The sequence below is a fragment of the Heteronotia binoei genome, chromosome 15 (assembly GCF_032191835.1).
Source record: "Heteronotia binoei isolate CCM8104 ecotype False Entrance Well chromosome 15, APGP_CSIRO_Hbin_v1, whole genome shotgun sequence".
NCBI classification, from domain to species: domain Eukaryota; kingdom Metazoa; phylum Chordata; class Lepidosauria; order Squamata; family Gekkonidae; genus Heteronotia; species Heteronotia binoei.
The window spans coordinates 31890886-31962974 of NC_083237.1; the positions used below are offsets into that span (position 1 = coordinate 31890886).

At 48.4% G+C, this 72089-nt stretch overlaps 1 pseudogene; it reads left to right on the forward strand.

Annotated features, from left to right (window-relative positions):
* Positions 1-24426: 24426 nt before the first annotated feature.
* LOC132583356 (serine protease 27-like) lies at positions 24427-52811 on the forward strand (annotated as a pseudogene).
* The last annotated feature ends 19278 nt before the right edge of the window (positions 52812-72089 follow it).

Consider the following 72089-nt stretch of genomic DNA (forward strand, 5'->3'; position numbering starts at 1 on the left):
AAGTCAAATTTAGCAAAGAAACCTGCCCACCGGATTTGTTTTGCAGTCATTTTGCGGCGCCCGGTGAGGGCTTCAAGGTTTTTATGATCGGTCCAGATTTCAAAGGGCACTCTCGCTCCTTCGAGCCAGGAGCGCCAAGTTTTCAGGGCAAACATGACTGCAAACGCCTCCTTGTCCCAGACTGACCAATTTCTTTGTTCGTTGGAAAATTTCCTTGAGATATAGGCACATGGACGGAGCACCCCATTTTCCCCCCTCTGCATTAGTATGGCTCCCACTGCGGCGTCGGAGGCGTCGCATTGGACCACGAAGGGTTTCCGCTCGTCAGGATGAGCCAACACGGGTTCGGAGGTGAAGAGGCGTTTTAGTTCATTGAAAGCTTTTTGGCATTCAGGCGTCCACGTTAGGCGTGCGCCCGGTTTTTTCGCCTCTTCACCCTTCCCTTTGGTTTTGAGAAGTTCTGTGAGGGGGAGCATGACGGTGGCAAACCCCTTAATGAAATCGCGGTAAAAGTTAGCGAACCCGATAAAACTTTGTAACTGCTTGCGGGTTCGAGGGGGCTCCCAGTCTAGTACCGCTTGGACCTTTGCGGGGTCCATGGCCAATCCCTCCCCCGACACCCGGAAATCCAAATAGTCCAATTCGGTCTTGTGGAACTCGCATTTTGACAATTTAGCGTACAGTTTGTGTTTGCAAAGGGTGCGTAACACTTTTCGGACCAGGGGCACATGAGACTTTAGATCTTGCGAATAGATAATGATGTCATCAAGGTACACCACCACCCCCTTGAACAGGAATTCCCGTAGCACTTCATTGATAAAGTTCATGAAAACACCAGGGGCTCCCTGCAGTCCGAAGGGCATGACTAGGTACTCAAATTGTCCCAGGGGGGTGTTGAATGCCGTCTTCCACTCATCCCCCTCTTTGATGCGGACGCGGAAGTACGCGTCTCGGAGATCAAGCTTAGTAAATACTTTGCCCTTTGCTACAGTGTTCAACAAATCCTTTATCAACGGGATCGGGTAGGCGTTGGACATGGAAATCCCGTTTATAGCACGAAAATCTGTGCAAAGCCTAAGAGACCCGTCCTTCTTCTTTCGGAAGAGAACGGGGGCGGCATGGGGGGCAGTGGCCGGCCGTATGAAGCCGCGCTTAAGGTTCTTGTCCAAAAACTTTCGGAGTTCAGCTTTCTCCGCCCAACCCATGGAGTACAGTTTCGCCTTGGGAAGCTGTTGCCCTGGGATCAGCTCGATGGCACAGTCCGTAGGGCGGTGGGGCGGTAGCTCGTCCGCTTCCTTCTCGCTAAACGCTAATCTTAGGTCTTGGTATTCCTTGGGGATCGAGGCGACTTCCTCGAGAGTGAGGCAAGCCCGCATGTTTTGGGGAGGAGCGTGCGGCCCCCATTCGGGGCGCCAGTGGTGATGCTCACACCTCCAATCCGGGAACCGGACGATCTGTTCCTCCCACCTTATGTCTGGTTGGTGGCGGGCGAGCCAAGACGAGCCCATCACCACGTCAAAAGAGCAAGAGGGGGCAATTACAAAAGTTTCAATCCCCCAATGCTCCTCGGTTCCCACCGGGACTGCCTGAGTCTCTAACGCACATGGTTCCCCTCTCATGGGCCCCCCGTCCATCTGCTGGAACTGCATCGGCTGTGGTAGGGGGGAAGTGGCTAATCCCAACGCCTCAACTAGGCGGGGGGTGATCAGTTCCCTGTTACACCCGGAGTCGATCAGCGCTCGGGCGTGCATGAATCTCTTTAGGTTAGGGTTGAGGAGGGTAACGGCCATAAAAAGTAAACCCCCTGTTGCTCTCACCGTGAGGAGTGCCGGCTGTTGCTGGACCTGCTTTGCGGCACCCATTAAAGCAGGTCGCTGTCGTTTCCCGCCGACTCGGTGTCGTCCGATTCTTCGGTCGATTCTTCCACGGTAGCCAATTCGGTGGTAAAATCCTCGTCAGTCGCCAGGGAAGTGGCGACAGAGCCCCGGCTGGGCTCCTTCGAGCGGCCGCTCTTTTTCTTCTTCGGCCCCGGGGTAGTTGTCTTCGCCGTGGGTGGGGCGGCACCCACTTTCACTGGGCAGTTGGCAGCGAGATGATTTGGGTCTCCGCATTTGAAGCACTTGCGAGCAGGAGACGGGGTGGAGGTCGCTGGTGTCTTCCTCCCTTCGGATTTAGTCGGTGTGAGTTTCGCCGCCTTCTTTGCCAGCTGCTGCCGTCGCATCCCCACATGTTGGAGGTTGGTCTCCACCTCTCCGGCCAGCTGGATCCATCCGACCAACGTGTCGGGTCTCCCCTGACTGTAACAGCGATCGAGGATTGTCGGGTTCAGACCATTGATGAACGCGGTATATTTCATGACCTCGTTCCATCCCCTTGCCGCCGCGCAGTACCCCAGGAACTCGGTGGCATACTCGCGGGTGGAGCGGTTGCCTTGCTCTATGCACTGAAGGGCGGCGACAGCCTTCTCCTCCCGTAGGGGATCGCCATACTGGCGGAGCATCGCGTGCAGGAACCCCGCCACCGTAGCTAGTTCGGGTTTTCTTCCCATAAAAAGCCCGACGTACCACTTGCGGGCCGTGCCTCTCAGTCGGGACGCGATGTGGTACACTCGGCTGGCTTCGGTCGGGTAATCCGCACCCCAGTGGGTGAAGAACGTGTCGCACTGAATGGTGAAGTACTCCACGTCCTCCGGATTCCCATCGAAAGTAATCTTCAATTCTCTTCCTCGACCCTCGGCCCCACCCGGGGCTCGCGGCGGCCCCGGCGGCGGCGCGGGGCCCGGTAGAGCCGGCAGGATCGGGGCGGGTGGCGCCGGGGCCCCTGGAGCGGGCAGGGCCGGCAGCGCCGGGGCAGCCGGGGCCAGCGGGGCTGGTGGTGCCGGAGCAGGTGGAGCCGGCGGCGCCGGGGCGGCCGGAGCTTGCGGCGCTGGGGCGGCCGGAGCTGGTGGGGCCGGGGCGGCCGGAGCTTGCGGCGCTGGGGCCGGCGGAGCCGGCGGGGCTACGGGCGGTTGCCCCAGCGGTAGCCCTCCTATCGGGACTCCCAGGACCGCAGCTTGCAAGGTGCGGAGCTGGTCGTAGATCGCGCCCAGGTTCTGCTGCAACTCCTCGGCCATCGTCACGCGGGATCGATGCACGTCGTCGTGTATCTCCCGGACCCAGTCGAATAAGTCGTTGCGAAGGGTCCGGATCTGGTCGTCTCCCCCTCGGGGCGCCGGACCCTCCTCTTGGTCGCCGTCGCCGTCTCCGGCTCCCCCTTCGCCCAGCATGCTTCGGTACCGCTGCTCCGCGGCGTCGATTGCTGCCGTGGACTTCCGCGGGCTCCAGGTTCGCGGGGCTGGGAACGCGGCGTCGACCGAGAAAGGCGCTGGGACCTTAATCTTGCGCCGGACTCCCGTCACATTAGGGTCGAGCAGCGGGTCCTCTGTTGGGGTGGTGGGCTCTCCGTCGTCTGGCACTTTTGCCGCCATCGGGCCAAGCCTCCAGTACAGATAAGCCACTAACAATGGGATCACTGTTATAATGTCAGAACTTAAGAACTTCAAACGGATCCCATACTTGGTTACAAAGCTAGGATTTTATTGAAGAGAACTAAGCACTGGAAGAGGCAAGATAACAGTGATGGCGAGAGCCAGCACCAGCACAATTTTATACACGTAAAACAAACATCTCACAAAGCCACAATTCACCCCGTTACAGGCACATCTGTCTTCTCACCATCACTATCAGTAGAGAGGATGCCTCCCTACTTCGAAGGCCATGCTGTTTGGCTTCAAAGGGTCCCAGTGTGAGAATGTACAGAGACACAACATAACTCATTCTACAACCCCAAATATTTTGGATACCAGTGGGGCAAGGTTAATTACTACTCAAGCCTTTTGGGTCAAGCAAGGGTTACAACATGGAGTCAGTTTGGTTCAGTAACAAAGCAGTTCTAAGTCATAGTAAAAATACATTGCAGCCTTGGTCACATTATAGGGAACCAGCAGTAAAGATACAAGTTCTGACAGTACGCCACCGAATTCATGACTCACTGCTCCCGGGTGCAAGGGTGGAGCGAGCTGATGAAGTACTCCGCATTCAAGAATGGGCTGAACGCTAATATTCTGGACCGATGCTACCACCAAGGGAGGCCTGATACGCTAGTGGGCTGGATCCAGTTGGCAGGTGAAGTGGAGACGAACCTACAACACGTAGGCCTCCGTCGCCAGCAACAGCAGGTGAAGAAGGGGACGAAGCCAAGCCAATCCCCCACCAGGGTCGAAGGGAAGAAAGCCCCGATGCCCTCCAAGCAGCCAGGCCTGGTGGGGACCAGGAGATGCTTCAGATGCAGAGACTCGGGGCACCTAGCAGCAAACTGTCCGGAGAAATCCCGGATCGCCACCCCGCCGCCCAAGCCCATGGCTACGGCCCCAAAGAAAGCCGGAGGAAGAGCCAAAGAGCCCAGTCGGGGCGCCGTCACCACATCCATGGCGATTGATGAGGATATTATAACTATCGCGGAATCAAGTGAAGAATCCTGGGATCCCGAGCTGGCGGGAAACGACAGCGACCTGCTCTGATGGGTGCCGCGAGGCAGGTCAAAGAAGCGACGGCACCAATGACGGTGAGAGTAACCAGGGAACTTTTGTTTATGGCCGTGACTTTACTAAACCCCAAATTAAAACGATTCATGCACGTCCGAGCCCTAATTGACTCGGGCTGCACCAGAGACATCATCACCCCCCGCCTAGTAGAGGCGCTAGGGTTAACCAAGTCCCCGCTACCCCACCCAATACAGTTTGAGCAAATGGACGGGTCGGTAATGAAGGGGGAGCCATGCACGGAAGAGACGCAAGCCGTGCCGGTGGGGACGAAGGAACACTGGGGGATAGAAATATTCGTAGTGGCCCCCTCCTCCTCCTTCGACGTGGTGGTGGGAGCGGGGTGGCTGGCGCGGCACCAACCAGATATACAATGGGAAGCGCAAGTTGTGAACTTCCCGGACTGGAGGTGTGAGCACCATCACTGGAGGGGGGAATGGGGCCCCAACCCCCCACCCCAGAACGAAAGACTGTGTTTAACGATAGAAGAGGTCAAATTAATCCCCAAGGAGTACCGGGACTTGAGGCGGGCGTTTAGCAAGGAGGAGGCGAATGAACTGCCGCCCCACCGCCCCACTGACTGTGCGATTGAGCTCATCCCCGGGCAGGAGCTACCGAAGGCCAAACTGTACTCCATGGAGTGGGCCAAAAAGGAGGAGTTGAGGAAATTCATAGACAAAAACTTAAAACGGGGTTTCATCCGCCCCGCGACTGCACCCCATGCGGCCCCGGTCCTCTTCCGAAAGAAGGACGGAAGTCTGAGACTTTGCACAGATTTTCGCAGGATAAACGGGATTTCCATGTCCAACGCCTACCTGATCCCACTCATAAAAGATTTACTAAGCACGGTGGCGGAGGGCAAAGTATTCACGAAACTAGACCTCCGGGACGCATACTTTCGGGTGCGAATTAAAGAGGGGGATGAGTGGAAAATGGCGTTCAACACCCCGATGGGGCAGTTCGAGTATCTGGTGATGTCGTTCGGGCTGCAGGGGGCACCGGGGGTGTTTATGAACTTTATAAATGAAGTACTAAGAGAGTACCTGTATAAGGGGGTGGTGGTGTACCTGGATGACATCATTATTTACTCAAAAGACTTAGAATCACATGTGCCAGTGGTCCGGAAGGTTCTGACCACCCTATACCAGAACAAACTGTATGCGAAATTGACCAAGTGCAAGTTCCACCAGACGGAACTAGATTACTTGGGGTTTCGGGTGTCCGGGGAAGGGCTGGCGATGGACCCCGCCAAAATCCAGGCCGTACTAGATTGGGAAGCACCTCGAACCCGACGGCAGCTACAATCTTTCTTGGGGTTCGCAAATTTCTATAGGGGGTTCATAAAGGGGTTCGCCAGGGTGATGCTGCCACTCACCGAACTGCTCAAAACCAAGGGGAAGGGGGGAAAAGTGAAAAAACCCGGAGCGCGCTTGGACTGGTCACCTAAATGCCAAGAGGCATTTGACAAGTTAAAAAGACTGTTTACTAGCGAACCAGTGCTAGCCCACCCCAATGAACTTAAGCCGTTCGTGGTGCAATGCGACGCCTCCGACGTCGCCGTGGGGGCAATATTAATGCAAAAAGATGACGAGGGGGGATTGAGGCCCTGCGCGTATATCTCCCGCAAATTCTCGAACGAGCAGAGAAATTAGTCAGTGTGGGACAAGGAAGCGTTCGCCGTAACGTACGCCCTCAAAGCATGGCGATCGTGGCTGGAGGGAGCGCGGGTCCCGTTCGAGATCTGGACAGACCACAAAAACCTAGAGGCGCTGACAGGGCGGTGCAAACTAACAGCCAAGCAAATCCGGTGGGCAGCGTTCTTCTCCAAATTCGATTTCGTGCTGAAGCACATCCCCGGAACTAAGAACTTTTTAGCAGACGCCCTCTCCCACATGCCCCAGTAGTAGACTCGCTCATTCCCCCCTCTCAAGTCGCCGGGGGGGGTCACCACCCGGTCAGGGAAGAAAACTGGCCCCCCTGAGACAAAGGAAAAGCAGCGACTAGAGGCTGAATCAGAGAAGGAAGGGGAGGAGAGGCCGGAAGGCGTGGAAAAGGGGGAGGGAGGACTGTGGTACTACAATGGAAAAATCTATGTGCCAAAATGCCTAAGGGGGGAGATTTTGACGCGGTGCCACTCCAGCCGATTGGTGGGGCACTTCGGGTATGTGAAAACCGTGCACTTAGTGGCACGTTAATTTTGGTGGCCGCAAATGAAGAAAGACATTTCAGAATTTGTATGCTCCTGCCCCACTTGTATCATGGCAAAGCGACGGGGGGGAAGCCACCCGGATTATTGCAGCCGCTACCCACCGCCGCAAGGCCATGGGCCGTGGTCTCAATGGACTTTATAGTGGAGCTGCCACCCTCGCAAGGGAAAACTGTGATCCTGGTAGTGGTGGACACTTTTTTGAAACAAGCCCACTTCATCCCATGCAAAAAATTGCCCACGGCCAGGAAGCTGGCCCATTTGTTCTTCCACCACGTGGTCTGCCTCCACTCGTTCCCCGATAAAGTAATTAGTGACCGCGGGCCACAGTTCGTTGCCAATTTCTGGCGGGAGTTTTGTAAAATCACAGGCATGGAGCAGGGACTCAGCTCCGCCTACCACCCCCAGACCGACGGACAGACAGAGAGGGTGAACGGGCTGCTAGAGCAGTACCTCAGGTGCTATGTCAACTACCAACAGACCAACTGGGTGGAGCTGCTGCCCTTTGCGGAATATGGATACAACAACAGCCTACACAGCTCCACCAAAGCACCCCCTTTCCAAATCGTTAACGGTTACGAAGGGAAACCCTTTCCCCTGCTACCAGCACCTGCGGGAGCACCAGGGCCAACCTCGTGCCAGCAATGGTGGGAGGGGATCAGAGAGGGATGGAAGGTCATACAGGAAAACTTGGAGAGTGCGAAAGATGAATATAAGAAACACTTTGATCGAAAACACTCTCCCCAATGGACTTTTAAGGAAGGGGAGAGGGTATTCCTATCAACTAAGAACCTTCCCATCTCCCAGACCTGTCGGAAACTGGCTTACAAGTACTTGGGTCTTTTCAGGATAAAAAGGGTGATCAACGAAGTCACCGTGGAATTAGAACTGCCTAAAATGCTTAGTAAGATCCACCCTGTTTTTCATTGCAGCCTTCTTCACAAGGATCCTGGAGCTACATCCTGGCACCCTTGCCCTCCAGAGCCACCACTTATTCGAGTGAGGGGCCAGAGCCACCATGAGGTGCAGGAAATCCTGGACTCCAGGATCCAGCGGGGAGTACTGCACTACCTCATCAGGTGGAAGTACTTTCCCCCTAGCTGCGATGAGTGGGTTAAAGCCAGTGACGTGTCCGCTCCGCAACTGCTTAAGAAATTCCACCTACTGTACCCAAACAAGCCCAGAGCGAAAGCTTAGGGGGGGCAGTATGTCAGAACTTGTAACTTTCCTATATGCTGGGCTTAATGATATTAGCCTAACTGACTCCATATTGCAAATGTCTTCTAATCCCGTGTATTTACTGGAATGCCTACTAACCAAATGCTTTGCATTTCAAACAAACTGTGACCACTGAAGGACGACTGATAGTCTCTGGGAAGCCTCTGCAGGTGTCCTTTGAAGCTAGCCTGCAAGAGCGAAACAGCAGGGTTCCTTCCTCCCCTCTGGGAGATAAGGCGACCTGGGAACAGACAACTGTCTCCCTAAGTGTGAGAAATGGTTTTATTGTTTCTGTTACAAACTGCATAAGTCAGAGCCAATAGCTGTACCGGTTATCAGAGTCAACCTGCCTCTTTCCTGAACACTGTTCTCAAATAAACGTTCTACCTTTTGAAACAAAGTAATGCGTTTCTTTTGAAGTTCTCCAGTTCTGACACCATGTAGGGTCCCCATGTAGTCCACCTTCAACTCCAGCATAGCAGGCAAAAAAATTATTAATACAGAGAAGGCAAAGAGACATCCAATGCAAGGAATTAATCAGGCAAAGAGAAATGAGTACTTTTGGAGATCTGCAAGTGGCAAGAAAAACAAAATCAAACAAATCCAAACTTCAAAGGTTAGGAGGGTTTCCTGCTGGAAAAGACACACACAAACAAACAAACAAACCACCTTTCTCTCCTGCTTGGCTTTATCAGAGAGAGAATCAGCCTTGACTCACTGCCCCCCTCCCTTTATCCAGTTCAGCTGTTAATTAAAATAACTCAGCCGCTCTGTTCCTGCAGACTTGAAAATCAGTGCTCTCTTTTTAATCAGTGTTGCTATTTTGGGTCTGAGCTGATTTCTTCTTGACTGATTTAGCATAATACTTCCTGTTGCTCTATGCTCCTGCTAGCTGTTACACACTTCTCCACCATGCTGTTTCCTCTTTCAGAAAATTTCTGCTTTTCAAATTTTATTTTATACCAGGGAGATCTGTCACCTGATTGGTCTTATTCTATTGCCATTGGAGGTAATAGTGTCAGTTTTTTTTAAAAAAGCAACATCTATTGCTGCTAGAATTAATTTTACTGGGAATCTTTTCACCTTCTGTGCGATTTACCACTTACACTGTCTCTTTAAGTGCAGTTTTAACCTTACAGAAGCCCACACATGAACTGATGAGGTGGAGAATATGAACGCCCATGCCATGCAATGAAGCATACAGTCACTTAACTGAAATACTTAAACACTTCTTGTTCCTCAGCTCCTGCCTAGCAAGGTTCCAAGATGACTACCAATACATTAAAAAGTTTCTGTGAAAACACAGCTAGATTGCCCAATGGAACTTCCTGCAACAGAGTATGTGCACCTTGGAATACCATTTGCTGAAGTCAAGTACCTTCACTTGTAGGTCTTTTCAGGCATCTGGTTGACTTTTGTGGGAAACAGAATGCTGGACACAAAAAACCATGAGTCCCGTAGAATAATATAACAGCCATAAAAGAGATTGCTACTACAGGAAACAGCTTCAAGATAGTTTAAGAAACCTGAAGGGTAATGTAAACAAGAACTCTCCTAGATTTCAACAAACAATGCAAAACTGAACTATTCCCTTCAGAGGTAATAGGGTTGCACTGTGCAAAATGCTTGGATTAATCCAGACTTCTAAGATCCTATTGCATTGGTTATTGAGTGTTTCGTTTTGTTGAGTGTTCTGACTCACTATGTGTCATCTGCCTGGAGTCCATGTGAGAAAGGTGGACTCTAAATATTGTAAGTAAATAAATAGATAAATAATAAAAGTAACAATGTATTAGCCTCATTTTCTAGCCAGCAGCTAGATGGAGCCTCAGAAAAATGGCCTCCTAGCCTTGCTGAAGTCACATTTTAAAACCAATTCACTGATCCATCTGCTGATGTTTCATCAACAGGGAGGTGGGTAGAAAAATGTATGCCACTCTGAGCTCTGTGGAAGAAGGGTGGGATAAAAATGTCTCTCTCTCGGCTTGACTTCGCGAACGAAGATTTATGAAAGGTGCAGTAGTCCACGTCTGCTGCAGGCTCGCTGGTGGCTGACAAGACCAATGCGGGACAGGCAGGTCCAGTCACAGTGGCTGCAGGGAAAAGTCTGATTTGGGGTTGGTGCTGTAGCAGTACGATTCTTCCTCAATCTCCTATTGTCCTCAAGACCAGCTAAGCGTGCATTCTCAAAGGAAGAGACAGCCTGGGGGATGGTGTGCCTCCATGCTTTGCGATCTGAGGCTAGGTCAGACCACTGGTGATGGTTAATGCGACAGGTACCAAGGGATTTCTTCAAGGAGTCCTTGTATCTCTTCTTTGGTGCCTCTCTGTTTCGATGGCTGGTGGAAAGTTCGCCATAAAGGGCAATCTTGGGAAGGCGGTGGTTTTCCATCCTGGAGATATGTCCTGCCCAGCGCAGCTGTGTCTTCAACAACAATGCCTCGATGCTTGTAACCTCCGCCCACTTGAGGACTTCAGTGTTGGTCACAAAGTCACTCCAGTGGATGTTGAGGATGGTGCGAAGGCAGCGCTGATGAAAGCGCTCAAGGAGTCGCAGGTGATGACGGTATAATACCCACGATTCGGAGCCGTAGATGAGGGTTGTCATCACAACCGCTTTGTAAACATTGATCTGTCAAGTCGGCAGATTCAATAACGAGTCTTTGTTGATAACAAAGTAGCTAGTTTATTGATATCATGGTTCTCGACTACAGGGAGATTGAAAGACTAAAGATCATACAGTAGAATGCAATCATATAACGTACACTTCAAAGGGATTCTTGAGGGAGGGGTACTATGCAGGGCACATTCACACATTGATGTTACAATTTCGTTATCAGGCCTGCTTTGGCCTTGAGCGTCTCTTTGGCTCCAACCTCCCTCGATGCCCAGCCTGAGAAGGCCCGATAATCTCTTTCACATATTTCCATTTCAAAGCACAACTACATAACAAAGGAAAGGAGGGGGTGAGGAGAGTTCCTGCTAGCAGCATTGGCATACAGTATGGCTTTACCCAGGATGCTTCTCTCCTGAACCAAAGATTGAGTGCAGGCCTGACCAGAGTTAAAGCAGACTTGACATACTGCCCCCCCTAAGCCCCCTCCACAGCCCGAGACAGTGGGAGAGGCTGGCTGGTCTTAGAGTCCCGGACTTCGTGGATTGAAAGGCTCTGTTTCTTCCTCGGAGTTGGGAGGGATCCTGGTGGTTGAGGATGCCAAATCGAAGAGTTGGGGTCTCGACGGAGCAGGCTGCAATGAAATACAGGGTGTATTTTACCAAGGGCAGGTGGCAGGTCCAACTCTACAGTCACTGGATTAATAACCCTTTTGGTCCTGAAGGGCCCCAGGAATTTATAAGCCAGCTTCCTGGAGGGCTGGGAGAGAGGTAGGTTCTTGGTTGACAGAAACACAGAATCCCCGACTTTGAAATCCCAAGCGGGGACCTGGGATTTATCATAGTATTTTTTGTAAGTCTCTTTAGTAGCCTCTAGGTTTTCTTGGATGGTTGGCCAGCTTCGACTCGGTCCCTGCCACCATTGTTCAAATGCCAAGGGAGTTCCCTGACTCTCCCCTTCTGGCAGTAAGGGGATGGGCTTCCCCTCGTACCCAAATACGGTAGAGAAGGGGGAGAAGGTGGCAACGAACTGCGGCTTGTGGTTGCTAATGACCTTGTCAGGGAACGAGTGTAGTTTTACCTCGTGATCAAAGAATAGGGCCGCTAGTTTCTTAGCCGTGGGTAGCTGTGCACACGGGATGAAGTGGGCTTGCTTTGAGAACGTGTCGACCACCACTAGTATTACTGTTTTCCCTCGCGCGGGGGGTAGTTCCACTATAAAGTCCATGGACACTACCGACCATGGCCGTTTGGCCGTTTCTAGCAGTTGCAGGAGCCCTGGCGGCTTCCCCCCCCCCTCCACTTGGCCATGATGCACACAGGGCAGCTAGCCACGTACTCACACACGTCCTTCTTGAAGGACGGCCACCAAAACTGCCAGTTGACTAGGTACAGGGTTTTTACGTAGTGCCCAGCTAGTTTGGAAGAGTGGCAGAGCTGCAGGATCTCCCTCCTTAGTTCCTTGGGGATGTACAGCTTTTCCCCTTTGTACCAGAGTCCATCTTTCCCTTTCAGCACTCCCTCTGGCCGGTCCCCTCCTTCCCTCTCTGTTTCCACGGCAATTCTCTCGCGGCTAATCCCTTCCAGCTCCCGCCTCTTCTGTGATCGGGTGGTGACCATGGCCGCCACTTGGGAGGATGGAATTAAAGAGTCCACCACCTCTTCCCTCTGGCTCTCGTGTTGCGGGAGCTGGAAGAGCGCATCGGCCAGAAAATTCCTGGTTCCTGGGATGTGCCTCAAGCTGAAATCGAATTTAGAAAAGAAGCCCGCCCACCTAATTTGTTTTTCACTCAACTTTCTTTTTCCCGTCAGGGCCTCGAGGTTTTTGTGGTCCGTCCAAATTTCGAACGGCACCTTAGCTCCCTCGAGCCAAGACCTCCAAGTTTTCAGGGCAAACATGACCGCAAAGGCTTCTTTATCCCACAATGACCAGTTTCTTTGTCCCCCCGAGAATTTCCGGGAGATGTAGGCACAGGGTCGCAATTTCCCCTCCCCGTCTTTCTGCATGAGAATGGCTCCTACGGCCACATCGGAGGCGTCGCATTGCACCACAAAGGCCCGCTGCTCATCGGGGTGGCTTAAGACCGGTTCGCTAATGAACAAGCGCTTTGGGTGGTCAAATGCCTCTTGACACTTTGGGGTCCAGTATAGCCTGGCGCCCGGCCACTTGGCTTCCGGCCCTTTCCCCTTGGTCTTAAGGAGCTCGGTCAGGGGCAGGGTGATCTGGGCGAACCCTTTAATGAATGCCCTGTAGAAATTTGCCAATCCAAGGAAGGATTGGAGCTGTCTACGTGTCCTCGGGGGGGTCCACTCTAACACTGCCTGTACTTTGGCTGGGTCCATTGCCAACCCCTGCCCCGATACCCGGAATCCCAGATAGTCTAACTCAGTTCGGTGAAATTCGCATTTAGACAGTTTGGCATACAGTTGGTGTTCCAGCAGGGTGCTGAGCACCTCTCTCACCAACTTGACATGTGATTGCTCGTCCTGGGAATAATTAATGATGTCATCCAGGTACACCACCACCCCCTTGTACAAGAATTTTCTAAGCACATCATTTATAAAGTTCATGAACACTCCCGGAGCCCCTTGCAACCCCAAAGGCATGACCAAATATTCAAACTGTCCCATAGGGGTGTTGAAAGCCGTTTTCCACTCATCCCCCTCTTTGATGCACACTTGGAAGTACGCGTCTCTCAAGTCCAGCTTAGTGAAAATCCCCCCCCCCCCCGAAACCGTGTTCAGCAGGTCCCGGATGAGGGGGATGGGGTAGGCATTAGACATGGAGATCGCGTTTATCCCACGAAAATCCATGCATAGTCTCAGTGAGCCGTCCTTCTTTTGGAAAAGTACTGGGGCGGCGTGGGGGGCCGTCGCCGGTCTAATGAACCCCCGCTCCAGATTTTGGTCTAAGAACTTGTGCAGCTCTTTTTTCTCTGCCCACCCCATCTGGTATAGTTTAACCTTTGGCAAGTTCTCTCCCGGGATCAGTTCTATGGCGCAGTCTGTGCTCCGATGGGGGGGGGGTAGTTGGTTGGCCTCATGCTTACTAAACACCTCCATCAGGTTGCGGTAGATGCTCGGGACGGGGTGCGCCTCCTCCACCGATACGCAAGCCCTCTCTTTGGCCATGGGCGCGCGTGGCCCCCACGCCGGGTCCCATAGGTGGCCTTTGCACAGGGGGTCTAAGAACCGGATGGTTTGGGCCCTCCATCGGATGCTGGGCTCGTGTTTTTCCAACCAGCCCACACCCAGTATTACAGGGTAGGAGCACGAGGGGGCAATGACAAAGATCTCTTGGTCCCAATGTTCCTCGATCCCCAAGGGGCAGGGCTGAGTTGCTAAAGTGCACGGTTCCCCACACATCACGGACCCGTCCATCTGCTCAAACAGCATCGGGTGCAGTAGCTGTGAGCTCTCGAGCCCCAACGCCTCCACTATCTTGGGGGAAATTAGTTCTCAGTTGCACCCCGAGTCCGCAAGGGCCCGGATTTGCAGGAACCTTTTCAGCTTGAGGTTCAGCAATTTCACCATAACAAAATATAAACGTCCCGTTACTCTCACCATCAGTGGTGCCTCTTCCCGCTCGACCTGCTGGTTGGCACCGTTCAGAGCAGGCTGGTCTCGTCTCCCACCGGCTCGTCTGCCCAGGCAAGGTCGGCTAGTTCCGCTGACAGCAACACCTCCTCGTCCAGCAGCTCCTCGGTCACCACCGCGCTGCTCTTCGCCACAACCTTAGGGCGGCCGGTCATCTTCTTGGGTCCCGGGGTGCCGGGTTTGGGGGCCGCCTGGGGGGCTCGGGCGATCAGGGGTTGGGGGCTGTTGGAGGCGAGGTGGCCCGTGTCTCCGCACCAGAAACACCTGCGGGGCCCCACTGTCACCCCCACAGCTGGCCTCTTGGACTTCCGGCTTTCGGCTTTCCCCGGGGTGGCTTTTGGCTGGCTTTTGCTTGACTGGTGTTGGCGCTGCATTGCCACCCTCTTCAGGTTGGTCTCTACCTCCCCCGCCAGCTGGATCCAATCCACCAGGGTGTCCGGGCGGGCTTGGGTGAGCGCTCGGTCCAGGATGCTGGCGTTGAGCCCCCGGGTGAAGTGCTCAATCTTCATCAACTCGCTCCAGCCCCGGACCTTGGCCTCATTCGCCCTGAACTCGGCTGCGTACTCGCGGATGGATTGGGCCGCCTATTTTATGTCATGGAGAGCCGCCAGCGCGTGGGTCTCCTGAAGGGGGTCTTTGTACTGGGTCAGCAGGGCCTGCAGGAAAGTGTGCACATAGTCCAGATCGGGGCTCATCGCCTCGCACAGGCTCACATACCATCTCTTGGCCGCCCCCCTTAGCTTCGACCCCAGGTAGTCCACTCTGCTGAACTTGTCAGGGAAGGAGTTCCCCCAGTAATACATGTAGCTGTTTGCTTGGATGGCGAAGTAGTTCAGCTCCTCGGGGTCCCCGTCGAAGGTGGCATCCAGCTCTCGCCCTCTTCCTCCGTCGTGCGGGGCCGGGGGAATCGTAGGAGCCGCGCCTCTTGCGGGGGCTGCCACCTGCACCGGTTGGCTCGGGCGGCCTCGGGTTGTTGGTTGGACCGGTGGTGGTCTCCAGGACCCAGTCACCCCCAGCGCTCTCCCCAGTTGGGCCGTTAGGGTCTGCATCTCATCCTTCAGGCCTCGCATCGCTCCGTCGACCTCACGGCGCACCATCAAACAAAACATTTGGTAGTCCTCATTGTGCATGTCTTTCGGCCTCAGTTCCCCTCCGCCACCTTCCATGCACTCAGCACCCTCGCTCTCGTCCTCTGGTACTTGGACAACGATGATGCTGTCCACTTCCGCCAGCTCGATGGTGCCCGGGTCGGTGGCCTCTGGCTCGACCATTTGGACCCTCCATGTGTGGCAGGTCATGATGGCCTCTCGGCGGATTGGTGCCTCGTCCATGGTAGTGGTTGAGGTCCGCAGTTGATACTGCCGGGGCGTAATCACCAACTGGAACTGGGGAGGGGACGCCGCGGTTCTCCTGGAGTCAAGGATGTGCCACGACGTCTCGGTCTCCCCGTCTTCATTGGGAAACTCTCCGTTGTCCGGAATCTTTTCGGCCATCAGGATTTAAAGTTGCTGGAAAGGTTGAGCTTCGAAGGGGAGTCTTTCAAAATGTCAAGTCAGCAGATTCAATAACGAGTCTTTGTTGATAACAAAGTAGCTAGTTTATTGATATCATGGTTGTCGACTACAGGGAGATTGAAAGACTAAAGATCATACAGTAGAATGCAATTATATACGGTACACTTCAAAGGGATTCTTGAGGGAAGGGTACTATGCAGGGCACATTCACACATTGATGTTACAATTTCATTATCAGGCCTGCTTTGGCCTTGAGAGTCTCTTTGGCTCCAACCTTCCCTAATGCCCAGCCTGAGAAGGCCCGATAATCTCTTTCACATATTCCCATTTCAAAGCACAACTACATAACAAAGGAAAGGAGGGGGGTGAGGAGAGTTCCAGCTAGCAGCACTGGCATACAGTATGGCTTTACCCAGGATGCTTCTCTCCTGAACCAAAGATTGCGTGCAGGCCTGACCAGAGTTAAAGCAGACTTGACATGATCTTTGTGCCTTTTTTCAGATGCTTGTTGCTCCACACTCTTTTATGCAGTCGGCCAAATGCACAGTTTGCCTTTGCCAGTCTATTGTCAATCTCCTTGTCGATCTTAGCGTCTGAGGAGATGATGCACCCCAGGTAGCTGAACTGCTGGACTGTCTTCAAAACTGATTCACCCACAGTGATGCAAGGAGGGTGATAATCTTCCTGGGGTGCAGGCTGGTGGAGAACTTCTGTCTTCTTCAGACTAACTTCTAGGCCGAATAGCTTGGCAGCCTCTGCAAAGCAGGACGTCATATGCTGCAGAGCTGATACCGAGTGGGAGACAAGTGCAGCATCATCAGCAAACAGTAGCTCTCGGATAAGTTTTTCCATTGTCTTGGAGTGGGCCTTTAGTCGCCTCAGGTTGAACTTGCTGCCATCGGTGCAATAGCGGATGTAGACACCATCGTCATCATCTAAATCTACTGCGGCTCTTTGAAGCATCATGTACTAAATTTGTACATGTACAATTTGTACTAAACAAATAAAGCAAATCTTTCCTCCCTCAGCATTTTGGGTAGATGTGATCTTTCCAGTTAATGATGAAGGCAGAGAGATGGTCTGAGTGTGTGAGGCAGGAGTTAGCTATTTGGAAGAAACCGAGGCTGGTCACTGTGGTGTTCTACCATATTCTGGAGCATTTTACACAGGAATGTCACAAAATGGACATTTCATGGCTGCTGGTCACATTTTTCATGATTCATACTCAAGTACTACCTACATATATATATGCACACAGAGGATCTATGGACTCTAGCTCGTGAAGGTATATGCCTCAATCAGTTTAAGGTGTCTCAGGACCTCTTGTTTTTGTTTGCAACACAGAGCCAAACAAGATGTGATCTTTCTTTAGAGCCCAGCAGAAGCTGTGGGTAATATCATTTGGCTCAGACCTGTGGTGTGTTCAAATTTGAATTGGTCTCCCACAGATTTTTAAAATGACATTCCCCACAGCTGCTGTGCAGCTTCAGGGAAAGTGAATCAGGTCCAAGGAACTCAGACTTGACTCTTTCAAAAGTGCCATTTTAAAAGGGAGAAAAACTGTCAAATTTGTTAAAAATTAATATCTTTGCCTAGGAAGCTACGAGGAAAACAAAATTAATCTTATTTGAAAAAGCTTGTTTCAAGCTATTGGACTGGGTGTTGAATTTTAATTGGAAAACTTTTTTTTTTTTAGTTTATAATGTTTATTATATCCTTCAATTCATGCAAACAGAACATTAATGCCAGGAACATAAAAACGAAAAAAGAGAAAAAGAAAGAAAAAGAAAAAAAAACCGCATCCAAATACAACGATTTCAAACCACACATAGGATTAACATCATCCTAAAACAACATTCACGCTTCCCGATTAGGATGGTACTGTGGTATTAAAATCCCAGATCTAAACTTAATATCTTTCTTTTCTTTCTAATAAGAAATCACCACTAATATTGATAATACTGAAAATATTAGAAAATTATAATGATAATAGAGTTATCCTTTTAACTTTAATTTTTTTCTAACCATAAATATACTTTTTCCCATCTTTTTATTGCGTCCTCCTTCAAATTACCTTTTATCAAATTAGCTAGTATGTCCGTTTCGGCCAGCTGCAGAATTTTTTGAATTATTTCTTCCCTCTTTGGAAGCGTTTTGGATTTTCAGTTTTGGGCAAATAAAATTCTGGCCGCGGTTATAATGTACACTGTGATAAATTCGTCCTCGCGGGGAACCATCTCTCTGACTAACGATAATAACATAAATTCCGGTTTGAAAGGGAAGTTAACCTTAAGTATATCTACCAGTATCTTATGGATACCCTTCCAATATCTTTTGGACACATTACAAGTCCACCATAAGTGGTAATAAGTTCCTACCCTTACTTCGCATTTCCAACAGTTGGGTGGGATAACGTGGTTGATTTTATTTAATAACACCGGTGTAATGTGCCATCTATAAAAGAGCTTGAAAAAATTTTCCCGGAAATTGACAGGCTTTATGATTTTATAATTATTTCTCCATAACATCTCCCATTGTTCCAAAGTTATGTTAAACTTTAAGTTCTTTGACCATTTTAGCATCGCATTTTTGACCGTTTCGTCCTCAAGTTTTATTTGTAATAAATAATTATAAACCTTCTTAATCAATTTTCCGGTTTTCGCTGTTATTATCATATCAAAATCGAAATTTATCTTAGTAAACCCAACAGTTTTATCGTTATTATATTTTGCCAGAATTTGTGTCATTACCCACCAATCAAAGGTGATCCCTCTTACTTCTAGATCCTCCTTCTTCCTGATTTTATTATTCTCATCTAGTAAGTCTGAATATTTTATTGTCCTTCCAGGAGACCACAGTTGCGGTCGGATTGATGCCTCCATTGGAGATAACCACCTGGGCGTTTTATCGTATATTTTCCTTTTTATTTTTGTCCAGGTTTGCAGTAAAGATTTACGTATTAAATGGTTTTTGAAGTAGTTTTGAGGTTTCTGGATGTACCACATATTTGCATGCCAGCCGGCTTGTAAATCAGCACCTTCTATTGTTAATACACGGGTATCTTCCAGAGTTACCCAATCTTTCAGCCATAAAGTTGAGCAGGCAGTATGGTAAATCTCATAATCAGGTAGACCAAGGCCTCCATTCTCTTTTTTGTCTGTTAAAATTTTCCAACCAACTCTGGGTTTCTTTCCCTGCCAAACAAAATTTTTAGACAACTGATTTAGTTTCATAAGGAAAGAGTCCTTTACTGCAAAATTTGCCATTTGAAACAGAAATAGGACTTTGGGAAGAATGTTCATTTTAAGTAATGACACTCTTCCCATAAATGAAAGTCTCAAATTGGCCCATTTTTTAAATAATCAATTTCCTTTAATAAAGGGACATGATTATCTTCGTAGCTATACAGACTACACTTATCAGAGACCACTAAACCTAAGTATCTTATTTTTTTATCCCTTTTGAATCCTGATATTCTTTCAAGATCCGCAATTGCCTGTGCCGACATATTTGTAGTTAACAGTTTTGACTTATTTATATTTATCTTCAAGGCAGCAACTTTCCCATATTCTTCAAGATGGTTTAAAACCACCTCTATTGACTCCAGAGGATTTTGAAGAACTAGAACCATATTGTCTGCGTAGGCTAATATTTTATAATTTTCACCTTTGACTTTTAGACCCTCAACTCTGTTATCAGACCTGATTATTTCGGTTAGTAGTTCCAAAGAAAAAATAAACAATAGGGGGGATAGAGGACAACCTTGCCTTGTACCCTTGGTGAGGTGGATTTCCTCTGTCAAATCTCCATTGATAATTATCTTAGCGTATTGTTTATCATAAATTGCTCATATGTTGTTTACAAATTTATCCCCAAAGTTTGTCTTTTCTGAAAGTTCCAACATAAAATTCCAATCTAAATTATCAAACGCTTTTTCCGCATCAAGAAATAAAAGTGCTAATTGTTTGTCTCTATTAAACTCAAAATATTCCAAAAAGTTAAATAACATCCTAGTATTTGTTCGCATATATCTTCTTGGTAAAAACCCAGTTTGATCAGGATGAATAACATCCCTCAAAACCAATTTGAGTCTATTTGCCAAGATCGTCGTGAATATTTTGTAGTCTATATTTAACAGGGATATAGGGCAGTAATTCCCTATATTATCAGTATCCTTACCGGATTTTGGGATAAGAACCACATTACTGTGCCGCCATGACTCTGGAATTTTAGCCAAACACCAGACCTCCTCTAGTAAATATTTAAATGGGTCTAATAAATTCTCTTTAAAAGTTATATAGTATTCCGGAGGAATACCATCAGGTCCAACTGCCTTATTACTTTTAATTTTATTCCATGCTTCTACAATTTCAACCATCGTTATTGAACCGGTTAATATTTCTCTCTGTTCATTTGTTAGTTTTGTCCGCACCCTATTCAAGAGATATTCTTCTTGTTCAGCCTTAGGTCTTTCCTCTTTTTTATATAAATTCTTGTAAAACTCTTGCACTATTACTTTCATGTCCTCCAGAGCTGAGGTATTCTGCCCATTTTTATCCTTTAAGGTTTTAATCATTTTCTTCTCTCTGTCTTTCCTTACTTTGTATGCAAGCCACTTACCGGGTTTGTTTGCATTCTCAAAAAAGTATGCTTTAGAGTAAGCTATCTTTCTCTCCACCTGATCTAAAAAGATTAAATGAACTTTATGTTGAAGATTCCTGATCTCAGACCTAAGCTCCTTTAATGTGGGGTTTATTTTTAACAGCGTTTCTTTAGTTTTAATTAAATCTGTCCATTTCAACAAATTACTACTGTCTTCACACCACTTTTTTGCACTGTAGCTAATAACCAGCCCCCTAAAAAAGCTTTACTGGTTTCCCAGATGGTTGAGTAAGATACATCCTTCTGTGTGTTTATCAGAAAAAAAGACTTCATTTCTTCCTCTATATACCGGATAAATTTCTTGTCCCTCATCAAACTTAAATTCATTCTCCATCCCGATTTCCTTTTAGGAGTACTTAATGATAACATAATAGGTGAGTGGTCAGCAATTGTAGAGGGGAGAATTTCCGCTTCTTGTACCACTTTCATTAAACCTAATGATATCCAGATCGAATCGATCCTAGACCAGGAAGCATGTCTGTTTGAAAAATATGTATAATCTCTTCTTTTAGGGTTAAGAGTACGCCAAACATCCACTAGGGCAAGTTCATCCACTAATCTCAAAAAAGTTTCAGGAAGAATATTACTACTGGAAAACTTTTTAACGTTTGGTGACTTTTTGTATGTCAGAAGGGAGAGTAACCCGTGCAAGGGCTCACTCATTTGACAAGATGCAATCCCAATTTGACTCTCTGGAAGTGAAAATGTTAAAAGCCATGAACAAAATACAAATGGCAATGAAAAAAGAATTTTAAAAGGAAGTTGGAGATCTTAGAAAAGATATTCAGGGTTTTAAAGATATTGAGGTTAAAAATAGAGTTAAAGAGGTAGAAGGAAAAGTGGACGCACATGCCTCTATCTTGTTAAAACTTCAAGAGAAGGTTACAATACATGATTGCAAGTTGATGGAAACACAAGTTCGTCTGAGAGGAATACCTGAAAAGGAGGAGGCAGATTTAATGGGATATATGGTGAACATTATCACTGAATATTTAGAGGAAGACCCTGACAAATTTAGGAGTATGCTGGATGGTGCCTATAGAGTCAACTCAGCATATGCAAGGGATAAAGACCTGCCAAGAGACATTGTTATAAGACTAAGATCAAAAGATTTGGCAGGAAAAATTTTGAGCAAAGGTTTCCAAAGAACTTGGACCATAGAAGGGAGTAAAATTAAAATAATGAAAGAGTTACCAAGACAAGTGATCAATGACAGGAAGAAATATAAGAAGTTAACTGACCAGCTGCGTGCAGAGGGCACAAGATATAGATGGATAATACCTGAAGGTCTTGGATTTGAACAACACGAAAAAAGGATCACAATAAGGAGCGAACAAGAGATGCATAGCTTTTTTGAAGAGAACAAAGAATCAACATCATAATGGAGTACAAACTACTATCTTGGAATATAAACGGACTAAATTCACCACAGAAAAGAAGAACAACATTTCATTGGATTAAAAAACAAAAATGCAACATAATTTGTTTACAGGAAGTTCATATACAACACAAAGACAGTAAATTTTTGTGGAATAGAAATTTGGGGCTGGAATTTTTTTCATTAGCAGAACAAAAGAAAAGAGGGGTAGTCTTTTATATCAAAGAACAACTTGAGCCCAAACTAATATTTAAAGATAAAGAAGGAAGATATATTGCAGTAGAAATGACAATTGAGGCAAAAAAAAAAGTTATTATTAGGGTTATATGCGCCCAATGGACCGAAAGATAAATTTTTTAAAGACATTAATCTGCAATTGGATGAAAAGACATATGATCAGATATTGATGATGGGTGATTTTAATGGGACAACACAAAATAATATTGACAGATCAAGCCAAAAGAAGAATGACAAAGAAGGAAAATTACCAAATTCTTTCTTTGAGTTGATCAAACAAGAAAATTTGGAAGATATCTGGAGAAAATTTAACCCTGAAGTAAGAGACTATACCTTCTTCTCAGCGAGACATAACTCTTTTTCTAGAATAGACATCTTATGGGGTTCCAAGAGTTTGGGCCTCATAACAAAAAAAATTGAGATTCTACCAAAGGTTTGGGCGGACCATAATCCAATATGTTGGTCTACAAAATTACAAAGGAAAACAAGAAGATGGAGAATTAATGAGGACATGCTACAAGATAAAGACATTGTGACATTTTTAGAAAAGGAGACTACAGCTTTTTTCCAAATAAATGAAACTGATGATATGGAATTTCAAACAGTATGGGACACTTACAAAGCAGTAATGAGAGGACTATTAATCACACTGAACAATAAAGATAAGAGAGCCAAAGAAGAAAGGCTGTTAGCATTACAAAATGAAATAAATAAAAAAGAAAGGGATTTGAAAAAAAGGCCAGGAAAAAAGAAATTAATAAAAGAAATTACGATATTACAATCCCAAGTTAAACATTTGCTGAACAAAGAATTGGAATGGAATTTAAAAAGTCTGAAACAGAAATCGTTTGAAAGTGCGAATAAACCTGGAAAATATTTGTCCTGGCAATTGAAGAAAATAAAACCATTAATAAAATTATGGTAAATGGAAATGCAATAGTTGATCAGGAAGGAATCAAAAGAGAATGTTTTAAATATTATGCAAATTTATTTAAAGGTGTGAACATTAGGAAAGAAAAAATGGAAGAGTATCTACGGAATATCCAAGTGGCACCTTTGACTGAGTATATGAAAAAGATTTTAAATGACCCAATAGAGAAAATCGAAATAGAAGCAGCAGTAAAAGCAATGAAAGAAGGTAAAGCCCCTGGGCTAGATGGATTTACATCTAAATTTTACAAAACTCTTAAGGATGAGATAACATCCAAACTGATGAAATTGTTAAATACGATAAGAGAAGAAGGGAAAATTCCGAATACTTGGAGGGAAGCTGTAATTTCTTTGATTCCTAAAGAAGACAAAGATACCACAAATGTAAAGAATTACAGACCAATTTCATTGTTGAATAATGACTATAAGATTTATACAAGATCAGAGAGGACACTCAAATTCAAGGCACTAGAATAAATAACATAGAATTAAAGACGTTGGCGTTTGCGGATGATTTGGTATTTATTTTGGGACAACCTATGTCTTCGATAGTCTCCTTGAAGCAAAGATTAAGAGAATTTGGGGAAGTATCCGGATTTAAATTGAACGTTTCCAAGACTAAAATCTTAGTGAAGAACATGGAGAAAGATCGAATTGACTTATTAGAGCAACTTTCAGGATTTAAACATGAAAGAAAGATAAAGTATTTGGGAATTCATTTTACAAATGATTTAAAGACTTTATATAGGGACAACTATGAAAAAATCCTGAGAGAAATACGCAATGATTTAACTAACTGGAAGGACCTTCAAATTTCGCTATTAGGCAGAATTGCTACAATTAAAATGAATATTCTTCCGAGAGTCTTGTTTTTGTTTCAAACAATCCCAATTATTTTACCCAAAATATTTTTTCAACAACTCAATGCCATGACTAAGATGTTTATTTGGCAGGGCAAGAGGGCCAGAATAAAACTGAAAGTTTTACAAGATAGTAAATCAAGAGGCGGTTTAGCCCTCCCAGATTGGAACCTGTATTATAAAGCATGTGGTATTGCATGGTTGAGAGCCTGGTGTAAGCTGGACAATAAGAGACTATTGACCATTGAAGGTGCAGGCCTGGGAGAAGGCTGGCATAGTTACATGTGGTACCATGTCCCTATAAAAACTGGACGTTTCTTCAGACATGAAATAAGAAGATCTCTGTATAAGATTTGGAGCGAAATTAAATTACAGTACACTTATACTCCAAAGTGGATATCTCCGATAGAAGCTTTGACTCATCCTAATTTGTATAATTGGGACAATCCACAAGATTACGCATACCTGTTAAATGACAAGAATGAACTGATTGGCTTCAATGTCAATTGAAATCAAGATTTTGAATAGACAAAGAAAAAGGTTTTGTGAACACACAACTTGAATTAGACCTTATCTTAGAATCTAAACAGAAGATAATCTCCAAAGTGTATGATTGGCTGCTTCAAGTTAAGATGCAGGATGAGGTGGTGAAAGAAGCATGGATCCGTTGGCTTAAGGATTTCGGCTACAATATAGACTTGGAAGAATGGGAGAAATTATGGAAACAGAATTTAAAGTTGATAAAACCAGCAGACCTTAAAGAAAACTTATACAAAATGGTATATAGATGGTACCTTACACCGGATAGGCTGGCAAAAATTTACCCCACATACTCCAATAAATGTTGGAAGTGTCGAGAAGTTAAAGGGTCTTTGTTTCATATATGGTGGCAATGCAAGGCTGCTAGAAAATATTGGATACAAATTAACATTTGGATTCAAAAAATCCTGAAAATACAAATTAAGCATGTGCCGGAACTATACCTTTTAAATATTTGTAGGCAAAACTTGCCCATGACCAAGTTGAAACTGTTAGTGTATATTGTTACAATTGCCAGAACACTATACGCTAAATATTGGAAGAACGACAAAATTCCTAATAGAGATGAATTTATTAATAAGCTGTTGGAAACCGCTGAGGCTGACTTAATGTCCACAAGACTAAGAAATGGTAATGTGCAAAAATGCCAAGAGGAATGGGACCCTATCTACAAATGGGTCAAAAGTAAAGGTTTTGTTATGGAGTAAATATACCAAGATATGAAGCAATTATTGAGTAATTACAACTTTGTTGTTTTTTCTTGCTAAATCCTCTCCGCCTCCCAGTGTGTATGACTGGGTATTTGTGGTAGATGTTTGATTATGAATGTATGTTGTATGTATTTGTTCGTGGTCTAGTTACATGTATTGTATGTATTGTATGTTGGTTTTATGTTTACTTTTTTCTTTTTTTCCTTTTTTTGTTTCTTGTTGATGTCTTATGTTATGTCTTAAATAAAAACCTTTTCTAAAAAAAAAAAAAGATTTATACAAGAATTTTGGCAGAACGATTGAAGCAATATCTGATTAACTTTATAAATAAAGACCAAGCCGGATTTCTTCCTAAAAGACAAATAAGAGACAATGTAAGAGCTGTTATTAACGTGGAATACTATGAGAAGCATCCAGAAAAGGAAGCGGCCTTATTTTTTGTAGACGCAGAAAAAGTCTTTGACAATCTGAATTGGGACTTTATGTTTGCGGTAATGGAAAAAATAAACTTAGGGGAGCAATTTATAAAAATGACGAGAGCAATATATATGGATCAACAAGCAAAATTGTGCATAAATGCAGATCTTACCAAAGAACTGAAAGTAAGCAAAGGAACAAGACAAGGATGTCCGCTATCACCTGCTGGAATGGCCTTGGGTCAGCCATAGCTCTGGCAGAGGTTGTCCTTGAAAGGGCAACTGCTGTGAGAGTCCTCTCAGCTCCACCCACATCACAGGGTGTCTGTTGTGGGGGAGAAAGATAAAGCAGATTGTAAGCCGCTCTGAGTGGAGGGCGGGATATAAATCTAATTTCTTCTTTATTTATTGCCAACCCAAATCAGTGATTGTTGATGGTAATAAAAATGGTTTGGAAAGACATTATATGAAGGAATCACCTTGGGATGAAGAAATACATAACACAGCAGTGAAGCACCCTGAACAGTTCATTGTGGAAAAGGAAGATTCCCTTTGTGTCAAGAGTTGCAAACTTCAAGGTGGGGTCTGGAGCTCTCTTGAATCTGTACATCCAGACATCAGTTCCCTGGGGGAAAAATGGCTTCTTTGGAGAATGGACAGTATGGAAATATTTCCTGCTGAAGTCCCTCTCCTCCCTGAAGTCTGTCCTTCCCAGACTCTGCCACCAAACCTCCAGGAATTTTCTCACCTAGAGTTTGCAATCCTATTTGTATCCACAGAAAAAGCAATGCCAGAGATCAAGGGAGCCACATGAGCTGAAGACTGTTGTAAGGAGGGGAATTAGGTGAGACAGAAATGGTACAATTTTACCTTAAGGCTCTAGATTTATTTGTGGCAATCTGCACAGTAAAATCCTACATACACAATGCAAACTAATTTTTGACCAATGAGTCCAAATTCCCTGTGATAACGAACAAATATAGTTTTGTGTATGGAGGCTAGGTTTCCTCTCTGACCTCTACAGTTCAGCTGAGTGGCAGGGGGTAGAGATATTGAAGGAGAGGGATAATTGGGGTTGTGTGATGTCATGACTGGAGTGATCCAGAAATGATATTCTTGCACTGGGTGACACTCTACCATTCACCCCAGTCCAGACTCTATGATTAAACCTACACAATGACATCACTTCCAGGTTGTGACCCATTGTGAGTCTCCAGCAGCTGGTTGTCAGCCTCAGGCTGCTATTTCCACCCTCCAAGTCCTTGTTTCAATTTTGCTTCTCCTTTGTGCCAAGTGAACCTTGAACCTTAATTTGTACACCATGTTTTGATTTCTCACTAGTTTTTCACAAGATCGGCAGCATTATTGGTGTATAAATAAATTGCCGTTATACATTATGCATATATTATACATATGCAGGGGTCATTTTGTAGAAAAATAGGTGGTGGAGCTCATTAGCATAACTCATTAGCATATGTTGCCCCCCCAGCCAAAAGCAACCCAATGCAAGAAAGGAGAGCCCCAGGCAAGCGAGGCCTGCTTGGACTGTCTAGAAATCCAGCCAGCCCAAGCAGACTTCACTTGTCTGGGGGTCTCCTGGGCAGCCCCCTCCCAGTCAAAAGGCCAGCAAGCCACCCACCACCCAAAATCACATAAGAAGTGGAGAAAGGATGGCACAGGCTTCTCCAAAGATTAATAAGGGCTGCTGGGGGCATGGCAAAGCTCCTGGCAGCTGGCTGGCTGCCTGTTCTCCTAATCCAGGGATTGTTATTCAGCTGTACCTACTATTCAATGGACAAGGTAAGTAGGGAGGAAGAGGTTCACACAATATAGTGGGTTTGATGCAATGAAGAGGCGAGGTTATAGTGATCATAGCTCTTTTATTTGGGCAGCATAGTACAGGGCTGCACCTCCAGGCTGCCTTACTGGGCCAACAGAGCCAACTATATACACTCCAGGTTCCCGCGCTAGTACGCCATTGGATCATTCAAACCAGCAGGAGGCCTGTGATTGGAGCAGGGCAGCAGGATTTGGATCCTACTGCCCATTGTTTCTGAGACCCCTCGCTCAGTCCTACGAGCTCCAATGACCAGGCAGGAACTCACATAATAGACGCGTTTCAGTTCACATACACAACAGTTCAGGAGCTGTGATCCTGTGAGCTCCTGCTGAACCTGAGACCTGTACATATGTGATATATGCTGTATGCATGAATACTATGTACATTCTGCTACATTGTACATATACATTGCAAACTAATCTACAAGACCAACAGCAAAGCAGAACTGAAACAGCTGATAAAAATGAATATTTTAAAAGAAGCAAAATGAGGAATACCCACTATTCTCCCATTCAGCAGGAGCAGCTTTCTCTCCTCTCCTAAATGGTGTTGAGTCAAAAGAACTTGCATTTGCCAGTATTTTCTAGTCACACAACTTCTAAAACTTATTTCCTCATTTGCATCGGGTCACCCAGTGCTATCTTTGTCAAGAAGAGATACTTATTTGTCCTGACCTTTCTGTCCTTATTTTTTTCAGGTGTTTCAGAGGCCCAGATGGTACAAGGTAAATAACATCTTCTACAATGGCTTTTAGTATAGCACTTTTCCTTACCTGGATAGCCCTTTCTCATCAGATTGCAAAACCTAAGTATCTTACTTGAACAGGAGACCACCAAGGAAGTTCAGGGTTGCCACACAGAGGCAGGCTTTGGCAAACCATCTCTGAAGCCTCTTGCCTTGGAAGAAACCTACAGGGTTGCCGTAAGTAAGCTGCAATTTGATGCCCCTGACCATGTTGCCTGCTTGTCCAGCTCCACTGCAGAGACCTCCCCACCCTTCTAAATTGTGTCCTGATTTTCCTGTTCATTCTGTGTGGATCCCATTTGCAGCTTATTCATCTGCTCATCTGGCTCTCTTTTCCAGCTTGTGGTCAAAGGGTCCTCTCCACTCGAATTGTGGGAGGTTCGGAGGCAGAGACAGGTAGCTGGCCATTGTTGGCCAGCCTGCAGATCCTACATTTTCATATTTGTGGGGGGACCCTCATTTCCTAGAGCTGGGTCCTCACAGCTGCACATTGCTTTGAAAGGTGAGTTGACAGTCACTTTCCTTCCTGAGGAACAAGAGTCCTGGCTCCTACTTTTTGGTAACCACTTATGAGATTTTATTCTCCCTCATAGAAGACCTTGAGCTTGGCTGTGAGCTTCCCCTGTTCTGTCACTAAAAACACAGCAGTCATCTGCCATGCCTACCAGCCAGGAGGTGCTGCACTCCTTCCTGTAGCTTCTGGTTCTCAGCCTCCCCTCAATTTCCACCTGTCTCCTTTCCAGAAAAATCATTTTCCCCAATTCATCTTTCCCTTTTGCCATCCTGCTAATGCAGAGGAATTATTCCCCTCACAGGAGCTCTCAGTGACAGACCTATTGCCGCACCAGATCATTAGACCATAGAGTGCTGGCTTCAAGTCTCAGCTCAAGGATTTCTGGCACCCTAGGTGGTGATCACTGCCTTGACTACTCCCCTCCCCTCCCACTGCTCACTCTCTTCCTGGATTTTGCTCTCCTTTCCCTCACCACAGTTAGGCATGGCAGACAGCTGTTGTCTGCCTTCCATTCCTTCCCCCTCCCCACAGTGGAAAGGAAGGTGTGCTTTGAAGAAGTCATGGCCTGCCCTTCTCCCCCCTCCACCAGGACAAGGCAAGGGGCATTAGCAGCAAGGTGAGGCATGGGCCTGAGGTGGAGCATAGAAAGCGGCTGCTGCTCATCCCCCAAAGTGGCTGCCTCTGCCTGCATCCCTGTCCTCTGCATGGTAGCTTTGCAAAGAAGGAAAGATAGCCAGTGTAGTGTATTGTGCTGCATGAAGTAGCACTGCATGGCCACGCAGCAGAGGCGTCCAGGGGAAGTCCCTTGGTCGCTCTGCGCAGCGCGGGAAAGACTCCGCCAATCAAGACCAGTGGCGGGAAGTTTGACTGGCCAGGATTGGACTGGCCTGCTGGAGGGCTGTTCCGGGGAGAATATATATAAAGCGGGTCCCGGCCCGCGTTGCCCTGTTCTGTGATGTACCTTCTAATAAAGTATGTTGCCTTCTGCACGTCTCATCACTGAGTACATTACACTGGCGACGAGAATGGGATCTGGCTAGGAAGGCTTCCCCAGTAGAAAGCAGCTGACCTGGCTGGAGACAAGGAAGGCGCAGGACCACAAGAAACTGAGACGCCCGCCGCCACAATGGCGAACTCTAGCGTAACAACGGGCCATCTTGCTGAATTCAACCCCGACCACCCCGAACGGTGGGAGACCTACACTGAACAGGTCGAGTGCTACCTGAGGGTCAACATGATCACGGACGACAACCAAATGAGGGACGTCCTGTTGAGCGTCTGTGGAGAGGCAACCTTCGAAATCGCACGAGGCCTCTCTGCCCCAGCGAAGCTCACCGAGAGGACATACGGGGAAGTCGTCAGACTCCTCACAGGGCACTTCTCGCCCCAACCGTCCCTTGTCGCTCGCAGATTCCTCTTTCACAAGAGGGATCAGAAGGCCAGAGAAATGGCTGCAGTCTACCTGGCCGCTCTCCGCCAGATCACAGGGAACTGCAGTTTCAACAAGCAAGAGGAGGCTCTGAGGGACCGATTCGTCTGGGGCCTCTGGGACGAAAGGCTGCAGCAGAAGCTCTTCGCCAAGGAAGAGCTCACCCTCCAACAAGCCTTCAACGAGGCGACGGCCTTCGAGAGGGCCACCAAAGCGTACAGCTACCCACATGGAGAGGCAGTCCACCATGAAGAGATGGCACTGGGCGATCGGGAGGACGAAGAGGCTTTCCAGCTCCGGCGGCCACAAGGAGTGGACCCAAGAGCCCCCATGAGACAGCAGGCGATGGAGAGAACTCCCACCATCAAATGCGCCAGCTGCGGCAACCCCGACGAGAGGAGGGACTGTTCATACCGCAACATGGACTGCTGGAGCTGTGGAAAGATGGGCCACATCGCTCGGGCTTGCCAGGCCAAGAACAGCTGCCGGCGACCAACAGCGCATCACGAGTCTACCGAGGCCCACACAACAGCATCTACCAGCCTGCAGGTATTGAACTTGCCCCTCTCTGCCCCTGACAAGGTCAAAATGACGGTCCTCATCGAGGGCGCCCCCTGCCTCATGGAGGTGGACTCGGGTTCCTCCATCTCCATAATTTCGGAGGAAACCCTTAGGAAACTGTCCCCGCTGCCGCCTCACCCGAGGCGCCGCCTCACCTGAGGCCGGCTGACTTTGTTCTGAGGGACTTAAAAAAAAAACAGTGCACATCGTGGGCTGGGCCCGGGTACAGGTAGAGAGAAGGAACTTCAGGGGTCCCCTGGACATTCTGGTGGTCAAGCGCCAGCTCACCACCCTACTGGGGCTGGCCTGGTTCCAACCATGAGGAATCCAGTTAGTGGGGGTGGAGCAAGTGGAGACGAGCAGTTTTGAGGATGTCTGCCAAGAGTTTCCAGCAGTTTTTGACAGGTCCCTGGGGAGTTACAAAGGGCCGCCCATCACCCTGCCGCTCGATCCCCTGGTCAGACCGATCCGGCTCAAGGCGAGGTGAGTCCCGTTAGCCTTAAAACCTAAGATAGAGGGGGAACTGGACCGCCTCACAGCCCAGGGAGTCTTGGAACCAGTGTCTTACGCGGCCTGGGAAACCCCCATAGTCACACCGGTGAAGCCAAATGGGGACGTGAGAATCTGCGCTGACTACAAGTGCACGATAAACAAAGCACTCCAGGACAACCCCTACCCTGTCCCGGTGGTCAGCCACGTACTGGCAGCATTAGCGGGGTCCAAAATTTTGGGGAAGCTGGATTTGGCACAAGCGTACCAGCAACTACCGGTCGACGCCAAGACAGCTGAGGCACAGACCATCGTGACCCACAGGGGAGCCTTTAGGGTGCGGAGGCTACAATTTGGGGTTAGCGTAGCTCCGGGGATTTTTCAGAGCATAATGGACTCTCTCCTTAAAGGGATCCCCGGAGTGCAGCCATTTTTCGATGACGTTCTAATCGCCGCCCCAGACATAGAGGAGTTCAGCAGCCGCCTGCGAGAGGTACTCTGCCGTTTCCAAACGGCGGGGCTAAAAGTGAAAAAAGAAAAATGCTTGCTAGGGGTCCCGAGGGTGGAGTTCCTGGGGTTTGCCGTGGACGTAGCGGGGATCCACCCGACAGAGGACAAGACCAGAGCCATAGTCCAAGCCCCAGCCCCCACATGCAAGGCGGAGCTACAAAGCTTCTTGGGGTTATTGAACTTCTACCATTCGTTCTTGCCCCACAAAGCTGCCATCGTGGAACCGCTCCACCGGCTGCTCGATAAACAAGCCCCATGGGTTTGGGGGAAGCAGCAAGCCGCAGCATTCCAAGTGGTCAAAGATCTACTGGTCTCCAACGCAGTGCTCCACCACTTTGATGAAGCCCTGCCGCTGATTTTGGCCTGTGACGCTTCCCCGTACGGGGTGGCGACAGTCCTGGGGCACCAACTCCCGGATGGGAGGGAGGTTCCGGTGGCGTATTATTCCAGGACCCTTACTTCCGCAGAACGGAACTACACCCGAATCGATAAGGAGGCTCTGGCGATTGTGGCCGGAGTACACAAATTTAACGATTACCTGTACGGCAGGTGGTTCACCATTGCCACGGACCATAATGCTGCTCCTGGGCCTCCTCGCACTGGACCGCCAGACCCCACAAATTGTGTCTCAGCAGGTCCTGAGGTGGAACCAATTCCTAAACTCATACACGTACACCTTGGTGCACCGCCCGGGCAAAGCCATGGGACACGCTGACACGCTGAGCCGCCTGCCGCTTCCATCGACGGACCCCGATCCTGCCCCGGCCCACCATGTGATGCTAGTGGAGTCTTTACCCAAGCGGCCCCTCCATGCCGCTGAGGTGGCGCGGGCCACAGGAAGGGACCGCATACTCGCTCGAGTTTCTGACTGGGTGGGAAGGGGGTGGCCCACGGGCAAGGTAGGCACGGAGTTCAAACCTTTCGCTTCACGCAGAGATGAGCTATCCACCCACAAGGGATGCATACTATGGGGTAGCAGGGTGGTGGTTCCCCCCCCATGCGGAAGCAGGTGTTAGCCACCCTTCACGAAACGCACCCGGGGATAGTGAGGATGAAAGTCCTGGCCCACAGTTACGTTTGGTGGCCGGGGATGGATGAAAAGATAGAGGGTTGGGTGAAACGGTGCCAACCCTGCCAGGAATCCCGGCCCGATCCGCCGTGCACCCCCGTCCACCACTGGGAGTCCAACCGGCGGCCGTGGTCCCATCTGCACTTATGTTTTGCAGGACCCTACCAGGGCCAAATATTTTTCATACTGGTGGACGCATATACTAAGTGGCTAGAGGTAATCCCCGTAGCTTCCACCTCAACAGCGATGGCAGTTAGAGCCTTGCGAAGGGTATTTTGCACGCACGGAATCCCCGATACCCTGGTCACAGATAACGGGACGGCCTTCACCTCCTGGGAGTTCCGAGAGTTCCTAGATAGGTACTTGATCAAACACGTCCAGTCCTCCCCCTTCCATCCGGCCACCAATGGGCAGGCAGAGCGAATGGTGCGTACCACCAAGGAAGCCCTGGGGTGGATTGTACAGGGGGACTGGGACCACCGCCTGGCAGCCTTCTTGTTTCACAATAGGATTACCCCGAACCCCCTCACCAGGTCAAGCCCCACGGAACTACTCATAGGTAGGAAACTAACCACAAGGCTAGACCGGCTACATCCAGACAGGGCCACCGACGTCTGCAGCACACCCGAGATCAGGGAAGCGGTGCGGGGGTTCTTCCCGGGGGACCCTGTCTATGCAAAAAACTTCACAAACGGCCCTGAGTGGGTAGCAGCCCAGGTGCTCCGGGTGACGGGATCCTGTTCTTACGAGGTCTCGACAGAGGGGGGCCAGATCTTAAGGTGGCACATAGACCAGCTGCGCAGCCGAACCTTGCCGGAGGAGCCAGCCGGAGCCAAGGAAGCAGCAAGCGAAGAAGAGTCAGCCACAGAACCACCCGAAGCGACCCCACAGGTGCCGACCCTGCCGACGTACGATTCCCCGAGACCAGCAGACCCGGAACCGCAACCCGGGTCGGCCGACTGGCCGCCAGACGCAAATCCACGAGAGGAGACCCCCTTCCCAGGGACCGCTTCAACGCCCCAAGTGACCCCGAGGCGATCTACCCGGGAACGCAGGGCTCCCACATACTTGCAAGGTTATGTACAGTGAACTGGGGGGGAGGAGTGTAGTGTATTGTGCTGCATGAAGTAGCACCCCGTGGCCACGCAGCAGAGGTGTCCAGGGGAAGTCCCTTGGTCACTCTGCACAGCGTGGGAAAGACTCCGCCAATCAAGACCAGTGGCGGGAAGTTTGACTGGCCAGGATTGGACTGGCCTGCTGGAGGGCTGTTCCGGGGAGAATGTATATAAAGCAGGTCCCGGCCCGCATTGCCCTGTTCTGTGATGTACCTTCTAATAAAGTATGTTGCCTTCTGCACGTCTCATCACTGAGTACATTACAGCCAGGTGGAGTGCACAGCAGACCACACCTCCCTGCCCAGCATCCAGTTGAAAGTCAGTTTGGTGTAATGGTTAAAAACAGTGGACTCTGATCTGGAGAACAGGTTTGATACCCCACTCATCCACATGCAGCCATCTGGTGATCTTGGTCAGTCACAGTTCTCTCAGAACTGTTATCTCAAGAGCAGTTCTTGACAGGGCTTGTTTTGCAGGAAAAGCCCAGCAGGAACTCATTTGCACATTAGGCCATGCCTCCTGATGTCACCATTATTTCACACAAGGCTTTTGGGGGATAGAAAAAGCCAGCAGAAACTCATTTGCATATTAGGTCACACCCCCTGATGCCAAGACAGCCGGAACTGCATTCTTGCACATTTGTGGTCAAAAATACCCTGGTTCTTAGAGAGCTCTCTCATCCCCACCTGCCTCACAGCGTGTCTGTTGTGGAGAGAGGAAGGGAAGGAGTCAGTAAACTGCTCTGAAACTCTGGGTGCAGGGCCGGCTATAAATCCAATTTCTTCTCCTCCTCCCCCTCCCCCTATATCTTCTCCTCCTCCCCCTACACCTCCTCCTCCTCCAGAGGGAAGGCACATGCTCCTCACCAGCCACTCAGTGGAGCTTAGGTGCCTCATGAGGCTATCATTTGTTTTGGCAAATCCGAGAGCCACATGTGGGTGTACAAGGTTGCTTAGTCCCCCAAAAGCTCTGGTGCCTCAAGAAATCACCTAACTGCATCTAGTGGATACAGTGGTCTTGCTCTGGTCTTGCTCCTCCAATATTTTCTAAGCTGTACTTTTAAAAACCCTAGTGTGCCTAAGTCACTTAGCTGAGTTATGTCCAAGAGCTTTGAGTGCACTCTACTATTCCTTTTCATTCCATTTTTCTATCTAGTGGTCTCATGAAACCCTCTCTGTATGCTGTCGTGTTGGGTGCTCACAGACTTGTAAACCCTAACCCCGAATCAGTGTCAGTCGCTGTGAAGACCATCATTATCCACTCCAACTACTCAAATTTTATGAATGGCAGTGACATTGCCCTTCTGGAACTGGAACATCTCGTCCAATTCACTGATCGCAACCGGCCTGCTTGTATTCCAGGACACTCCATGTGTTCCCTCCCACGATGGGGTGCTGGATGGCAGGTTGGGGGAACATCAAGCAAGATGGTAAGAGAATAAATCAGAGGATTCCTTTGCTTTTCTGCCTGACTCCTGAATCACATCTCAAGCTTTTAAAGAAGCAAAGTGTATAGGTAGCATTCATCCTCAAATCTTCAGGTGCTGTGCAAGCTCAGTGTCTTGATGGTTTTGCAACTGAAATGACAGATGTACACATTTGTGAATAAAATTCTAGCACAGCTGTCTGCAGGGCTTTTTTTGTAGCAGGAACTCCTTTGCATATTAGGGCACACACCCCTGTTGCAGCCAATCCTCCTGGAATTTACAGTAGGCCTTGTACAAAGAGCCCTGTAACTTCTAGGATTAGCTATATCAGGGGTGTGTGGCCTAATATGCAAAGGAGTTCCTGCTATAAAAAAAACCCCTGGCTGTCAGCTTTGCTCCATTTGTTGGGTTCCAGGCAGGCTGTTCCTCTTTACTTTGCGGGGATGGCATAAACTGTCAGAACTTGTAACTTTCCTATATGCTGTTAGCTTAACTGACTCCATATTGTAACCAGATACTAACTCAATGTGCTCTCAGCCGGGCCACTAACCAGACCGCTATGCATTTCAAACAAACTGTGATCACTGAAGGGTGACAGATAGCCTCTGGCCAACATCTGCAGGTGCCCTTTGAAGCCAGCCGGCCAGGACATCTCAGCAAGACTCCATCCTCCCTTGCTGATAACAGACCCTGGGAAACAGACAGTTGTCTCTGGCCGTGTGAAAGATAGTTTTATTGTTGTTGCCACAAGCACATAAAAATGTAACCAATGCTAACTTCATTATCAGTGTTATTCTGTGCCTCCAGTACTGTAGTTCTCAATAAACGCCTATACTTTTGTAACGAAGTCTTGGGCCTCGATTGGAGTTCTTCCAGTTCTGACATTATAACACTGATAACGAAGTTAGTATTGGTTACAGATTGCGGTGGGGGCAATCTGACCAGCCAGATATTCAGTGGGAAGCACAGATTGTGCGCTTCCCAGACTGGCGGTGCGAACACCACCATTGGCGGAAAGAATGGGGTCCCAAAGCACCACCTCAAAACGAACGGCTATGCCTGACCATAGAGGAGGTGAAATCGATCCCCAAGGAATACCGAGACTTGAGGAGGGCTTTTAGCGAGGAGGAGGCGGACGAACTGCCCCCCCACCGTCCGACTGACTGCGCCATTGAACTAATACCAGGGCAGGAACTACTGAAAGCCAAGCTTTACTCGATGGGCTGGGCGGAGAAAGCGGAACTGAAAAAGTTCATAGACAAAAACTTGAAGCGGAGGTTTATCCGCCCCGCCACGGCCCCCCATGCAGCCCCCGTCCTATTCCGCAAGAAGAAGGATGGAAGTTTGAGACTTTGCACAGATTTTCGCGGGATAAACGGGATTTCCATGTCAAACGCTTACCCGATCCCGCTGATAAAAGACTTGCTAAGTACGGTGGCGGAGGGCAAAATATTCACCAAGCTCGACCTCCGCGATGCGTACTTTAGGGTCCGGATCAAAGAGGGAGACGAGTGGAAGACGGCATTCAACACGCCGATGGGACAGTTTGAATACCTAGTGATGCCGTTTGGGTTGCAGGGGGCGCCGGGAGTGTTCATGAATTTTATCAATGAAGTGTTAAGGGACTACCTGTATAAGGGGGTGGTGGTGTACCTGGATGACATCATTATTTACTCTAAAGACCTAGAATCACATGTACCATTGGTTAGAAAAGTGTTGACCACCCTGTATCAGAACAAACTGTATGCCAAATTAACCAAATGTGAGTTCCACAAAACGGAACTGGATTACCTGGGGTTCTGAGTGTCGGGGGAAGGGCTAGCAATGGACCCAGCAAAAATCCAGGCAGTACTAGATTGGGAGCCGCCCCGAACCCGACGGCAGCTACAATCTTTCCTCGGGTTTGCCAATTTTTACCGCGGGTTCATCAAGGGGTTCGCCAGGGTCAGGCTACCCCTCACAGAACTACTCAAAACAAAAGGGAAGGGGGTGGAAGCAAAAAAGCCCGGGGCGCGCCTTGCATGGTCACCAGAGTGCCAAAGCGCGTTCGATGAATTGAAAAGACTATTCACAAGCGAACCAGTATTGGCCCACCCCAATGAGCTAAAGCCGTTCGTGGTGCAATGCGACGCCTCCGACGTCGCGGTGGGGGCAATATTGATGCAAAGGGATGACGAGGGGGGGCTGAGACCCTGCGCATACATCTCCCACAAGTTTCGAACGAACACAGAAACTGGTCAGTGTGGGACAAAGAAGCCTTCGCAGTCACATTCGCTCTAAAAACATGGTGATCGTGGCTAGAGGGAGCCCGGGTCCCTTTTGAAATTTGGGCAGATCACAAAAACCTCGAGGCGCTAACCGGACGGCACAAACTCACCGCCAAACAAATACGGTGGGCGGGGTTTTTCGCTAAATTCGACTTTGTGCTCAAGCACATCCCCGGGACTAAGAATTTCTTGGCCGACGCACTCTCACGCATGCCCCAGCATGACAGCCAAAGAGAAGAAGTGATAGACTCACTCATTCCCCCCACCCAAGTGGCGGGTGGAGTCACCACCCAGTCGGGAAAAAAGACAGGGACCCCGGAGCCAAAAGAAAAGGAACGCTTCGCGGCCGAAGCAGAGGCGGAGGGAGGGGAAAGGCCCAAGGGCGTTGAGAAGGGGGAAGGAGGGCTGTGGTATTACAATAGGAAGATCTATGTGCCAAAAAGCCTGCGGGGTGAGGTCCTAATGCAATGCCACTCCAGCCGCCTAGCCGGGCATTTTGGCTACGTAAAAACACTCAACCTGGTCACCCGACAATTCTGGTGGCCGCACCTAAAAAGGGACGTGTCGGAATTTGTAAGCTCCTGCCCGACATGCATCATGACCAAACGGAGGGGGGGGGAAACCACCGGGCCACCTGATCCCACTACCAACTGCGTCCCGACCATGGGCGGTGGTGTCGATGGACTTCATAGTAGAACTGCCCCCTTCCCAAGGGAAAACAGTAATCCTAGTGGTAGTAAACACCTTTTCAAAACAAGCCCACTTCATCCCGTGCAAGCAGTTGCCCACAGCCAAGAAGTTAGCCTATTTGTTTTTCAATCACGTGTTCCGGCTCCACTCCTTCCCGGATAAGGTAATTAGTGACCGCGGGCCACAGTTCGTTGCCAACTTCTGGCGGGAGTTTTGCAAAATCGCGGGGATAGAGCAAGGGCTTAGCTCCGCCTACCACCCGCAAACGGACGGCCAGACGGAGAGGGTCAACGGGCTTCTAGAACAATACCTCAGGTGCTACGTCAACTACCAACAGTCCAACTGGGTGGAACTCTTGGCATTTGCAGAATACGGGTACAATAATAGTTTGCACAGCTCCACAAAGACCTCGCCCTTCCAAATAGTCAATGGGTATGAAGGCAAGCCTTTCCCTCACCTCCCCCTTCCAGCTGGGGCCCCTGGGCAAACCTCTTGTCAGCAGTGGTGGGAGGGAGTCCGCCAAGGGTGGGAGGTGATACAAGAAAATCTGGAAAAGGCCAAGGAGGAGTACAAATGGCATTTTGACCGAAAGCACTCCCTCCAGTGGGAATTTAAGGAAGGGGAGAAGGTGTTCCTGTCAACTAAGAACCTCCCGCTACCCCAGGCCTGCCGGAAACTAGCATACAAATATCTGGGCCCCTTTAAGATGAAGCGGGTGATCAACGAGGTGACTGTGGAACTGGAGCTGCCCAAGCTACTGAGTAAGATCCACCCTGTTTTTCATTGCAGCCTTCTTCGCAAAGATTCTGGAGCTACGTCCTGGCACCCTCGCCCTCCAGAGCCACCTCCTACTCGAGTGAAGGGCCAGAGCCACCATGAGGTGCAGGAGATCCTAGACTCCAGGGTCAGGCAGGGGGTATTGTACTACCTGATTCAGTGGAAGTACTTTCCCCCGAGCTGTGACGAGTGGGTCAAGGCCAGTGATGTATCAGCCCCGCAGCTGCTTAAGAAATTCCACCTACTGTACCCACACAAGCCCACGGCGAAGAGCTTAGGGGGGGCAGTATGTCAGAACTTGTAACTTTCCTGTATGCTGTTAGCTTAACTGACTCCATATTGTAACCAGATACTAACTCAATGTGCTCTCAGCCAGGCCACTAACCATACCGCTATGCATGTCAAACAAACTGTGATCACTGAAGGGTGACAGATAGCCTCTGGCCAACATCTGCAGGTGCCCTTTGAAGCCAGCCGGCCAGGACATCTCAGCAAGACTCCATCCTCCCTTGCTGATAACAGACCCTGGGAAACAGACAGTTGTCTCTGGCCATGTGAAAGATCATTTTATTGTTGTTGCCACAAGCACATAAAAATGTAACCAATGCTAACTTCGTTATCAGTGTTATTCTGTGCCTCCAGTACTGTAGTTCTCAATAAACGCCTATACTTTTGTAACGAAGTCTTGGGCCTCGATTGGAGTTCTTCCAGTTCTGACATAAACACTACATAAATATTTACCTGTTTAGCTATTCATTTGTCACCTTCGTTGTTTCAAAAGAAAAAGGAAAGTATTAAAAGTGCAGAAGTTCTTCATTAATTAATAGAGAGTGGTTCTTGATGATGCCATGGGGGCCATTCACTGTTGTCCACAGCTGACTTTTGCTTCAGACTTTCAGGACAAGTTACTTTAGAAATTAATTGTGGAATAGATAATATTGTTTCACCACAATGAAGTATTCAGGGGGCTTCACTGCTCTGTTACACAAGTCTTCATCCCAAGGTGATTCCTTCATATCATGTCTTCATCTCAACCAATCTTTTATTATCCTCCATATGAAAAAGAAATATATACAGTGGGGTTATATCAGGGTGGAGGAAAAGTTTCTATAAATCATCTTCAAAAAAAATTTAAAAAGTTAAAAAGGTTGTGGAGCTAAAAAAACCCAACAAACCTGTAAAAGTTGAGTGTACACAAACACTTCAAGTGGCATTTGGGATTGTCAGAGCAATAATGAGAGAAGGTAAATGAGGGGAGTCAGTTGTTGGGATAGATGATGATGAGAAAGGAATCTGGGAGATGGGAATAAGATAATAATTTGTTGACACTCTCACCCCCTCTCAGTCCCTCTTCCAGATCCTGCACTTCTACAAGAAGTGCTACTTCCACTTATAGATACTACCACATGTGAGAGCCTTTACAGCTACCTTCCAGGAACATGCCCGATAATAAAGGATGATATGATGTGTGCAGGATACATGGAGGGGATGTGTGCAGGATACATGGAGGGGATGAAGGATTCCTGCCAGGTAAAAGCAACACCCAAATGCCCCACTTGCTACGGCACAATCTGAGTCAATATGAACCTTGCCCCAAACCCTCACAGGCAGGTACAACTGGAGCACTCATATATGTCAGAGATGTGATGGCTGGAGCACTACTCGGTGACTTGCATGTGTAAAGGAGCCATTGCAGATTAAACACCCCATCTTTCATTATCACCTCAGATGCAGTGCTTATCAATGGGATCAACTTGTCCATGGCACTGCGAGTTTATTGTTATTAGATTTATATCCTGTACCACTTTCGCACATGCAGGACTCAGCGTCGATGGATGAGCAGTACACATGTATGTGTGAACAAGCCCATAGAGTTTCAAGGGATGGGACATTCATCAGGAGCAAATTGGTGTCCAAGTAGAAGACCACTCATGTTTTGTCTTTTGGCATTTTCCAGCAGCATTGCTTTATGGCAGGGGTGGCCAACGGTAGCTCTCCAGATATTTTTTGTCTACAACTGCCATCATCCCCAGCCATCAGCCATGCTGGCTGGGGCTGATGGGAGTTGTAGGCAAAAAAACATCTGGAGAGCTACCGTTGGCCACCTCTGCTTTATGGTCATGGCAACACTACTGAATTAAACCAGGGGCGTTTTCGCACTTACCTTAAGCCAGAGCGACATCCCTCTTCACCGCGCAGCGTCTGCGTGGTTTTCGCACTAATTGCTCTGGAGCACCTGGGAGAGCCGCAAAGTCCCACGGCTTTTGCAGCGCAAATGTAAACCGGTTTTTGGCGGTTTACATTTGCGCCGCAAAAGCCGTGGGACTTTGCAGCTCTTCCAGGTGCTCCGCAGCAATTAGTTCGAAAACCGTGCAGACGCTGCGTGGTGAAGAGGGACGTCGCTCCGGCTTAAGGTAAGTGCGAAAATGCCCCAGGTTTACAGCAGTTGGGTTGAAATAATATATACACCATTTCAAGGCAGTAGTTCATTGTTGCTTAATCATATCAGGGTGCAGTGAGTGAGCTAGGCTAAAAGACAAAGCAAGTGAGGTGTCATTTGACTGTGCCAGGCTCAGGATCAAAACAGAAGCTGAATATTTTAATTTACTTATTTAGAACTAGGAATAAGGCTTATTGTGTGGAAAAATACAAAGGGCTCTAGAAAGAGGCTCTGGGCAAGGGCCCCTCTTGCTATCTTCGCACCCAATCAAAGTGGCTGTTTTCTATAGGGGAATTGAAGTGATTTCATCTTTCCATCACCTCCCCCCTCCCTGCTACCTCTATCTAGGAGAAATACAGCCTTTGTCCACAATGAGGACCAAAGCAGCTTACATCATTCTCTCTCCCTTTTGATCTACACAAAAATTTGTGAGATAGGGTAGGCTGAAAGTCTGTGAGTGGTCTGAATTCGCAGTGTGGATCAAAGCAGGAGAGCATCACCAGTTCTAATCTGCCTAAAGCCTGCCAACAAAATATAATCCCTTTTGCTGTTGCTTCCTCAATTATTGCTTCAGTTCTTTCAGCAAGAGGCAGAATTGCTCATTTAATATTCAACCTACAATTAAATATTCACTACTATTAAAAATCTGTGTGAACCTGGAAGTAATGTTCCAGGTTGGAGTGTCTCAGGGATTCACCCAAAACTCTGGACAAAATCACAAATTTGGGGGTTAATCCTACAGTGCCACCCTGATGTAGTGACATCACTTCTGGGTTCTCACAGGAAGTGACATTGCAGTGTTGCATGATATTGGCTTTGTTTACTCTTGCAGGCAACTCTAAAATATACATTAGTTGGAGAAAGTGTCCTTACACTAGAAAGAGTCTTCAAACTTTTTGGAGAAAAGCGGTAGGATACAGGCCAGTGTTTTTACAGAATGACACAGAATGCTACAAGTTGGCTTTTATGTAAATAGACTTATTTTTAAATTAGTTTTTCTTCAGACATTATGCCTTCTACAGCACTAGAAAGAAACTCTTTGAAGAAACAGTAAACCCGGGAGCAAAGGGGGCTTCCTCTTCATTCATTACTTTAATACTAAGATTTGCAACCAAATGCATTTTACTTGATTTAACTGATTAATCAGTTAAATTCAAGTAAAATGCATTTGGTTGCAAATCAGTTGATTAATCAGTTAAATTGATTTTCATATGTTTGAAAACCCCAATGATGTTACCTTTTGAGCTCCTGAAAGAAGTGCAGAATTTACATTTGTATTTTTTAAAAAAACAAAACAAAACCCTTATGGTTAATGTTAGAAGGAGAAGCTTCTTTAATGTATTTTTCTCCTCCTTCATTATACTAACAATCCAGAGTGGTGTCAGAACTTAAGAACTTCAAACGGATCCCATACTTGGTTTCAAAGCTAGGATTTTATTAGAGAGAACTAAGTACTGGAAGAGACGAGATAACAGTGATGGCAAGGCCCACCACTAGCACAGTTTTATACACTAAAGCAAACACATCACAAAGCCACAATTCACCCCATTGCAAGCACATCTGTCTTCCCACCATCCACTATCAGTAAGGAGGTTGCCTCCTCGTTCTGAAGGCCACACGGCTTGGCTTCAAAGGGCACTAGTGTGAGAATGTGCAGAGACACACCATAATTCAATCTACAGCCCTAAATATTTTGGATACCAGTAGGGCAAGGTTAATTGCTACATAGGCACTCGGGGTTGTTAAGAGGTTACAACATGGAGTCAGTTTGGTTCAGTTACAATCTGAGCATGAGCAATACTGAAAGTACAAAGCAGGTACTGGTTACATGACAGTTAAGCCTCAGCAGTAGTTACAAGTTCTGACATACTGCCCCCCCTAAGCGCCCCCCCCCCACGGGGAACCAACTTGGGCTTGTGTGGGTACAGTAGGTGAAACTTTTTCAGCAGTTGCGGCGCGGATACATCCTGTGACTTGACCCACTCGTCACAGCTCGGAGGGAAGTGTTTCCATCTGATCAAATAATACAACTGGCCCCTCTTTACTCTGGAATCCAGAATTTCCTGGACCTCATGGTGATTCTGACCCCTCACTGTCGTCGGAGGGGGCGGCGGGGCCCTGGGATGGAATGACGTAGCACCAGGGTCTTTCCGAAGAAGGCTGCAATGAAAAACAGGATGGATCTTACTTAGAGACTTGGGCAGGTCGAGTTCTACGGTCACCTTGTTTATGACCCTTTTGATTTTGAAGGGCCCCAGGAACTTTAGAGCAAGCTTGCGGCACGTTTGTGGGAGGGGGAGGTTCTTTGTAGATAAGAAGACCGTATCCCCCACCCTCAATTCCCACTCGGGGGAATGTTTCTTGTCAAACTGCTTTTTGTATGCTTTTTTCGCTTCCTCCAGATTTTCCTGAATACCCTTCCAGCCTTCACGAAGGCCCTCCCACCATTGCTGGCAAGAAGTGGGCTCGGACGGGCTGGCGGGGAGGGCGAGTGTGGGAAATGGCTTGCCCTCGTAGCCGTTAATGATTTGGAAGGGAGAAGTTTTGGTAGAGCTGTGGAGGCTGTTGTTATAGCCATATTCAGCGAAGGGGAGGAGGTCCACCCAGTTGGACTGTTGGAAATTAATAAAACATCGGAGATATTGTTCCAAAAGGGCATTAACCCTCTCCGTCTGTCCGTCCGACTGGGGGTGATAGGCGGAGCTGAGACCCTGTTCAATGCCAGCAAGTTTGCAGAACTCCCGCCAGAAGTTGGCAACGAACTGCGTTCCGCGGTCACTAATGACCTTGTCGGGGAACGAGTGTAGGCGTACAATGTGAGTGAAAAAGAGCTGAGCGAGCTTTTTTGCTGTGGGGAGTTGCTTACAGGGGATGAAGTGGGCTTGTTTAGAAAAAGTGTCGACTACAACGAGAATGACCGTTTTTCCCTGGGAGGGAGGAAGCTCAACAATGAAATCCATTGAGACTACTGACCAGGGCCGGTTGGCCGTGGGGAGGGGGACCAGGTGGCCGGGGGGTTTACCCCCCCTTCGTTTTGCCATGAGGCAAGTGGGGCAGGCGAGAACGAATTCGGAGACGTCTTTTTTGATTTTTGGCCACCAAAACTGTCGGGTGAGTAAGTTGAGCGTTTTGACATAGCCGAAATGGCCTGCTAGGCGACTAGAATGGCAGCGTTGGAGGACTTCTTTTCTGAGGGGGCTGGGCACATAGATTTTGTCGTTGTGCAACCAGAGACCGTTTTCACTCTTAGTTAGGTTAGGTGGACGGTCAGTTTCTAGGTTTGATTCAGTAAGGAACCGGGGTAGAAGGTCTCCGTCTGGAGGGGAGGTCTGTTTCCCCGAGCGGGTGGTGACTCCCCCCGAAATGGCTGACGGGGGAATGAGTGAATCTACAATTTCCTCTCGGAGACTGTCGTGCTGGGGCATGCGTGAGAGGGCGTCTGCCAAAAAATTTTTTGAGCCTGGGATGTGTTTCAACACAAAGTCAAATTTTGCAAAGAAGCCCGCCCACCGGATTTGTTTTGCAGTCATTTTGCGGCGCCCGGTGAGGGCTTCGAGGTTTTTGTGATTGGTCCATATTTCAAAAGGTACCCTTGCTCCTTCAAGCCAGGAGCGCCAGGTTTTAAGGGCAAACATGACTGCAAACGCTTCCTTGTCCCAGACAGACCAATTTCTTTGTTCGTTAGAAAATTTTCTAGAAATGTAGGCACATGGACGAAGCACCCCGTTCTCTCCCCTTTGCATCAATATGGCTCCGATTGCGGCGTCGGAGGCGTCGCATTGAACCACGAAGGGTTTCAACTCGTCAGGATGTGCTAACACGGGTTCTGAGGTGAAGAGGCGCTTTAATTCGGTAAAAGCCTTTTGGCAGTCCGGCGTCCACGTTAAGCGTGCGCCTGGCTTTTTCGCCTCTTCACTTTTGCCCTTGGTTTTTAGGAGTTCGGTTAGGGGAAGCATGACTGTGGCGAACCCTTTGATGAACTCGCGGTAGAAATTTGCGAACCCGATAAAACTTTGGAGCTGTTTGCGGGTTCTGGGGGGTTCCCAATCCAGCACCGCTTGGACCTTTGCGGGGTCCATTGACAGTCCCTCCCCCGACACTCGGAAACCCAGATAGTCAAGCTCAGTTTTGTGAAATTCACACTTTGCCAACTTGGCGTACAGTTTGTGTTTACAAAGGGTGCTCAACACTTTCCTGACTAGTGGAATATGAGATTTGAGATCTTGCGAATAGATAATGATGTCATCAAGGTACACCACCACCCCCTTAAAGAGGAAGTCACGTAGCACTTCATTGATAAAGTTCATGAATACCCCTGGGGCCCCCTGTAGTCCGAAGGGCATGACTAGGTACTCGAATTGTCCTAGAGGGGTGTTGAAAGCCGTTTTCCACTCATCCCCCTCCTTGATGCGGACGCGGAAGTACGCGTCCCGAAGGTCAAGTTTGGTGAATATCTTTCCTTTCGCTACAGTGTTCAACAAGTCTTTTATCAACGGGATCGGGTAGGCGTTGGACATCGAAATCCCGTTTATCGCACGAAAATCTGTGCAAAGTCTAAGCGACCCGTCCTTCTTCTTTCGGAAGAGGACGGGGGCGGCGTGGGGGGCTGTGGCCGGCCGTATGAACCCACGCTTAAGGTTTTTGTCCAAAAATTTTCGGAGTTCTGCTTTCTCCGCCCAACCCATGGAGTATAGTTTCGCCTTGGGGAGCTGTTGCCCCGGGATCAATTCAATGGCGCAATCCGTGGGGCGATGGGGTGGTAGCTCATCTGCTTCCTTCTCGCTAAAAGCTAGTCTCAAGTCCCGATACTCCTTGGGAATCGAAGCGACTTCCTCGAGTGTGAGGCAAGCCCGTTCGTTTTGGGGGGGAGCGTGCGGCCCCCATTCGGGGCGCCAGTGGTGGTGTCCGCACCTCCAATCGGGGAATCAGACGATCTGTTCCGCCCACCTTATGTCGGGTTGGTGGCGGGCGAGCCAAGCCGAGCCCACCACCACATCGAAAGAGCAGGAGGGGGCGATTACGAAAGTTTCAATTCCCCAGTGCTCTTCGGTTCCTACCGGGACCACTTGGCTCTCAAGAGTACACGGTTCCCCCCTCATGGGTCCCCCGTCCATCTGTTGAAATTGCATCGGCTGCGGTAGAGGCGAGGTGGCTAGTCCCAGTGCCTCTACTAAGCGGGGGGTAATTAGGTCTCTGTTACACCCTGAGTCGATTAACGCTCGGGCGTGCATGAACCGCTTTAAGTTTGGATTAAGGAGGGTGACTGCCATAAACAATAAACCCCCAGTGGCTCTCACCGTGAGGAGTGCCGGCTGTTGTTGGACCTGCTTTGCGGCACCCATTAAAGCAGGTCGCTGTCGTTTCCCGCCGACTCGGTCTCGTCCGACTCTTCGGTCGATTCCTCCACGGCCGTCAGGTCAGTGGTAAAATCCTCGTCAGTCGCCAGGGAAGTGGCGACGGAGCCCCGACTGGGCTCCTTCGAGCGGCTACTCTTTTTCTTCTTCGGCCCCGAGGCGGCAGGTTTCGCCGAGGGTGGTGTTGCTCCTGCTTTAACGGGGCAGTTGGCGGCGAGGTGATCCGGGTCTCCACATCTAAAGCACCTGCGCGCGGCGGCGGGGGTTGAGGTCGCTGGGGTCTTCCTCCCTTCCGCTTTAGTCGGAGTGTGTTTGGCCCCCTTCTTTCCCAACTGCTGCCGACGCATCCCCACATGTTGGAGGTTGGTTTCCACCTCCCCGGCCAGTTGGATCCATCCGACCAGGGTGTCGGGTCTCCCTTGGCTGTAGCAGCGGTCGAGGATGTTCGGGTTCAAACCATTGCGGAACGCGGTGTACTTCATGACTTCGTTCCACCCCCGGGCCGCTGCACAATATCCCAGGAACTCAGTAGCATACTCGCGAGTAGTGCGGTTGCCTTGCTCGATGCGCTGGAGGGCAGTGATGGCTTTCTCCTCTCGAAGGGGGTCGCCGTACTGGCGGAGCATCGCGTGCAGGAAACTCGCGACTGTTGCCAGCTCGGGCTTCCTTCCCGTGTAGAGCCCCACGTACCACTTGCGGGCCGGGCCCCTCAGGCGGGACGAAATGTGGTTTACTCGGCTGGCCTCCGTCGGGTAGTCGGCACCCCAATGGGTGAAGAACGTGTCGCATTGTATCGTGAAATACTCCACGTCCTCTGGATTCCCGTCGAATGTAATCTTCAACTCTCTGCCCCTGCCGTCGCCCCCCCCGGGAGCCGCAGGGCCAGGGACCGCCAGGGGTCCCGCTGGAAGCGGGGCCTGGGGTACTGCCGGCGGCGGCACCGGGCCTGGCGGGGCAGGCAGCACCGGGGCGGGTGGCGCCGGTGACACCGGGACGGGTGGTGCCGGTGGCGCCGGGGCAGGCGGTGCGGGCGGTGGCGGAGCCGGCGGAGCCGGGGCGGGTACCACCGGTGGTGCTGCGGCTGGCGGGGCCGGCGGAGCCGCGGGCGGTAGCCCCAGCGGCAGACCTCCTCCTAACGGCGGGATCCCCAGGACCGCAGTTTGCAGGGTTCGAAGCTGGTCGTAGATCGCGCCCAGGTTCTGCTGCATGTCCTCCGCCATCGATACGCGGGACCTGTGCACGTCGTCGTGAATTTCCCGCACCCAGTCGAATAAGTCGTTGCGGAGGGTTCGGATCGGGTCGTCCCCACCTCGCGCCCCGGGACCTTCTCCCAGGTCCTCGTCGTCGTCTCCGGTTCCTCCTTCGCCCAACATGCTCCGGTAGCGCTGCTCCGCGGCGTCGATCGCGGCCGTGGACTTCCGCGGGCTCCAGGGTCGTGGGGCAGGGAACGCGTCGACCGAGAAAGGCGCCGGGACCTTAATTTTTCGCCGGACCCCCGTCACCTTCGGGTCGAGCGGCGGATCGTCTGTAGGGGTGGTGGGCTCTCCGCTGTCTGGAACTTTTGCCGCCATCGGACCAGGTTTCCAGTTCAGATAAGCCACGAAACAATGGGATCACTGTTATAATGTCAGAACTTAAGAACTTCAAACGGATCCCATACTTGGTTTCAAAGCTAGGATTTTATTAGAGAGAACTAAGTACTGGAAGAGACGAGATAACAGTGATGGCAAGGCCCACCACTAGCACAGTTTTATACACTAAAGCAAACACATCACAAAGCCACAATTCACCCCATTGCAAGCACATCTGTCTTCCCACCATCCACTATCAGTAAGGAGGTTGCCTCCTCGTTCTGAAGGCCACACGGCTTGGCTTCAAAGGGCACTAGTGTGAGAATGTGCAGAGACACACCATAATTCAATCTACAGCCCTAAATATTTTGGATACCAGTAGGGCAAGGTTAATTGCTACATAGGCACTCGGGGTTGTTAAGAGGTTACAACATGGAGTCAGTTTGGTTCAGTTACAATCTGAGCATGAGCAATACTGAAAGTGCAAAGCAGGTACTGGTTACATGACAGTTAAGCCTCAGCAGTAGTTACAAGTTCTGACAAGTGGAAGGAGTCTTCCATGATAAGAAGATATTGTCTGTGGCTGTAAGATTCCTCTGGTGAATAGATGATTCCTTGGCATTTGTACAGAGAAGCACCTTGGGTTCTAACACAGTGGGTTGGATCCTACCAGCTTTTCCACTTGATTGACTATTTTTAGCTAAGGATTTATAGGTGGACTAGGGGGAGGGATTTAAATTAAATAACTAGGGGTCATTGGTGGTTGGTTGGTAGAAGGTGGATTACTGTTGGCAACAATAGGGTTGAAGGGGAACAGGAATAGGTCTAAATACTGCTGGTTGACGAGCTGGTTTCCACCAGTAGGAAATGACTGGCCCGGGGATTCCAGTGCTCCTGGGGAGGGGAAGGTATGATGGTGGGAACAGGCAGACCTATAGGGGAAGGAGGCCGAGACATGGTAGAGCTCGACCGCCTTCCTGCCTGTGTCCCATCCCGATGGTGACAGGTAGTGGGGCCAGGCGAACTTACTCGCCTCTGGCACTGGTGTTATGCAATGCCAGGTCCATTAATAATAAGATCGCTGTCCTCCGGGATTTCCTATTGGAACAGGAGGCGGACCTGGCATGCGTGACCGAGACCTGGGTGCGCGATGGGGAGACCGTAGCTCTCTCTCAAATGCCACCCCCAGGATACTCGGTCTTTCACCAGTCCCGGACTAGCGAGCGGGGGGGGGGGGGAGTGGCACTATTCATACAAGAGGCTTACTCCTTTAGGGCTCTCCCGGCCCCAGAGATCAGGGGTATTGAATGTGTCGGCCTGATATGGGACGTTGGAGAGGGGTTGGCGATCTGGCTGGTGTACTGTCCGCCTAACGCACCGGCCGGCGCCTTACCATCCCTGATGGAGGCCGCGGCGGGCTGGGCATTAAAGTACCCAAGGCTATTGGTCTTGGGTGACTTCAATGTTCATGCCGACGAAGCGGCCTCCAGTCAGGCGATGGACCTGGTGTCATCCATGGCGACACTGGGACTCTCCCAAATTGTCACAACGCCTACTCATCAGGCATGGCACATGTTAGACCTGGTCTTCGCGGCGGGAGTTTTAGTGAACGATATTACTGCTAGAGCAGTGCCATGGTCGGATCACTATGCCCTTAAGGCTCGGGTGGATGTGCCACCCCAAACCTGTTTAGGCGGAGAGCGTATTTTAGCTCGTCCGCAAAGCCTGATGGACTCGGAACGGTTCCTGATGGCCCTGAGAGATCCCGGGCCCCCTGGTGATTCCTTGGATGATCTGGTGGAGTCCTGGAATGATAGACTCTCCAGAGCCATTGAAGAGATCGCACCTAGGCGTCCTCTGCGCCCCCGTTTGAAGTCGACACCCTGGTATAACCAGGGGTTGCGACAACTAAAACGGGGACTCAGACGACTAGAGAGGCAATGGCGGCGTACTCGAGATGAAGTGACTCGAACATCTTATAGAGAGATTATGAAGTCCTATGAGGCGGCAATCAAAACTGCAAAGAAAACATACTTTGCGGCTGAGATTGCGTCTGCAACATCGCGCCCGGCACAACTATTTAATATAATTCGGAGTTTAACAACGCTGCCTCAAGGCAGACCAAATTTTAAAGAATTGGAGATTGGCTGTGAGGCTTTTGCGAATTTTTTTGCGGACAAGATCGCGTCGCTCCGCCTCGACCTCCCTGCCACATTAGAGACAGTGAAACCGAGGCTCCGTGCCTGTCTTCGGACTGTGTTCTGGATGGTTTCAGCCCTCTCAGCCTGGAGGAAGTTGACAGGATTCTCTTATCTGCACGCCCAACAACCTGTAAATTGGACCCGTGCCCCTCCTGGCTTATTAAATCTTGCCAGAGGGAGCTTAGATATCCTGTACGGGATATCATAAATAGATCCCTGATGGAAGGGTACTTTCCAACACCGCTTAAAGAGGCGGTGGTCCGTCCCCTCCTGAAAAAAACATCATTAGACCCGGCCCAATTGGCACATTATCAGCCGGTCTCAAATCTGCCCTTTTTGGGCAAACTTATTGAGAGGGCAGTGGCGATGCAGCTGCAGACCTTCCTGGATGATGCTTCCGTCCTTGATCCCCTTCAGTCCGGCTTCCGCCCGGGCCATGGGACGGAGACGGTGCTGGTTGCCCTGGTAGATGACCTGCAACGGCATCTGGATCAGGGTGGCTCGGCGGTGCTGATGTTGTTGGACCTATCAGCAGCGTTCGATACGGTCAACCATCGGCTACTGGCCCGCCACCTCGCCGACGCGGGGATTCAGGGGTTGGCCTTGCAATGGCTTTCCTCTTTCCTTGAAGGTCGGGGACAGAGGGTCACTATTGGAAATGAGCTGTCCCGGAGGCACACGCTTGATTGCGGAGTGCCTCAGGGTGCGGTTCTTTCCCCGATGTTATTTAACATCTATATGCGTCCCCTCGCCCAGATTGCCCAAAGGTTCAGGCTGGGTTGTCACCAGTATGCTGATGACACCCAGCTCTATCTGCTTATGGACGGCCAGCCGGCCTGAGCCCCAGAAAATCTGGACTGGCCGTTACAGGCTGTGGCTGGGTGGCTCAGGCTGAGCGGGCTGAGGCTAAATCCGGTGAAGACAGAGGTCCTTTGCTTGGGTCGTCGGGGCCCGGGAAGGGAAATCCCCCTACCGGTTTTTGACGGTGTGCCGCTGATTGCGATGCATAGGGTCAAGAGCTTGGGGGTACTACTGGAGCCTTCCTTAACGATGGAGGCCCAGATAGCAGCCACTGCCAAGTCTGCATTTTTCCATCTTAGGCGGGCAAGGCAGTTGGCTCCCTTCCTTGAGCGTGACGATCTAGCAACGGTGATCCATGCAACGGTCACCTCGAGGTTGGACTACTGCAATGCCCTCTACATGGGGCTGCCCCTGTGCCGAACCCGGAAACTGCAGTTGGTGCAGAACGCCGCTGCCCAGTTGTTATCGGGGCTCCCAAGATGGGAGCACATTCAGCCGGGACTCCGGGTTCTGCACTGGCTGCCAATACTTTACCGAGTTCGGTACAAGATGCTGGTCATTACCTTTAAAGCCCTATATGGCCTAGGACCTGCCTACCTGAGGGACCGTCTCTTCCCACACGTTCCCCAGAGAGTACTGAGATCAGGAACTCAAAATCTCCTTGTTGTCCCCGGGCCAAAGGAAGCCCGTTTGAAATCTACAAGGGATAGGGCCTTCTCGGTAATGGCCCCTTCCTGGTGGAACCAGCTGCCAGAAGAGGTAAGGGCCCTGCGGGACCTTGCTCAATTTTGCAGGGCCTGTAAGACAGTCCTCTTCCGGCTGGCTTACAACTAACCAGCACTGAAACTTGAAAGTGAGTGTAGTTTGTAAGATCGCTGTATGTTTCTAATGTTTTAAGTATATAACTGTGTGAAATGTTTAGATTTTAACTATGTAAATTGTGAAATGCTTAAACTTTTATGCTTAATTTTATATTCTTATGTTAGATTTTATATGTTGCAAGCCGCCCTGAGCCACCTGGTGGAAAGAGCGGGATATAAATTACAAATAAATAAATAAATAAATAAAAATTGTGACAAATCCCCTTGTTCCCTGTAACCCCTGTCCTGTGTGGTTTTTTTTCCTGTGGATCCTACAGTCCTCATCCCTGCCTTTTTGGTGTGCTGCCTAATCTTCTTTGTTTGCAAGCAGAAATGCTGGTAAAATCTAATCCACTGTCTGTCTAGAGCTGCTATTGTTTCATAGCACTACGGGAAGGGGGACAGTAGAACAGAGTATAACCTCTTATTCCTTTTCTTTCACAGGGGGACTTTGGGGGACCACTTCTTTGCCCTTGTGAAGGGAATTGGCTTCTGGCTGGTGTGGTGAGCTGGGGAGCTGGTTGTGCTGTCCCTGAACACCCTGGTGTCTACACTCGTGTCACTGCTTATGACCAGTGGATATTGAGACATACCCCAGAAGTAGCTATCAATTTAATCTCAACCAAGGAAACTGGGATCACTCCACCAATTGGGGCTGCAATCACTGAAAAAAAATGGGTCTTCTACTACTAGTTCTTGGTTCCTGGTGTTCTTATTGCTTTTCTTAAGCATAAGCACTGTGCTCAGTGCTGTATAAACAAAAGAGCATATCTGGATGGTTTTCACTGGCTCTGTTCCTTTCTTTTCCTTTTATTATGACCTTCTGGCTAAAGGTATTGAGCAAAGTCAAAACTGTGCTCAGTGCTGTATAAACAAAAGAGCATATCTGGATGGTTTTCACTGGCTCTGTTCCTTTCTTTTCCTTTTATTATGACCTTCTGGCTAAAGGTATTGAGCAAATTCAAAACAAAGGAGATAAAATGCAAACCAGTAAACAAAAGAACTAGCTCCATTGAGAATGGCTTCTACCAAAGCTATATGGGAAAGCATTGGCAATAGTCTCTTTGGATCCACTTCATAGAGGAGTTTCTTAAAAATCATCGTTACTGAGAACATTCCCTTTCATATTCAAAGTTCAGGAACTATAATAAGGATGTCTGTCATGATTAAAATATGTGCTGTTCTTCTGAGTATTTTGTTCTTCTTTTGAAAGCAGTGCTTCTTGAGTATGTTTGTTTTTGTGTTTTCTGCAAAGTACTTTTACTTAAAAAAATGAACAGAGGCCTGCTTTCACTGACCTGGGCCTTGTTGCAAGCAGCCATACAATAAACAACTATAATTCCTCCTTGTTCTCTGAGCTGTGTGTTGAAGCTGTATTTTCTGGTCCATATGTGAACCATATACTGTCTATGAATATACTGTATACTTTCACCAAGTATGGCGATATATCCACTGTATTCCAATGCAGTTCTCTTTTTGGATACTGTATCAGAATAATGCTTTTGTATTGACATACTCAAACAAGGGATATTGGCTGTTTATCTCAATACATATACTAAACCCATCTTCCACTATATTTTAATGCAATTTTTCCTATTGGCAAACTAGAATGATGTATATATTTATGTTGCGTGTTAAAAACTTCTGGGGAAGAAATGCCTTCTTTTTGACCCAGGTTTATTAGCAATAGAATAATTAACAGGCATTCTCACATTCTGACATGTTACTGTTTTATGGTTTTCCACGCTAATGCAACCCAGATCAAAGGTTTTCTGAATTTGTTAATTTTACTATTCTGCTATTGTTTTTTTAACTTTGTACCACTTGGCATTCCAAACCCCACAAGCTATATGTGGCTCTGTTTACTGTACCTCATTCCTCGTCTGAAAAAGTGTGCCTGCACACAAAAGCTTACGTTCTGAATAAAATTAAGTTGGCCTTAAATCGACTCCTATTTTGTTCTACTACTTCAGACCAACATGACTGCCTATTTGGATCCATATACTGTCTATGTTGCAGCTCCCTCTGTTGGCCAGGATAGCTATCTGTTTTAACAAGTGAGGATAGATAAATAGTACTTTAGCAAGTTAGATCCAGGTGGGCAGTCACGTTGGTCTGAACTCAAACTTTGTTCTCCTTTTCAAAAGTGAAAACAAAAAAAAGCTGAGCAGAATGAGGAGGGGGGGAAAGGATGCTAATCCCATTAAAAACAGCAAAAAGGGGGCTATAATGGACAGGAAAGACTAGTGGCGCTTTTACACATGCTAAATAATACAGTTTCTATCCACTGCAGCCACCATTTGCAAATGGATCTTGCCATTTCATACAGTCCAGTCCAGTTGCAAAGTGCATTGAAAGTGGATTGAAAGTGCATTATTTAGTCTGTGTGGAAGAGCCATAAATCTGCATCTGGACCAAAAGTCCTAACTTTTACCTTTGATAAGTAATTCAACAACAAAGTGGCTTCATGCTTGGTTATGTAAATGCTTCTAGCTAGCAAAGAACAAACACCTTGGCTGGAACACGACACCTTGGAGGGAGCCGAATCTTAGGGGATGCTAAATGGAATTTCTTCCTGGGAAGGGCAAGTAGAGAAAAAGTGACCACAGGTGTGGGGCAGACAGAAGAGATAATTCCACAGACACGAGAAGAATTAAATCTATATTTTGCAATCTGTCTTGTTGGGTCCTTTTCTGCTGATATCATCAGGGCGGGGGGGGGGGAGCCACCATTGCCACATGGAGCTAATAAAGGGCTGGCAGCTGGGACAAAAGGTTTCAGTCCACTTCAGTGATGGTTTACCAGTGGATTTTGCCATTTCACACTGTAAAATTCATTTGCAAAGTGGATTGAAAGTACCTTATTTAGTGTGTGTGAAAGCGTTGACTCCAAGTTAATGAGAAGCTTTTAGACAACTGCAGCCTTTAAATCCAAAGAGCCTGCCTTGACCACCTAGGACTGCACATTTGTGTTCTGTACCACTAACTGGAGTTTCTGAGTTGTCATTAAGGGCAGACCCATGCAGAGTGCATTACAATAGGCTAGCTTGAAAATTATCATAGCATGGATCTAGATCAGTGGTCCCCAAGCTTTTTGGCATTAGGGACCGGTTTTGTGGAAGACAATTTTCCCATGGACTGGGGTGGGGGGAGGGTGATGGTTTCGGGATGATACAATCGTGCACTTTATTTCTTTTAGTTTGGTGTGGTAGTTAAGTGTGCTGCCTCTGATCTAGGAGAACCGGGTTTGATTTCCCACTCCTCTGCTTGCAGCTGCTGGAATGGTCTTGGGTCAGCCATAGCTCTCACAGAGTTGTCCTTGAAAGAGCAGCTTCTATCAGAGCTCTCCAGCCCCACCCACCTCACCAGGTGTCTGTTGCGGGAGAGGAAGGTAAAAGAGATTGTGAGCCACTCTGAGACTCTGAAATTCGGAGTGGAAGGCAGATATAAATCCATTGTCTTATTATTATTATTATTATTACTACTACATTGTAATATGTAATGAAATAAATATACAACTCATTGCCTGGTTGCTAACAGGCCACGGACTGGTACCAGTCCATGGCCTGGAGTTTGGGAACCCCTGATCTAGATGACCAAGTCAGCAGAGTTGGGGGGCATTCTCTGAACTAAGCGTTGCTAGAATGCCTTTTTTGGCAGCTGAGTCAACTGGATTAAGCATCACCCACAGTCTCTTCACTGAGTCAACAAGAATCAGCTGAACCTCATCAAAAATGGAGAGTACTATGTCAACAAGGACCTCAGCCTTCCCAACCGGTATTATCTTAGTCATTTAATTAGAATGGTCAGACACTTATTTCACAATTCCTTTTGCATCACCAGGTCATCTGGATAAAGAAATATAGAATTGGGTGTTAGCAGCATATTGATGATACTTTGTTCCAAGTCCATGAATGATTTTCCTAAGAGCTCAACACAGAAATCGAATAGCTTGAGGTATAAGACTGAGCCTTCCACAAGGCAAGTCCTATACTATAAAAAACTCATATCCAGTAGCAACCAATCTCACTGCTACAGAACAATTTGAACCAAACCGAAGCACGCCCCTTTATCCCTACTTATGCCTCCCCAACGTTTCAATAGGGTGACATGATCCAATGTCTCAAAGGCTGATATTAAGTCTAGAACAGCAGAGAGGTATCACTTTTGTCTACATTAAGCGGAGGTCATCCACTAGGGCCATTAGCAATGTCTCTACCCCATAGCCCATCTTGAAACCAGGCTGAACGATGTATAAGACAGATGATTTATGCAGGGAAGTTTGGAGTTGCTCTGCAACAATTTTCGCCCCCTGTCATTTTGACCAGGAAAGGCAGTGTCAATATCAGGTGACAATTCTTTTCTAGCTATTTTTTTTTCAAAAGAGACAGATGACTACTTGTTTTAGGTCAAAAGGAAAGATAACGTGGATCAGTAATTAATTTAGAACAGATATTAGGGACTGGTGTGATCATTACATGCTTTAAGCATGCAGAACTGGCAAGGGTTTAACACACAAGTGGTGGCCTTCACCAATCCCAGGATTCTGATCAAAGTTGATTGAAGTGATCAAAAATAAGTAAAATGGTTTGCTGGAGATTTCTAGTGTCTCAGTGTATTATAATTTTCATGTTGGAGTCAGCATACGTTTCCTGCCAGTGGCATCTGAGATATCTTCCTACCATCTTCAAGTCACTCATTCTATAGCAAATGAAGGTGCTGCATTTGGTCTCAAGGGCCACACAGGTTGAAAGGGGGGCTACTATGTTAATAGCTTCTCTGTGCTTTTCATTCCAGACTTACATCGAGGCCTTGACAGGGCTATCAGTTGGATGCCGATGTTTCCACATCCAATTTTCAAAGCAGCCAATTCCAGAATTAACATAGGGTTCTCAGTGGAATGCTGTCAACTAGCAGGAGATGGATAAGGGCAGGGATATGTAAATATGTAGTGTTCTGATCCTGCAATTTTATGCAACCCTGTTTTAGACATCATTATGTCAGCATAATTCTCTAGGAATCCCCCCAAACTCCATGGAACATCCTAGTGCAGGGATGTCAAACATGTGGTTCAGGCTCCTGAAGGACTTCTATTAGGCCCCTGAGCAAGTGGTTGTCATCTGCTTCCTTCTCCATCTCTCTTGCTTCCTTCTTCATCACAGCTTGCTTTGCTAGGCTTGCTCCATAGCACAGGAACTACAGACCAAAGCCTCTATTTTCTCCATTGGCTGAGGCTCATCCCTTGAGTAGGAAGGGAGGGGAGGGAGAGCTTGCTTTGCCAGACTCTCTCAGTTGCATAGCAGAGCTATTGAGCCAATCCTCTCCTTCTTCTACTGGTGAGGGTCTCCCCACTCCTGGTCCCCTGAGGAAGGAAGAAAAGAGCCAGAGCTTCCTTTGCACAGTTTCCTGGATCCCATGGGAGAAATACAAAGAAAGCACCTTTAAGACCAATGAGTGCTAATGTTTTAAACATGTTTTATTTTAAGGTTTTTTTTAAAAAAAAATATTTATTTATTTATTTATTTATTTATTTATTTATTTATTTATTTATTCCGTAACTTATATCCCGCCCTTCCCACAAGTGGCTCAGGGCGGCTTACAACAAATAATAAAACAATAAAATCGGAACAAATTAATACATTTAAATTCAAACATTTAAAACCTAAAAACCTTAAAATTTTACATTTTACATTAAAACTGTGCAGTATAATCACAAAAATCTAAGATCTAGAAAGCTACATTTGTCTAGTCAGGCGTAGGCTAACCGGAAGAGGGTCGTCTTACAGGCCCTGCGGAACTGAGTAAGATCCCGCAGGGCCCTCACCTCTTCCGGTAGCTGGTTCCACCACATAGGGGCCGTTGTGGAAAAGGCCCTGTCTCTAGTTGTTTTGAGGCGCACTTCCTTGGGCCCGGGGATGGTGAGAAGATTTTGAGTCCCAGACCTCAGTACTCTCTGGGGAACGTGTGGGGAGAGACGGTCCCTCAGGTAGGCAGGTCCCAGGCCATATAGGGCTTTAAAGGTAATGACCAGCACCTTGTACCGGACTCGGTATATTATTGGAAGCCAGTGCAGAGCCCGAAGACCCGGCCGAATGTGCCCCCATCTTGGGAGGCCCAATAACAGCCGGGCCGCGGCATTCTGCACCAGTTGCAATTTCCGGGTCCGGCACAGGGGCAGGCCCATGTAGAGGGCATTGCAGTAATCCAACCTCGAGGTGACCGTAGCATGGATCACTGTTGCTAGGTCGTCGGGGTCCAGGAAGGGGGCCAACTGCCTTGCCCGTCTAAGATGAAAAAACGCGGACTTGGCAGTGGTCGCTATCTGGGCCTCCATATTTAGGGACGGCTCCAGCAGCACCCCCAAGCTTTTGACCCTGTTCACCGGCCTCAGCGGGACACCGCCAAAAGCTGGCAGGGGGATTTCCCCCCCCGGCCCCCGACGGCCCAAACAAAGGACCTCTGTCTTCGCATTTAATTGTGTTTGTGTCCTTTATAAAGTTTATATAACAGCTGCCTAATTTTAAATAGGTACACATATGGCCCAGCCTTACATGGCATGGCCCGGCCCAACAAGGTCTCATTTATGTCTGATCTTGCCCTCATAACAAAAGAGTTTGACACCCCTGTCCTAGTGCATCTTACCAATGTGATGATGATGGTATCACAACATTGAACCATCACATATCACTTCCATTTTCTCCATGCCACTCTTGTTAACAGCACTACCCAATCCGAGCTGACAATGGGAGACTTCCCACCATTGCTGGTGACTTAACAGCCTTAAATTAACACACGCCGTTCTTCTCTCATTAGACCAAGATACTTCTGCCTGGTGGTGTTTTCTTGTTGTGGACCATTCTAAGCCTAATCGTCCCTTGGGATCTAGCTGTGGAAGAGAAAAAAAATCTATTAAGGTGTGATAGAGAATCCATGGGGAAAACCCTGATTTGAATGGTTGATTTCTTTTCCCTTTCATTAAGAAAGGGACTATAATTAATTGTCCTTCTTGTCAAACCTTCTGTGTAAGTTCAGTTGGTACTCATAACTAAATCATAGTCTGAAGAAAGGCATGAAGATAATCTGTCACTATCAGAATTGATGCTAGCAACATAGGAACAGATCCTTTGCCTTTTAGATCCTAAACTGTTTGCATGTTAGCAGCATAAATGTCTATTCATACCAGGCTCGGAAATACTTAAAGATATTATAGTAGATGGACATAGAGAAATCTACGCTTAGAATGAAGATTTGCTGTCAGGATGGTAATAAATGCTGTTGTTATTAGTTCCTCATAGGTTGTGCAAGGATGACATTAATAAGTATAGGTTGAATGCACTACACCTTCCACTTTATAAATATTGTAAGTTTTATCAACCAGAACACCTCATTACTAGGTCCATTGCTTCTCAAACTTTCCTTGTCTATACTTCAATAGCCTTCACTGAAGATCCCCAACAAGTGTTACCCCAACAGGCTGTCTCTTATTTAATTGGAGAGATTAACTTAACTAGACACAGTGAGAAGGGATAACTGGAGATCTTTACTTATGCATACTGGGATTTTTCCCGCAGAGAAATCTCAAAATAAATGGATGTTCAATTGGAAGTATTTTTATTGAAAAATAATACAAGAGCAGAAATACACATAGAAGCAGGCTGAGAGCGCATAAGATTGTTAAGAGGAAAATAAAAGGGAGTAGCATGGGGAGAGAGAAAGGGAGCATTTCAGAGAGGTTTATATTTACCAATCCAGATGAGATGCTAAGTCTGTGGAGAAGGTTTGTGAAGCAACCAGCATTTCCTGCAGCAAAGATGGGAGGAAGTGAGCTCACATGCAGGATGAGCAGGCAGAGCCATGTGGCTCTTCTTGGTGAGTGAGGGAAGCTGTGAGAAAATAAGACAGTACAGTACTAACCCTCTGTTTTGCATTTGTTTCAGAAGTTGTTTTCATAGTAAGATAGATAGAAAAGAGTAAACTAGAACCTGATTATGGGATTGAGGAAAACTCTACCTCCAAGAGTGCTTTGATCCTTACTTTCATTTTGCTGTACTAGACTGAAGAAGTTGGCTGAAATACAGCACATTGTTACATCCAGCAGCTTCCATGAGTAAATTGACCCAGTGAGATCACAAAAGTGTGGGCTTGCAAACTGTGTTTATTTTGGCTGCTTTGTTTGTGTCCCTTAATAAAGCTATAGCAAGGGACTTGTGGGGGTTTGACAAATTTCACTTTCATTTAGTAGAAGTGCAGCTGCTGGGAAAGCCTTTGAAGGTTAAAAAAAGATGAGAAAATGAAGACTAAATTCAGGGGAACTGCACTGCTGTATTTTTATTTATTTATTTATTTATTTATTTTGGAATGGGAAAGTCTCCTGGATCTGCCCCCAAAATCTCCATGTATTTCCTGAGTTGGACTTGGCAACCCTAGTTGTTTGCATGTTAGCCTCTCTGGCTTCACCTGCCCAAATATTCCAGGAATTTACCTGAATGGCTTTCATTTTTGTTTGTACTAGATCCATTTTGATTTGTTCTTTTATGTCAGGCAATGTCCTGCATATATGATTTAGGGGTGATATTTGGAAGGGTGTTCATTACTAAATGGCCCCTCAATGCAAGGAGAGATCTGAAAGCTAATAATTCACCCCCAATGAAGCAGATATGACTGAGGTCATATTACTTTGTTCTACTTAAAGTCAACTGAATGGAGATCCCAAGGAAAGAGAAGATGGTATGCATGTTGTATGAAACTGAATTAGGCCAAATGAAAATAAAAGAATTTTTTCTCCTCGAATGGATATAAACTTCTTCTCTCCATGGACCAAGGTAAAGGAAGCAGAAATATTCCCTAGCTATAAAATCAAAATTAAATGTACCATAAAACAACTATCTACTAAAACAATAACTGAATCATAAATTAATATCTCAACAAGAAGTTTAACTAATAAAACAAAGAAATTAACTGGATTAACTAGATAACTCCAGTAATGTAACGTAATGAAGCAAATGAATTGATTACATGATTAAAGGAAAGAATAAGGCAACTCAAGTAGTTCTAACCAAAATAATGAAACAGAGGAAAAAAATCTTAATAACATAACGCAATTCAACTATCCAGGTACAGAACTAATAAGGCAATTGAATCAACTTTAGAACTAATTAACAATAAAGTAGAGGAGGGTAGAACTAGATCTGTTTTCTGAAGTTGTTCAAAAAAATTAGGATAAAAATTCAACAATTTATTTATTTATTTACATTTATATCCCCTGACAGGCTTAGGGTGGCTAACAACAATTAAAATATGTTCCCAAATTTCAAATATGCTGCTGTTTGCTTAATCAGATAAACTTTCTATATTAATCTAAACCATCTGAAAAAGTACCCTTAATTTTGTGTACAAAGATATTTCAGGTTTCCTTTAATTTTACGGTAATTAGTTTTAAACAATTTTATTAATAACTTATGGTTACAATAATTAATTATGTCCTTGCTATCTCTAACCCATATGATATTTTCAACCCCCCCCCTCCCTCCATTACTAGACTTCCGCCGAAGTTATATACTTAAGTTCAATTAAAAAGTCACCCCTAACCAATAAAAAATCAATGTCTTTCTTTTCTCCCATTCACATTAAAATATTGTCCAATGTCTTTTTACATTCCACTCTTGCTCAATGTATTCTCTAAATTTCTTCCACTCCTTTTTAAACAGATCCAAATCATAGTCTCTTAAAGTTCTTGTTAGCTTGTCCATCTCACTCCATGATAAAACTTTCACAATCCAGTCCCATTTCTCTGGTATTTTTTCTTGCTTCCACAACTGTGCATACAATGTCCTAGCAGCTGAGAGCAAATACCAAATTAAAGTCCTATCTTCTTTTGGAAATTCTTCTATTTGTAGTCCTATCAGAAAAGTCTCTGGAACTTTCTTAAAGTCATATCCCAAAATTTTAGAGATTTCTTGTTGTATCATCTGCCAAAACTTTTCGCTTTTTCACAAGTCCACCACATATGAAAAAAAGAACCCTCGTGGTTTTTACACTTCCAACATCTATCCGACATCTTTTTACTCAACTTTGCCAGTTTTTTTTTAGTCATATACCATCTATACATCATCTTAAAACAATTCTCTTTAATATTTTGACATGTTGATATCTTCATCGAGTTCTTCCAAAGGTATTCCCATGTATCCATTTGTATTTCTCTATTTACATTAATTGCCCATTTAACCATTTGAGATTTTACTTCTTCTTCTTCTGTAGACCATTTCAATAGCAATTTATATACTTTCGATATTAATTTTTCATTGTCTCCAAGCAGAACCCTTTCCAATTCTGTTTGCTTACGTCTAATTCCATCAGATTTAATATTGTTTTCCATCAAACTTTTTATTTGTTGCATTTGAAACCAATCGTACTTGTTGTTTAACTCTTCTGCAGACTTTAATTCAATTTTGTCACCTTGAATCTTGAGCAGTTGATTATATGACATCACTCTTTCTTCATCAGAGTCAGCTATTATTTTTATTACTTCTGCTGGCACTATCCAAAGCGGCTTTCTCTCATCACCATATTTCTTATATTTTATCCAAGTGTTTAATAAGCTATTTCTAATATAGTGGTGAGAAAAAAACCCATCCATCTTATTTTTCCCATAATACAAATAAGCGTGCCAGCCGAATTTATTCCCATGAGTTTCTAACCGTAGAAGTTTTTTATCTAACAGCATTATCCAATCTTTAATCCATGTCAAGCAAACTGCATCATGATAAAGTCTTAAGTTCAGAAGTTGAAAACCTCCTCTCTCATTAGCATCTGTTAAAATCTTCATCTTAATCCTTGGTTTCTTCCCAGCCCATACAAAATCAGAGATCTTCCTTTGCCATTTATTGAATTGTTTGCTATCTTTCACAATCGGGATAGTTTGGAACAAATACATTACTCTTGGCAAAATATTCATCTTAATTGCAGCAATCCTGCCCAGCAAGGACAAGTTAAGTCTATTCCATTTCATCAAATCTTTGTCCATCTTGCACCATAGCTTTTCGTAATTATTTTTAAACAAGTCAATATTCTTCATAGTTATTTCTAGGCCAAGATATTTAACTTTAGAAGTAACTTCACATCCCGTCAAAGTCTGCAATTCTTTCTGTCTGTTTGGTTGCATATTTTTACATAAAAATTCGACTTCTCTTTGTTTATACATAATCCTGCTATCTCTCCATATTCTTTTATCTTGGCTAACTATGGTGTCACTTGAATCGGATTCTCTATAATGAACACAATATCATCTGCAAATGCTTTATATTTGTAAGAGAATCCTCTAATTTTTAATCCTTCTATTTCTTTATCATTTTGTACTTGTAATAAAATTTCAAGCGTCATTATAAACAACAATGGTGAAAGCGGGCATCCTTGTCTTGTACCTGTCAAGACATGGAACTTCAAGCAAAGTAGGACCCTGTTGATTTAAACAAGTAATCCATTTATTGAGAATGCACATACAGTATGGAAGCAGATTGAGTTTGATACTGGTCCAAGGTTGGGGCCAGTCTTTTCTAGGTTTCTACAGGCGGGAAACAATACAGCCTTTTTCACACCCCCAGAGACAGCCAGCTCTTCTCAGGGTGTTATCTCATTCCCAGCGGAAAAGTCCTTGAGGTCGTGCACTTCAAAGCTGCAGCTGGCTTCTCACATAGGAGTGAGATTTCACTCTCGCGGTTACAATATGCTTTGGGAAATAGGCACTGGCTGCAAATCTCATAGTTAGTAAAGCAGAGTTCATTCTAAGATACATCATGGTGTTAGTCATGTCAAGCATTCTATTCTATATTTCAGTTTCAGTAAGTTACACATCTGACATACTGCCCCCCCTAAGCTCTCTCTCGGGGTTTGTCTGGGTGCAGCAGGTAAAACTTTTCAACAGCTGAGGGGCTTGTAGGTCTCCCGACTTTACCCACTCATCGCAGCTGGGGGAAAAATACTTCCAGCGGACCAGATAGTACAGGATCCCCCGCTGGACCCTGGAGTCCAGGATTTCTTGCACCTCATGGTGGCTCGGACCCTCCACTTGAATAGGACGTGGCTCTGGAGGGCGGGGGTGCCAAAATGTGGGCCCAGGGTCCCTCTGAAGAAGACTGCAATGAAAAACAGGATGGATCTTACTAAACATTTTAGGTAGTTCCAGCTCCACAGTGACTTGGTTAATAACCCGCTTTATTTTGAATGGCCCCAAGAACTTGTAAGCTAGTTTGCAACAAGCTTGGGGCAGGGAAGGTTCTTTGTAGAGAGGAACACTTTCTCACCCACCTTAAACTCCCACTGGGGAGCGTGCTTTCTGTCAAAATAGTCTTTGTAGGTCTTTTTGGCACTTTCCAAGTTTTCCTGAATTAGCCGCCACCCCTTTTGTATTCCCTCCCACCATTGTTGGCATGTACTGGACACAGGCGGGCCATCCGTGGCCGGTAGTGAAGGGAATGGTTTTCCTTCGTACCCGTAGACGATTTGAAAAGGGGAGGCTTTGGTAGAACTGTGGATGCTGTTATTATACCCGCACTCAGCAAAGGCCAGGAGTTCTACCCAGTTGGTTTGTTGGTAATTGACAAAACACCTCAGGTACTGCTCCAGAAGCCCGTTAACCCTCTCCGTCTGTCCGTCGGTTTGGGGGTGGTAGGCAAAGCTCAGCCCCTGATCCATTCCGGTTATTTTACAAAACTCCCGCCAGAAGTTGGCAACGAACTGAGGCCCCCTGTCACTAATTACCTTTTTGGGGAATGCATGGAGCCGTACCTAGGGTGGCCAGACTGTCCCGGGCACCCGGGAAAGTCCCGGTTCTGGCCCCCAATTCCCGGCTCCCGGGCTGGCTATACCGGGACCATTAGAGGTCCCGGTTTAGCCAGCCAGAGAGCCGGTGGGCCGCGCACAGCGGGCGGGGAAGGCGGCGAGTGAGGGAGGGAGCGTCCCTGCGCAAGGAGATTGTGACGGGCTCTGCGCATGCGCGGGGACGCTCCCTCCCTCACTCGCCGCCTTCCCCACCCGCGCGCGGGGCCCGGCGGCGGTGGCGGAGGCCGGGGAGGCAGCGAAGAGGCCGGCGCTGGTCGCTGGAGGCCTCTCCGCCGCCTCCCCGGCCTCTCCGCCGCCTCCCCGGCCTCTCCGCCGCCTCCCCGGCCTCTCCGCCGCCTCCCCGGCCTCTCCGCCGCCTCCCCGGCCTCTCCGCCGCCTCCCCGGTCTCCGCCACCGCCGCCGGGCCCCGCACGCGAGCCTCCACCCGCCCTGGAAGCAGGTAAGCAGGGCAGGCAGGGAGGGAGGGGGCCGAAAGCGGGGGGGCGGCTGGCGGGAGGGGGCAGCCTTCCTTCCTTCCTTCCCTCCTCCCTTCCTTCCCTCCCTCCCTCCCTCCTTCCTTCCTCCCTCCCTCCTTCCCTCCCTCCCTCCCTCCTTCCTTCCTTCCTTCCTTCCTTCCTTCCTTCCTTCCTTCCTTCCTTCCTTCCTTTCTTCCTTCCCTCCATCCCTCCTCCCTTCCTTCCCTCCCTCCCTCCCTCCTTCCTTCCTTCCTTCCTTTCTTCCTTCCTTCCCTACCTCCCTCCCTCCTCCCTTCCTTCCCTCCCTCCCTCCTCCCTTCCTTCCCTCCCTCCCTCCCTCCTTCCTCCCTCCCTCCCTCCTTCCTTCCTTCTTCCTTCCTTCCTTTCTTCCTTCCTTCCCTCCTTTCTTCCCTCCCTCCTCCCTTCCTTCCCTCCCTCCTTCCTCCCTCCCTCCTCCCTCCCTCCCTCCTTCCTTCCTTCCTTCCTTCCTTCCTTCCTTCCTTCCTTCCTTCCTTCCTTCCCTCCCTCCCTCCCTCCTTCCTTCCTTCCTTCCTTTCTTCCTTCCTTCCTTCCCTACCTCCCTCCCTCCTCCCTTCCTTCCCTCCCTCCCTCCTCCCTTCCTTCCCTCCCTCCCTCCCTCCTCCCTCCCTCCTTCCTTCCTTCTTCCTTCCTTCCTTTCTTCCTTCCTTCCCTCCTTTCTTCCCTCCCTCCTCCCTTCCTTCCCTCCCTCCTTCCTCCCTCCCTCCTCCCTCCCTCCCTCCCTCCTTCCTTCCTTCCTTCCTTCCTTCCTTCCTTCCTTCCTTCCTTCCTTCCTTCCTTCCTTCCTTCCTTCCGCGGCTCTCAAATATCCGATGTTCATGTCTTGCGGCTCTCAAACATCTGACCTTTATTCTGTGTTGCTCTTTTGTTAAGCAACTCTGGCCACCCCTGGAGTAGACAATACTGACTTTGGTGGACCCAAGCACTGATTCAGTGTAAGGGAGCTTTGTGTTTGTGTCTTCTGGTGCAATTTTGTTCTCAAATCCTGTATTTACTTCATCAGTATATGGGATAAGGCACTTTCTCAACTGTGCTGCATAATGCAGCCTATTTATTTTGTCCTGTTTGCTCTGTTGGCTCTATCTGCACCACCTTCATCACTTTCGGGATGTGGATCCCCCAGTGGGGTGGTCTCCCGACTCCCTCCGCCAGCTGTTTCTGATCGCCCTGCACCCCCTCTTTCATTTGATATGTGTCCTGTGCGGGTGCCACCCTCCCGCCAGGAGATGCCGCAAAATGAGCCCCCTTGAGGCATATGGCGGCAGGGCTCGGGGGAAGCGAGCTAGACTGCTGTTCTTTTGAGGGGTTATAGAGTGTTTCGAGCCCGTCCCTGTGGCATCGGTCCCATCATTGTGGGGCGCAGGGGGCCGGCGCAGCGGCCCGCTGAAGCAGCCTGTCGGTCACTTCCGGGTTCCTGTCCTGCATCTCGACCTGTGTTATTAGTGACAGGCTGCTTCGGCGGGATGCTGCGCCGGCCCCCTGGGTCCCACAACGATGGGACCAATGCCACAGGGACGGGCTCGAAACACTCTATAACCCCTCAAAAGAACAGCAGTCTAGCTCGCTTCCCCCGAGCCCTGCCGCCATAAGCCTCAAGGGGGCTCATTTTGCGGCATCTCCCGGCGGGAGGGTGGCACCCGCACGGGACACATATCAAATGAAAGAGGGGGCGCAGGGCTATCAGAAACAGCCGGCGGAGGGAGTCGGGAGACCACCCCACTGGGGTATCCACACCCAGAAAGTGATGAAGGTGGCGCAGATAGAGCCAACAGAGCAAACAGGACAAAATAAATAGGCTGCATTATGCAGCACAGTCTCACTGGAATCTCACTGGAATCTGACTGGCTTCTCAGCGTGGAACCCGTTCTCTCTAGTCTTCTCACTTTGAAAAAAGTAAAAAAAGAGTTTTATTTAACTTTATTTCCCTCTTTCCCTCTCTATAAATAATCTTGGTGTTTCCGGCGGTGATATTTGGGGGATTTTTGGGGACGTCACAGGAAGTGCTGTGAAGTCACTTCCTGTTTCCGGCAGTGTCATTTGGGGGAAATGATGTCACAGGAAGTGAAGTCACTTCCTGCTTCCGGCAGGTGGCACGGGGAAAATGATGTCACAGGAAGTGATGTCACTTCCTGTTTCCAGCGGTGGCATGACATTGCCGGAAGTGCCGTCACCGGAAGTGATGTCACTTCCTGTTTCCGGCGGCGCGCGCGCACACACATTCCTTCCCCCCTCAAGGTGTCCCTGGCTGGCCTGCAGAAATTATGGCCACCCTAGCCGTACCACATGGTGGAAGAATAGGTACGCTAGTTTCTTTGCGGTAGGGAGTTGTTTGCAGGGGATGAAGTGGGCTTGCTTAGAGAAAGTGTCCACCACCACCAGGATCACTGTTTTTCCCTGCGAGAGGGGTAGTTCCACTATGAAATCTAAAGAAACCACGGCCCAGGGGCGAGATGCCGTGGGAATGGGTTGGAGTAGCCCCGGGGGCTTCCCCCCCCTCCTTTTTGCCATGATGCAGACCGGGCAGGAGCTCACATACTCTGAGATATTGTTTTTCATTTGTGGCCACCAAAATTGCCTGCTCACTAGATGCAGGGTTTTCACATACCCGAAGTGCCCGGCCAGCTTGTTACTATGGCAGTGCTGTAAGATTTCAGATCGGAGGCTCTGGGGTACGTAGATCTTCCCCTGATAGTACCAGTACCCCTTTTATCCTTTTTCTACCCCGTCGGGGAGGCTTCCCGCCTCTTTTTCTACTTCGGTTTTCAGTTTCTCCCCTCCCCAAGTCCCCTCTGGGTTGGTCTTCTTCCCTGATCGGGTCGTTACCCCCCCCCCCCCCGCGATAGCTGAGGGAGGAATGAGAGAGTCTATTGTTTCCTCCTTCTGGGTCTCGTGCTGCGGCAGCCGCGAAAGAGCATCAGCTAGGAAGTTTTTCGACCCGGGGATGTGTTTCAGAGCAAAGTCAAATGTAGCGAAAAATCCCGCCCACCTAATCTGCTTGGCGGTTAGCTTCCTCCTCCCAGTTAGGGCTTCTAAGTTTTTGTGATCAGTCCAGATCTCGAAGGGAACCCTAGCCCCCTCCAGCCACGACCGCCAAGCTTTTAGGGCGTACGTGACAGCGAATGCCTCCTTGTCCCACACTGACCAGTTTCGCTGCTCGTTGGAGAATTTTTTGGATACATAGGCACAGGGTCTTAGCCTCCCCTCTTCATCTTTCTGCATTAATATTGCTCCTACGGCCATGTCGGAGGCGTTGCATTGCACCACAAAGGACTTTAGCTCATCGGGGTGGGCTAGCACTGACTTGCTAGTGAAAAGCCTTTTCAGCTTTTCAAAGGCGGCTTGGCATTCCGGTGTCCAGTGCAGGCTCGCCCCGGGTCGCTTCGCCTCTGCCCCCTTCCCTTTCGTTTTTAGCAACTCAGTCAGAGGCAATATCGCCTGGGCGAACCCCTTTATGAACCCCCTGTAGAAATTTGCGAATCCAATAAAAGATTGTAACTGCCGTCGGGTTCGGGGGGCCTCCCAATCTAGTACGGCTTGGACTTTCGCGGGGTCCATCGCCAGCCCCTCCCCTGACACTCGAAACCCTAGGTAGTCTAGCCCCGTCTGATGAAATTCACACTTTGACAGTTTAGCATACAATTTGTGTTGATACAACGTGGGCAATACTTTCCGAACCAGGGGCACGTGGGACTTCAGGTCTTTGGAGTAAATAATGCTGTCATCCAGGTACACCACCACCCCTTTATACAGGAATTCCCACAACACCTCGTTTATGAAATTCATGAAGACCCCCGGTGCCCCTTGTAAGCCAAATGGCATTACTAAGTACTCAAATTGTCCCATCGCTGTGTTGAATGCTGTTTTTCACTCGTCCCCCTCCTTGATCCTAACGCAGAAATAAGCGTCCCGGAGGACGAGTTTGGTGAAAATCCTCCCTTCTGACACTGTGCTAAGGAGGTCTTTTATAAGGGGGATGAGGTACGTGTTGGACATGGAAATCCCGTTGATCCCCCTAAAGTCGGTGCAAAGTCTAAGGCTCCCGTCCTTCTTCTTTCTAAATAGGACGGGGGCGGCGTGGGGCGCCATAGCAGGTCTAATGAACCCCCGCTTCAGGTTTTTGCCGATGAACTTCCTAAGTTCCTCCTTCTCCGCCCACCCCATGGAGTATAGTTTTGCTCGAGGCAGTTCCTGCCCCGGAATCAGTTCGATTGCGCAGTCAGTGGGTCTGTGGGGCAGCAGTTCATTGGCTTCCTCCTCACTGAATGCCTGCTTCAGGTCCCAGTACTCTCGGGGGATCGATCTCACTTCTTCCACCGTGACGCAGACTTTCTCATTCCGTGGCGGCGGGTTCGGACCCCATTCCTCCCTCCAAAGGTGGTGGGTGCGCCTCCAATCTGTAAAGTCTATGGTGTGGGGGCCCCACTGGATGTCTGGTTGGTGTCTGGCTAGCCATCCCACTCCCACCACCACATCAAAAGTGGACGAGGGGGCTATTACAAAAATTTCGATCCCCCAATGTTCTTTGGTCCCCACCGGCACCACCTGGGTCTCTTCCATGCATGGCTCCCCCTTCATTGTCGTCCCATCCATTTGCTCAAACTGGATGGGTTGGGGAAGGGGGGTCCTAGCCAGCCCAAGGGCTTCTACCAGGCAGAGGGTAATTATCTCCCTGGTGCACCCTGAGTCAATTAGGGCCCGAGTGTGCATGAATCTCTTCAAGTTGGGGTTCAGGAGGGTCACTTGTATAAACATCAGCTCTCCTGTTATGCTCACCGTGATTGGTGCCGGTGGTTTCACGACCTGCGTCTTGGCACCCATCAGTGCAGGTCGCTGTCGTTTCCCACCGGCTCGACGTCCCACGGCTCCTCGCTGGAATCCTCTATGGTCATAATATCCTCGTCAATTGCCACCAACGTGGCGACGTTGCCCCGATTGGGCTCCTTCGGCCTCCCTCCTCCTTTCTTCGGGGCGCTTGCCGGTGTCTTTGTTATTGGCGGGGCGGGTTGTAGCTTTTCCGGACAATTGGCGGCTAAGTGCCCGGGGTCTCCACAGCGAAAGCACCTTCTCCCCGCACTCGGGGTGGAACTCACCACCGGGATCGGGGCCTTTTTCGCCTCAGGCCGGGGGGGAGTCTTAAGGGTGCGGGCCCCCTTACCATTGATTTGTTGCTGGTGGCGCATTATCACATGCTGCAGGTTTGTCTCGACCTCGCCTGCCAACTGGATCCATCCTATGAGCGTCTCGGGCCGGCCCTGGGTATAACAACGATCGAGAACGCTCGCGTTGAGGCCGTTCATGAACGCCTTGTACTTCACGCGCTTGCTCCAGCCTCTCACCTTAGAGCAGAGTGATTGAAACTCCACCGCATACTCTCGGATCGATCTCAGCCCTTGCTCAATCTTTTGCAGCTGGGCCAGGGCTTTCGTCTCCTGCAGCGGGTCCCCGAACTGGCAGAGCATCGCTTGTAGGAACTCATATACCAAGCCTAACACCGGGCCTCTCGCTGCGTAGAGGCTAACGAACCATTTTCTAGCCGCCCCCTTCAGCTTGGAAGCCAGGTAGTCAACTCGGCTAGCATCGGTAGGGAAGGTCACCCCCCAATGGGTCATGAAGCTGTTGCACTGGATCGTGAAATACTCCACCTCGTCTGGATCCCCGTCGAAGGTGATCTGGAGCTCCCTTCCCCTCGCGCCGTCCCACGGAGCTGGCGCAGGTGGTGCTGGTTGTGCAGGCATATCTGGCGGCCCTGCCAGCAGCTCCGCCGGTTCCTCCCCCCCCCCCGGCGGGGTCTCTGGTCCGTCCCTAGGTCCCTCACCCGGTACTCCCCCAGGCGGACCTCTTGGCTCCTCTCTGCGAATGGCCCCAATCTGCCTCCAGATTGCGTCCAGCTGCTCCTGGATCTCTCGGGTGATCTGGAGGTGGCTGGCTTGGACCTCATTTTGGATCTCTCTGGCCCAGAGGAGCATCTTGCTGCGTAGTAGCTGCGTGTCCTCGCCCCAGCGCGGCCTTTCTCCCTCCTGCTCGTCCCCGCTTCTCCCCGGGAGGGCATCCCCTCCTTCTGCCCTGGTCAGTAGCGCCGTGTAATGCCCCGCCGCTTCGTCCATCAACACCGTTGAGGTTCGCGGCTTCCACTGCTTCGGGGTGTATAGCAGGGCCGAAAAGTGGGTTGGGGACTTCACCTTCCTCCGCACCACCGTCACTCCCTTTGGGATGGTCGGTTCTTCAATCGGTTTAATGGGCTCTCCGTTATCTGGCGTTTTGGTGGCCATCCAGCCAAAGTTTCCAGTTCGGATAAGCTCCAGGGGGATCAAACTCAAAATGTCAAGACGTGGAACTTCAAGCAAAGTAGGACCCTGTTGATTTAAACAAGTAATCCATTTATTGAGAACGCACATACAGTATGGAAGCAGATTGAGTTTGATACTGGTCCAAGGTTGGGGCCAGTCTTTTCTAGGTTTCTACAGGCGGGAAACAATACAGCCTTTTTCACACACCCAGAGACAGCCAACTCTTTTCAGGGTGTTATCTCATTCCCAGCGGAAAAGTCCTTGAGGACGTGCACTTCAAAGCTGCAGCTGGCTTTTCACATAGGAGTGAGATTTCACTCTTGCAGTTACAATATGCTTTGGGAAATAGGCACT